This window comes from Pleurodeles waltl, chromosome 12, assembly GCF_031143425.1.
Source record: "Pleurodeles waltl isolate 20211129_DDA chromosome 12, aPleWal1.hap1.20221129, whole genome shotgun sequence".
NCBI classification, from domain to species: Eukaryota; Metazoa; Chordata; class Amphibia; order Caudata; family Salamandridae; genus Pleurodeles; species Pleurodeles waltl.
This window is the reverse complement of record NC_090451.1, coordinates 552,308,439-552,380,527: the sequence shown is the minus strand read 5'-3', so window position 1 is coordinate 552,380,527 and position 72,089 is coordinate 552,308,439.

Genomic DNA, 72,089 nt, shown 5'->3' with positions numbered 1-72,089 from the left:
GGGCCTTCTATACAAAACGCTGCAACATGGTGTAAGGGGGAGTTGTGTAGTAAATACATGACACTACCCTAGTGCTTTGAAAGACTTACAACTCAAGTGCTTAAGCTAGTCCTGCATGGCACCAAGAGGCGCTTAGTAATTGAAATGCAGCTCTATTAGAAGTCTGCAATGATCATGCGTTGATTATTTCATGAGTGATGTGGCAAAGTTGTCTCATGGAATCAAATGCGCCATATTCCTTGCCCCCTTAAGGCGGGTAAACCCCCTTGTCAAACATAATGGTTGGGACAGGGCTTGTGCGTGAAATGTTGACAAAGTTGCACTATGCATGCATTGCGCCACTTTGTTGACACAATCCTGGGAAAAATGGTAGGCTGGCAGTACCTTGGCATTACATACATGACACTATGCCAGTGCACACGGGACGCTACGGGCTCTGAAATATATGCCTTTGTGATGGTTGTGCAGGACTCATCAGACCTCTGACCTGCATTGGTATCATTGTTGGACATGTGAACTCCAGGCCTTAACTGACGCAGATACTCTTCATACCGGTTGCATACAACTTGTTCACAAGCATTGCATGCAGCAAACAGTCAATAGTACGCCAATGGGAGACTTACCAAAAGTTCCGCTGATTTCGATCTCCAGGTGATCTAGCAGATCCTGCTCCCTGGTCACCAGATTTGCCCAGCGATGCTTCAGCTGGTGGTCATTCCGGCCTGTGTGATATACACGTCTCAGGTGGTGGAGCACCTTGTCCCACCGCAGCCGCCTGCCTCTGTCCGGTAGCCGAGGATCACCCAGCCATCCATTTCCAGCATCATTGGAAGGTAGTATGCAACCAGTCAAATGAATCCTCCAAGCTCATCCGCTGACATTCTGGTCATCCTCCCCTTGCCAGAAATGTCAACAGATGTTCAGAGTTCACCACAATAAATTATGATACAAATAAACAAAACTTAACCCCACTAACTTAACCCAACTATCCCAACTAATTAACAACCCCGGAAAGACACCCCACAGTACAATTACAAAACTGGATGAAAACTACATAAAACCACAACTCCTTGGACAAAATGCACACAAATGTACACACAACATGGCACAAGGGACACCACAAACTTCCAGTCACAACCAGCAATCGACCACCAGCTCCAATAATCAGCCACGCACAGTCACAAAGACACAGACTGTAAATAGAAAGTGAAACTTCAATCACTGTACCATGCTTGTAGACAGGATTTCCTATTACATCACTTTCGGGGTGTGTGTGTCCCATTTTTCAATTATGCGTGTTTTTATTTGATGCTTTTGGCATATGTGTAGTTCATTTTAGATGCATAACGCACAACAGTTATGCGTCGGTGATTTCACAGAAGGCTGCATTAAAGTGTGGATGTAGAATTCACGCTAAGGGCCCATGTGTCATTTTCCTAATGTTTGTGGATGTTTTTGATGCATTGCGTCATATTTTTTGCCTCATTTCTTGATTGCGTACTTTTTGCATTGTCCTTGAGTGCACCCTGAATCCCCATACATATGACTTGGGCCGTGCTGCAATGTGGCATACGGGGTATGGCCACATGTGGAAGTCCATGCAGCAATGCGGTAATGGTGTGATTGGTCGGTTCCACCAATAAGTGTGTTACAGAGTATGCAATAATTTGCATGTTGTGCATATATATGCATGTCTAACAACAGTATGTCCACATATGTTTGGCACATGTGTGCCCTATGTGTAGATATGTGTAGGTATCTGAATGTGTGGGTGTACCACATAGTAAACTCTGTGACAATAGTGTTTAAACATACCCATGACTAATGATATGAGATGGCCGGACTCCAACTCATGTTCTGTCATGTGTCAGCCATTACAATATGGACGTGCCAATGTGTGTTGAATCTGTGGTTTGTAGTTGCATGTTCTGTCTTGTTTCTCAGGTACGGGTGCGTCATGTGTTTACCCATGCATCTCAGTTGTTGGTGATGTCAGGTACAGCAGTATTTGTAATATATATGTGATATGCCCGGTGTGTGCAGAAACAAGTGTAAGTGCATTTTGGTAACACAAATGAGATAGGTGTCTGAAGGGGATGTCCAAGCTCGCATAACAATCTTACAGCATGGGTAGATTTTGGAATTTGACTATTGCATATGCAGTCACATCACTGGCACCCATTCAATATGTAAGTGGGTACACATGTGGAGAGCATATATGGATGTCACAGGTGTTTTGCTACATATGCCATCACAGCACTGCTTGGTTGTTTACTGTCCTGAATCCTGAACCGTTACAATGCCAGGGCCATTATGGTTGAAAGTGTACAGTGCTATGTTGTATATATGTGCTAGCCTCCAAATGAACTATCAGATTAGTCTTGTTCATGTTTGTCATTACTGTCACATACTCTGCAGTACCACGGGTACCACTGTTGCAGTGCGGTATAGTTTGCAGGGCTACTCTCCATCATCACTGTGTGGGTATGAATGGCAACAGAAACACATGTTTGTTTGGGAGGCTGCAAGTCCCTAATGATCCACTTTGTTCTTGCCCCTGTGCAGCTACAACAGGCACCTGACTATGTCCTACGTTGATGTAGTCAGGGCAGTGGTCTGTGGCTTAACAATGCTGGGATCTTGGCCATGAATGATTGGAACTCAGCAGCCTATGCTACTCCCCAGTGGTTCTACACAACCACAAATGTGTTCATAAGGACAAGGATGTGCTGCTTTGCTATGCAGCACGTGATGTCCGGCCTTCCCCTCTTAGGTACAGTGCTCGGATGCTTGCACATGTAGGACATCTCACATTCATGAGACTCATCATCTGTTTCCATTTGCAGCATGTGTAGGAGTTGTATGAGTGTAGTTGTCTCAACAATCAACTAATGGCATGGTACAGATGGAGTTGTACGTAAGATGCTCATGTCATGGTGCCAGGTGTAACCAATTGTCATGTTATGGTAGTGCCAAAGATGTCTGGATCATGTATGTACCTGACCACCCTCAATATACATTTGTGACAGATAGATCTGCAATCATTGATGTGTTGCACTGTCTGTTTTGGAGTATCTCTGTTCATTTCTCTACTATTTTCTGGCATTACTGTGAAGTTACGTATTATGTCCTCCATTAATCACAGATATTTGGCAGCTACTGCTTTGTACACATCTTCTACAGCTACATTGTGTGGTGATGTGGAGACAGAATCCAAAATATGACTTGGGTGATGCTGGGATCTTGCCTCCTCTTCCTACTGACAACCTGTTAGTTCCAGTACCATTGGTGGTATTTGTGAGAAGTAATGAGTGCCACGCACACATATCGTGACTTATGGCACAGCACTTGTATAGTCCCCAGGTGACATGTAGTGTACTATTTGGAACTATCAGCTGGTATCTCTGAGCTGTCCATCCACACCCTCCTTGGAACATGGTCATGCAATCCTTCCAGCATCCCACAACCTAGCTGACTCTAACCATGACTGTATGATGTAAAGGTTAGAAATCAACTCAGGTCTGTATTCATCTCTTGGAACAAACCTACCTACATGGCTAGGTGTACTCCGACTCAATGTGATGTTGGATATCTGATCGCATTGGACATTGCAACACATAGTAGCCCACACACTCCAGATTGTGCTTTTGGAGTCCATAGCATGTATGGGACACACTTTAACATTTAGTACAGTGCAATTGTTCTGTATTGTGATTGTGTATTGTGTTTTGGTATGTGGTGTGTGATGTTGTCATACAGAGCATACCATTTAAAGCTTCATACACAGGTCAGGCATTGTTGATGATGGGTGAACTATTGATACCTAGGAAATATAACCCAACACTGTCTCAGCATTTAGATTTAGAGTTTCTGGAGACATGTTTGCAGACAGCATATTTGTCTGACATGTGTACATCTTTGGTACATAGTGTGTATGACACACTCTGCCTATATTCCACCCAGAATATGGTTTGATAACACTTTTTGATTTAACTCATTGCATTTACCAATAGTTGTTGTTTTTGTATTGTGGACCTTCAGCCCTAGCTGCATATATTCTCATCCATACTAATATGCATTGCACGGACGTGTCTGTGCAATGAGTGAGGTCATGTTTACCCTATGTCAAGGTTGTGCCCCATGGCAGTGGCAGGACAGTTTACCATTAATAGACTGAGCAGGCTCAACTTCTTCCATTGTTTTTTTTTTTATTCTTTATTCGGTTCAATAGTTAACCATAAAAGACATCAAATATATACATACAAAAAAGCTCAAATGTACAATAAATAACAATATTAATAGGAATTTCAGATACCAAGGGCAGCATATATATAATCTAACAGAGCATGCATTATTTATTAATTTCCCAAATAATATCGATAGGTAAAAGCAAGATAGCTAGAGATAATGTCCTTGGATAAAAAAATTGGATGTAAAAACCTTCTTCTAGGTGCCATATAAAAAGAACAAAAAAGGACAAAGTGCAAAGTGCTTTGGGGTGTTTTGCCATCACAGGGGCATGGTGGAAGTTTCTTAAACTAAGTACCACAGGTGATTAATGCCACTAGGTAGTGTATGGTGTTCAGGCGCAGCCTGGTAAATAACAATCTATGACGTTCGGAGGAAATGATGTCCAAATATTACATAGGGTGTTGTTGCTGTGGAAACAACCTCTCCTGTTTCCTAGCCATGGCCATATTTGATTTTAGATCATGTATTGAATGTCAGTATATCTTCTTAAACCTATTGATATCCCGTCTTGCTAAAGAGCTCGGGGCAAGATAATATTTCCCTGCCCCAAGACGAGATAAAGTAGAGTGTACACATCTGAGCCAAGGTATGTCTATCGATCATGATAGTGAAAGACAGCCCTGGACAACTAATCTGGACAGATGGGCTTCAGGATTTGTCCAAATTTTTAACCATAGCAATACTGGTTGGAGTTTTATATAATTAGATATGTCCCTCAAGCCCACTTCTTTATGCCAAAACGTTAGGAGGTAGATTGTGGGAATGCTAATAACCTTCTTAAAAACTTGTTCTCAACTACCTGAAGATTTAAACAGTCCGCGTGGCCCCAAACTCCTGCTCCAAATGTTGCAATAGAAGAGCATTTACTTTGAAAAATAGTCAACATCTCTAACTGTTTATGCCCCAGCTTTTTAGAGAATCTAAAAAGAGCATCAATGGCTCTTTGAAATTGCATTACACAAACACTTACTAAAAATTTCCAGTTAGAATCTATGTCAATGGGAATCCCCAAATAGGTAAAAATTTAAAACCTTAAGTATTTCTACACCTTCCAGAACAAATGTTTAGCTTTTGGCTAATTTTGGGCCGCTCTTCTTGACGAATGACTTTGTTCTGTTAGTTTTAAGACCGAGGTGTCCCATAAACGTATTAAAAGCATTTAATAAGATTTGAAGACCGTTTGCTGTCCTTGAAATGAGTACAGCGTCATCCGCATAAAGGAGAACAGAGATAGGGGAATTGTTAATGAGTGGCAAGTCCTTCCCAGTTGCACATAAAAAGTTTTCCAGCCCATTTATGTGGAGGAGAAAGAGAAAAGGGGCCAACAAACATCCCTGTCTTACCCCTTTCAGGGAGGTAAATCTATCCGTTATGTCTCCCTCCCGGGAGAAACGGACTTGTGCTGTGTTGCAAGCATGAAGCCTGCTAAGTAGGACAATTATATCTTTGTCCACCCCCATATTTAGCATGATAGTCCACAATTTCACTCTGTCAACTGTGTCACAGGACAGATCCATAAAAGCTAGATGTACACAGCCTTTTTTACCCTTTGTATATTTCTGTTCTATCAGGGTCAAGTTAAGAGTTTGTTCGACTGTACCCAACCCTGGGCGGAACCTATACTGCACCTTTGACAAACAGTTAGTCTCCATTGCCAATTTTCTAACTTGTTTAGAATCACTTGGCCTAATATCTTCACTGAGCTATCTAAGAGGGAGATTGGGCGATAACATTGTGGATCAGCCCTATCCCCCTTCTTAAAGATGGGTACAATAATTGCCTCTCTCCAAGTTTCTACTAAGGTAGATCTTAAAACATTGGTAAGCAATGGTCCCCAGAATTCTGGGGTTGCTTTATATAGATCGGCTGGGATTACATCAGGGCCTGGAGCTTTATCAGAGGGACAGTCTTGGATTGCCTGTATGACATTGGCTACATCTATTGTATTACAAAAAGCTGTACCTACTGAGGCATTTCTTATCGCCATAAAGCAACTCATTTCATCCTGGGAGACATTATTCTCTGTAATAAAAGTTTTAGAGAAGTGGTCCACCCATATTTAGGCTGGTTTAACAGTGTTAATTGTAACTTAATCATTGTCATTTAATGGGGAAGAATTAACCACTTGCCAAAAGCCCTTTGTGTCTTTTTTTTTTGCTTGCTTCAATTAGCTCATCCCAAGCAATCTCCGTCAGTTCGATCTTCCTGGCAGCAAGTGCATCCTCATATGTCTTTCTTGCCGGCTTGATAGCATGTCGATTTTGGGGGAAGATGTTGGTTATTTTCTTTAGGTCTTTAAGGGATAAGGACATGTATGATTGAACCAATGAGGTCTTCTATCTTTAATGGAGCTAGGTCATTGCAATTTGTCAGCCATATACCTTGTCAGGGCAGAGAAAAACTCAACAATTTTAAATGGGAGCGTGTCTTCGCCCAGAGCAATCATGACCTCTTCCCCTATATACAGCATTAGGTCTCTGAAAAAACTAGACTTAGCAACTTTTCCCCATCTAATAGCCAGGCCTTTCTGCGCAGAGAGCTTTATAACAGGCAGTCGTTCGCTACCCTTAAATCCTTTTCCAAACCCAATCTTGTTTCTAGAATTAAGGGATTGTGATCACAGATACAAGTTAACATCGCCCTAAACTTCCCTACAAAGGGGGTAAGTTCTCTAGAGTAAACAATTCCATTGGTTACTATCCCTGGGCAAATCATGATAACAATAGTTACCAATGAAGTCCCCCCTCGTCACGCATGTTCCATGCAGCCATTGCAACTCTCACACTGAGTTGTGACAGTGTACAGTTCCAACATAACTTAATTTGAATTTTTTGACATCCCCTGCTGTAGCAAAGTACCCTCTTTTTGGCATTTTACCCCAATTTCTGCCTGATGTCATTGTGTTTTTGACTGTGTCACTGGGATCCTACTATTCAGGACCTCAGAGCTTATGGTTTATGGCCTGCTTGTCAGTGTGTTTCAATGTTTTCTAAATTGTCACTGGAGTCTTGCTAATAAGGGCCCCACTGCTCATGCTCTCTGTTTCTAAATTTGTCACTACATACTGGTAACTCAGAATTTCACTCCAAATTGGCATACTGGTCCCCCCTTATAAGTCCCTAGTATATGGTACCTAGGTACCCAGGGCATCTGGGTTCCAAGGGATCCCTCTGGGCTGCAGCATTTCTTTTGCCATCCATAGGGAGCCCATGCAAAGGCTTCTACAGGACTGCCATTGCTGCCTGCATGCACTATTTCACAGCCATTTTCATTGCCCCAGGTCACTTAAAAGTCACCTATATATCATGTGTTCCGACCCTAAGGGCAGAGTGCAAAGTAACTGGGTGTGAGGGCACCCCGCACTAGCAGAGATGCCTCCACTTCATCCAGGCCCATTTTCCCAGACTTCATGAGTGTGGGTGTAGGAGGCTGGCCTGGTTTGTAGTGGGCACCTAGAGTACTTTCACCTTATACCAAGTCCAGTTATCTCTTATTAGTGAAATGTAGGCAGTGTCTAGCAGCTTAGCCTGTCTAGGGGTAGCTGTAGCAGAGCAGCCAAGGCTGAACTAGGAGACGTGCAAAGCTCTTGCAATACCACTATAGTCACACAGTACTTATACACAATAAAATACAATACTCAGTATCACCAAAAATAAAGGTACTTTATTTTAGTGGCACAAGGCCAAAAATATCTTAGAGGCAATACTCCTACTGGAGGTGAGTATTATACACAATATATACAATAGTAACCAAAATCAGATAAGTAAACAATCATAGAATAGTGCAAACAGTGAAAAACACAATAGATTGCAATGAGCCTAGGGGCAACACAAACCATATACTAAAATAGTGGAATGCGAAAGACGGATTCCCGTCCTAGGCAAGTGTCATATGTAGAGGGATGCTGGAAGTGTAAGAAAACACCAAAGGTGGGTAAATTACCCCACCCCAGAGCCCAGGAAAACATGAGTAATTTACAGCAAGATTCCTCAGGACACACTAGAAGTTGTGGTGAAGGATTATGCAAGAACATAGCAAGACTGCAAGAAACCAACAATGGATTCCTAGACCTGAAGACCTGTGGAGAGAGGAGACCAAGTCCAGAAGTCGATGAAGAGTCCAGGAAGAACACGAGCCCCTGTCCATCTGGATTAAGGTGCAAAAGTGGATTCTCCGGTTGGAAGAAAAGTACAGAAATGCACCAGAGAAGATAGCTGTGGGTTCCTGTTTGGTGCAAAAGATGTCCTACGTCGAGTCGTTGGATGCAGGCTGTTTGCGTTGCTGGATTCTGCCAACATGCCTTGGTTCATGCAAGAATGCGTTTTGAATCAAAGAGTAACTGCCTGGCCCAGGAGAGACCTGGGGGTATCAACTCAGACTGATGAGACAGAGGGGGCTCGCAGCACTTCAGAGAGCCCTCAGAGGACCAGGCAGCACCCACAGGAGTCCCAGGACACGAGGACAAAGGAGTTGCAAAGTGCGGTCATGCCAGCACTACACAGAGGGATCCCACGCCGCTGGAGAACAACTCAGGGAGCTGAGCATCACAGGATAGAGTGCTGGGCACCTGAGCTACGCTGTGCACTAAGAACTTTTGGAAGAAGAGCACAGAAGCCCAAAGAGCTGTAGAGGGTGCAATGCACAGGGGTACTGTCTGGCACAGGGAGGAAAGCCCTTAGCTCCATCAGATTTGGACAGCTGGACCACTGGACAGTCAGGATCACTTTGGTCCATGACGTGTGTTCCAGGGATCATGTACATCGACAGGAGAGAGGTCCCAGGGTACCGGTCGTCATTTCAGAGAGGTGCCTGCTGAAGTAGGAAAGTTAATCCGTCACTCCACGGGAGATTCCTTTGGTCCTTCTGGTGCAGGGTGAAGACAGGCAGTCCTCAGAGCGTGCACAACCTGGAAACTGTTGCAGCTGCTGGCTGGAGCTAAAGTTGCAGGTCACAGTAGCCTTCCTGGATATTTTGTTGCAGTTACAGCGGTTCCTGGAGCAGTCTGCGGTTGATCCAACAGTCAGAAGCTGAAGCAGAGGATGCAGAGGAGTCCTGGTGGAGTCTTGCAAAACCGAATCTGAGGAAATATCCAGAGGAGAGACCCTAAAAAGCCCTGAGAGTAGGATTGGCTACCTACCCAGGTATGCACCTATCACGAGGGGTCTCTGACGTCACCTGCTGATGCTCCCAGAGCGTCCCCACCCTTGGAATCCAAGATGGCTAACACCAGGGACACTTTGGGGGAGCTCTCCCCTTTCCTTTGTCCAGTTTTGTGCCAGAGCAGGGACTGGAGGTCCCTGAACCAGTGAGACTGGATTATGCAAGGAGGGCACCGTTTGTGCCCTTCAAAGCATTTCCAGAGGCTCTGGGAGGATACCCCTCCCATGCCTGTTACACCTATTTCCACTGGGAGAGGGTGTAACAACCCTCTTCTAAAGGAAAAGCACTGTGGCCAGTCTGTGAGGTGACAGCAGCTGCGGCTGCAGTGGAAACCTCAGATAGCTGGTTTGGCAATACTGGGGGCCTATGGTGGAGCACCCAGGGTGCATGCAATTGCCCCCCCCCCCAATACCAGATTGGGATTGGGGGTTCAATTTCACAATCTTAGACACCTCACATGGCCATATTCAAAGTTACCATTGTGAAGCTACATATATGTATTAACATATATGTAGTGCATGCTTATAATGGTGTCCCCGCAGTCATGAAGACTGGGAAATTGGTCCTTGACAACGTGGGGGCACCCTTGCTAGTGCAAGAGTGCCCTCACACAGAGTAACTTTGCACCCAGCCTTTAGTAATTGAAGGTTAGACATATAGGTGACTTATAAGTTGCCTGGTGCAGTGAAAATGGCTGGGAAATAGTGTGTGCACTATTTTACTCAGGCTGCAGTGGCAGTCCTGAAGGAGTGTGTGTATGAGCTCTTTATGGGTGGCAAAAGAAATGCTGCAGCCCAGAAGGATCTCCAGGAACCCCAATGGCCCTGGTACCTAGGTACCATATGCTAGGGACTTATAAGGTGGTCCCATGCACTCTGGGGGCTCCACAGTGGACCCCCAGTACTGCCATACCAGCCTTCTGAGGTTTTCCAGGCAGCCCCAGCTTTGGAAATAGGTGTTACAGGCACGGGGGTATCCTCCCAGAGCTTTTGAAAATACTTTGAAGGGCACAAATGGTGCCCTCCTTGCCTTATCTAGTCTACACCGGTTCAGGGACCCCCAGTCTCTGCTCTGGTGCGAAACTGGACCAAGGAAAAGGGAGTGACCACTCCCCTGTTAATCACCAGCCCAGGGGTGTTGCCCAGAGCTCCTCCAGAGTGTCCCTGGGTTTTGCTATCTTGGATTCCAAGGTTGTGGGGCACTCTGGGAGCATCTGAGTGGCCAGTGCCAGCAGGTGAGACAGAGACCACGCCTGATAGGTGCTTACCTGGTTAGGTGACCAATCCCCCTCTCGGGGCTATTTAGGGTCTCTCCTCTGGGTGTTTCGTCAGATTCGGTTTGCAAGACTCCAGCAGGAATCCTCTGCATCATTTATTTCATCTTCTACCTATAGAACAACCACTTACCGCTCCATTAACTCTACAAAACTGCAACAATGAAGCTAAGACGACTTCTACAACATTGTATCTTCAGCTCCTGCCAGCAACTGCAACAGTTTCCAGGTTGTGTATCCTCAGAGGACTGCCTTTCTTCAGCCTGCACCAGAAGAACCAAAGGAATCTTCGATGGAGTGATGGAGTCACTTCCCTGTTTCAGCAGGCACCGCTCTGCAGCTACAACCGGTCGCTTGGGTCCCCTCTCCAGACGACAGACGTGGATCGAGCAACACAGGTGGTGAACTAAAGAGACTACGACAGTCCCAAAGTCCAGCTGTCCAACTTTGGTGGAGGTAAGAGCTTGCCTCCCCACGCAAGACAGTCCCCCGTACACCGCGTGAGTTGCAGTTGCCAAGGCTTGTGTGCAACCTTCCAAGAAGTTCTTAGTGCACAGCATAGCTTAGGCCCACAGTACTCTATTCTGCAATGCACAGCTTCCTGAGTGGTTCTCCGGCGGCGTGGGAATCCTTTGTGTCATGCTGCATGGGCCTCCATTTGCATCTCCTTTGTCCCTGGGCTGTGGGACTCCTGTGCATGATGCCTGGTCTTCTGAGGGCTCTCTGAGTTGCTGAGTGCCCCCTCTGTCTCCCCCTCCTGGGTAGAGGCCACCAGGTCATCCGGGTTAGCAGGGGCTCCTTTTCTCCCTGGACTCTTCATTGCCTCTTGGACTTGGCCCCTTCTTCCACTGGTCTTCAGGTCCAGGAATCCATAGTTGGTGTCTTGCAGTGTCTTCTGGTTCTTGCATTATCTGCTATCACAACTTATTGTGTGTTTTAGGAAACTTGCTGTGTTTTACTCCTGCTTTCCTGTGCTCCGGGGTGGGGTCTATTGCTTACCTTTGGTGTTTTCTAACACTGCAGACACCGCTCTACACACTACACTTGCCTAGGTGGGAATCCAACTTTTGCATTCCTCCATTTTAGTATATGGTTTGTGTTCCCTCTAGGGCCATTGCAACCTATTGTGATTTTCACTATTTGCACTGTTTTCCTACTGTGTACTTACCTGTTTTTGGTTACCAGTGTATATATTGTGTAATTTACTTACATCCTAAGGGAGTATAGTCTCCAAAGTATTTTTGACATTTTTTCACTAAATTTAAATACCTTTATTTTTGTGACACTGAGTATTGTCTTTCATGTGTGAGTACTGTGTGACTACAGTGGTATTATGAGAGCTTTGCATGTCTCCTAGTTCAGCCTTGGCTGCTCTGCCTACAGCTACCTCTAGATAGCCTGGCTTCTAGACACTGACTACATTTCACTAATAATGGATAACTGGAGCTGGTATAAGGTGTAAGTACCTTTGGTACCACTACAAACCAGGCCAGCCTCCTACACCTAACTCATATGTTGGCCCCTTGCATACACCCTAGTAGGACATGATGTAGTTGGGTGTGATGGGCTATTGATTAGCAAGTTGGCAACGTGAATATACAAAATATGTAGTGGTCCATGGTTTGTGTCCTTCAGCTGTCACATACCAGTGATAAGGCTGTAAGTGATGTGTGTGATGGTGACAGTATGACCAAAGACATCACATATGATGTTAGTACAATACAGACATATTCCTATGGTATGTGTAGTGGAGATTGAATAGACTAAAGCAGAATTGGTGGACTATTTATTTGCACATTTTACATGGTGATTTCTTTCGTTCTTATGTATAAAAGTTGTCAACAATATGTTGTCTCCGGCGTACCCCAGCAGCTGTGTTGTGCTGCTCCCCCTCCGTATCGTCAGCACCATCCTCCTCCTCCTCCTCAGGCAGGTCAGCAACCTGGTCGTACAATGGCAGGTTCATTCGCACACATATGTTGTGCAGGATGGCGCATGTGAGAATTATTTTACACACAATGGGTAGGGCATAAAGGAGGCTGCCTCCTGTCAGGTCCAGGCACCTGAATCCAGATTTGAGGATGTCAAATGTCCTTTCTACAACACTGCGTAGCTGACGGTGTCCCTCATTGTAGGCATGCTCTGCTGCTGTATTAGGGTTTGCACCCACAGCTGTATGCCGTAAACCTGCAAAGATAAAAGATATTTTGTTGTTAAAGCTTACAACAGGTAGAGTATGTAGCATGGCAGTTGTTAGTTGGAGTTGGTTGTGACTCAGCCGTGTTTGTGGTATGGTGTGAGTTCCTGGCTTTGTGCTAATTTTTACTGGCACTGTGTTGTTGAAAATGACAATCTTAGGTATTGGCTCAAGGATCTGGGACATATAGGGGGTCATTCTGACCCTGGCGGTAGGTGTTAAAGCGGCGGCCAACCCGCCAACAGGCCGGCGGTCCAAAAAATGTAATTCTGACCCTGGCGGGAACCGCCAACACAGGCCGCCGCTTTAACACTCCGACCGCCACGGCGGCACAAACAAACAGCACAGCGGTCACCGCCAACAGCCAGGCGGCAGACGATGTACCGCCCACCCTATCACGACCCACCAATCCGCCACCTTTTCCGGGGCGGGAGCCCCGCCGATAAAAACACGGCGGAAACAGACATTTTCAATGGAAAAGGCTCACCTCGAGACACTCCACGCGGAATACGGACAGCATGGAACCCAAACTCCACATCCTCCCAGTCATTGCCTTCCTGCTCTTCTTCCAGGATCACGAACGTCGCCGCAGACGACAACGGTGAGTACTGCACCTACAACACAGGGGAGGGGGGAGGAGGAAAGGTTACGGGCACACACATATGCGACACACCCACCCCCACCCTCACCCCCACCCAATTACCTACACACCAATGCAGATTAAAAAGTCAGAGTGACACCCCCAAACCCCTCAAAAATAAATGCAAAGACAAAAGGCCATGATTGTAAAAATAGAACTATATTATATCAGTAATTAAGTATAGTGAACTCAGCAATATAAAAATAAATATGTACACATCTGCAACTAAATATATACAGTGAGCCAAAGTCCGGCACAGTTATCCAAGTGCAAATGTCCGTGGGCCAATGTGCATTAACACATGGGCAAAGCCCACACACAAGACAGACTCCGTTGGAGAGAACACTGCTGGGGCATCACAAAAATTAAATACAGGCACCTCAGGGGGAAGGGAAGGGGGGGCACCTCATCCACATGAGTCCACGACGCCAGATCCACAAAGCTCCTCCATGCCCACTGTGCCATCCTGGGGAGTGCAAAGCCACAGTCTCTCAAGTCTCTACAGTGGGTGGGCTGCCCACTGTTACATCCTGGGGAGTGCAAAGCCACAGTCTCTCAAGTCTCTACAGTGGGTGGGCTGCCCACTGTTACATCCTGGGGAGTGCAAAGCCACAGTCTCTCAAGTCTCTACAGTGGGTGGTTTGCCCACTGTTACATCCTGGGGAGTGCAAAGCCACAGTCTCTCAAGTCTCTACAGTGGGTGGGCTGCCCACTGTTACATCCTGGGGAGTGCAAAGCCACAGTCTCTCAAGTCTCTACAGTGGGTGGGCTGCCCACTGTTACATCCTGGGGAGTGCAAAGCCACAGTCTCTCAAGTCTCTACAGTGGGTGGTTTGCCCACTGTTACATCCTGGGGAGTGCAAAGCCACAGTCTTTCAAGTCTCTACAGTGGGTGGGCTGCCCACTGTTACATCCTGGTGAGTGCAAAGCCACAGTCCATCAGGTGGATTACAGAGTCCACTGGTGATGGAGGAGGCATGGTGGGCAGAGTGCCTCGTGAAGCCCTGCCTGACACAGATCCGGCCCTGCCAATGGGCCAGCGGTGCTTGACAGGAAGGGCCAGCGGAGCGGTGCTTGAGATGAGGGTCCAGCGGAGCGGTGCTTGACAGGAGGGCCCAGCGGAACGGTGCTTGACAGGAAGGGCCAGCGGAGCGGTGCTTGAGATGAGGGCCCAGCGGAGCGGTGCTTGACAGGAGGGTCCAGCGGAGCGGTGCTGACAGGAGGGCCCAGCGGAGCGGTGCTTGACAGGAAGGGCCAGCGGAGCGGTGCTTGAGATGAGGGTCCAGCGGAGCGGTGCTTGACAGGAAGGGCCAGCGGAGCGGTGCTTGACAGGAGGGCCCAGCGGAGCGGTGCTTGAGATGAGGGCCCAGCGGAGCGGTGCTTGACAGGAGGGTCCAGCGGAGCAGTGCTTGACAGGAGGGCCCAGCGGAGCGGTGCTTGACAGGAAGGGCCAGCGGAGCGGTGCTTGAGATGAGGGTCCAGCGGAGCGGTGCTTGACAGGAGGGCCCAGCGGAGCGGTGCTTGACAGGAAGGGCCAGCGGAGCGGTGCTTGAGATGAGGGCCCAGCGGAGCGATGCTTGACAGGAGGGTCCAGCGGAGCGGTGCTGACAGGAGGGCCCAGCGGAGCTGTGCTTGACAGGAAGGGCCAGCGGAGAGGTGCTTGAGATGGGGGTCCAGCGGAGCGGTGCTTGACAGGAAGGGCCAGCGGAGCGGTGCTTGCGATGAGGGTCCAGCGGAGCGGTGCTTGACAGGAGGGCCCAGCGGAGCGGTGCTTGACAGGAGGGCCCAGCGGAGCGGTGCTTGAGATGAGGGCCCAGCGGAGCGGTGCTTGAGATGAGGGCCCAGCTGAGCGGTGCTTGACAGGAGGGCCCAGCGGAGCGGTGCTTGACAGGAAGGGCCAGTGGAGCGGTGCTTGAGATGAGGGTCCAGCGGAGCGGTGCTTGACAGGAAGGGCCAGCGGAGCGGTGCTTGACAGGAGGGCCCAGCGGAGCGGTGCTTGAGATGAGGGCCCAGCGGAGCGGTGCTTGACAGGAGGGTCCAGCGGAGCGGTGCTGACAGGAGGGCCCAGCGGAGCGGTGCTTGACAGGAAGGGCCAGCGGAGCGGTGCTTGAGATGAGGGCCCAGCGGAGCGGTGCTTGAGATGAGGGCCCAGCGGAGCGGTGCTTGACATGAGGGTCCAGCGGAGCGGTGCTTGACAGGAAGGGCCAGCGGAGCGGTGCTTGACAGGAGGGCCCAGCGGAGCGGTGCTTGAGATGAGGGCCCAGCGGAGCGGTGCTTGACAGAAGGGCCCAGCGGAGCGGTGCTTGACAGGAGGGCCCAGCGGAGCGGTGCTCCTCACGGTGGGGCCCTGTTCAGCGGTGCTTGTCTTGGCGGGGCCCTGTTCAGCGGTGCTTCTCACAGCGGCCCCTCTTCAGCGGTGCTTGTCTTGGCGGGGCCCTGTTCAGCGGTGCTCCTCACGGCGGGGCCCTGTTCAGCGGTGCTTCTCACGGCAGCCCCTCTTCAGCGGTGCTTGTCTTGGCGGGGCCCTGTTCAGCGGTGCTTGTCTTGGCAGGGCCCTGTTCAGCGGTGCTTCTCACAGCGGCCCCTCTTCAGTGGTGCTTGTCTTTGCGGGGCCCTGTTCAGCGGTGCTCCTCACGGCGGGCCCTGTTCAGCGGTGCTTGTCTTGGCGGGGCCCTGTTCAGCGGTGCTTGTCTTGGCGGGGCCCTGTTCAGTGGTGCTTCTCACAGCGGCCCCTCTTCAGCGGTGCTTGTCTTGGAGGGGCCCTGTTCAGCGGTGCTTGTCTTGGCGGGGCCCTGTTCAGCGGTGCTTCTCACAGCGGCCCCTCTTCAGCGGTGCTTGTCTTGGCGGGGCCCTGTTCAGCGGTGCTCCTCACGGGGGGGCCCTGTTCAGCGGTGCTTCTCACGGCGGCCCCTCTTCAGCGGTGCTTGTCTTGGCGGGGCCCTGTTCAGCGGTGCTTGTCTTGGCGGGGCCCTGTTCAGCGGTGCTTCTCACAGCGGCCCCTCTTCAGCTGTGCTTGTCTTGGCGGGGCCCTGTTCAGCGGTGCTCCTCACGGCGGGGCCCTGTTCAGCGGTGCTCCTCACGGCGGGGCCCTGTTCAGAGGTGCTCCTCACGGCGGGGCCCTGTTCAGCGGTGCTTCTCACGGCGGCCCCTCTTCAGCGGTGCTTGTCTTGGCGGGGCCCTGTTCAGCGGTGCTTGTCTTGGCGGGGCCCTGTTCAGCGGTGCTTCTCACAGCGGCCCCTCTTCAGCGGTGGTTGTCTTGGCGGGGCCCTGTTCAGCCGTGCTCCTCACGGCGGGGCCCTGTTCAGCGGTGCTTCTCACGGCGGCCCCTCTTCAGCGGTGCTTGTCTTGGCGGGCCCTGTTCAGAGGTGCTCCTCACAGCGGGGCCCTGTTCAGCGGTGCTTCTCACGGCGGCCCCTCTTCAGCGGTGCCTGTCTTGTGTTTGGAGTGAACCACACCTGGCCAATACCTTCCGCTCAGTCTGCCTCGGTTCATTCCGTTGCGGGGCCCTCCTGTGATGGAGTCCTGGGGCCCTGGGTCTCCTCCGATACCCACGGAATGGGGCTGGTGGGGCCCTCATGGCCAGGTCTGCTGCTCCCTGCCTTTTGCTCCTTGCTGCCCTTGCCCTCCTTGGCTGATTCACCGTGGCCCTTGGCTCCCTTCCCCGATGTGGCAGGTGACGGTGCAAGGCTACTCTCCTTGGGGGCAGGCGTATCAGGCCTGTCGCGCCTGCCCTTTAGCTTTTTGGTCCTCTTCCCAGGGGGGGGGCTGGATGTGTTGATGCTGCTGGTGTCATTGGGTGCAGGTGCTTGGGCTGGAGGCTGTCGTGAGGTGGATGGCTGTTGGGTGGGTGCCTGCCTGCATTTGTGTGGTTTGGAAGCGGGGGTGACAGACACACTGGGAGAGGACACAGGGGACGTGTACATGGCAGGGGGGGTGGTGACTGGAGGTGTGCGGACTGGTCTGGAGGGTGTGCTGGTGATGGGTGTACTGGCTGATGGTGGTGTGCATGCAGGTGTGAGTGTAGACGTCACAGGGAGGGAGGAGGGAGACGGGGAGGTAGGGGACACAGAGGAGGTAGTGGCTGTTGGCATGTCTGCATCTGTATGTTGATTGGGTGAATGCTTGTGTGTTTTGTGGTGCTTATGTTTGGTGGAGCTTCCCTTGGGTGTTGAGGTGTGTGCAGACTGGTCTGTAGGTGTGGATGGGATAGGCAGAGGAACAGGGGAGTGGGACTGGGTGGAGGCAGTTAGAAGAGGGAGGCTGGAGACAGGGACAATGGCTGCCGTCAGTGCTGAGGCCAGAGCGTTGAACGATCGCTGCTGGGCAGCCTGACCCGAATGAAGGCCCTCCAGGTATGCATTGCTTTGATGCACCTCCCTCTCCACACCCTGGATGGCATTCAAAAGGGTAGACTGCCCAACAATGATGGTCCTCAGGAGGTCAATGACCTCCTCACTGAGGGCAGCAGGGGTGACTGGGGCAGGGCCTGAGGTGCCTGGGGCGAAGGAGATGGCCGGCTTCCTGGCCGTGCGGGCACGGGCCGAACGCCGAGGGGCTGCTGGGAGGGCGGAGCTGGTGCGCTGGGTGGCGGCTGTACCTGTAGTTTCGGTGGGCACGGATGTTGCCGCCACCACAAAGGAGCTCCCATCCGAGGATGTGTCGGTGTCACTGACGTCTGCACGGGTCCCCGTTGTGGAGCCCCCCTCGCCCTCCGTCTCACTGGTCACCTCGGAGTCCGTTGCATGGCCCTCCGGGCCATGTGAGATGCAGCTCCCTCTTGCGCCAATGCCACTTCTCCTCCGCCTGATGATGCTAATGCACAAATTCACAGAAAAACAAAGAAAATGGGGGGGGGTTGGAGAAATAAAGACAAGTTGAGTGCATGCATTGGGGACACCGTTGGCGGAGAGGACAGACACAGAAGCCCCCTGCACTACGCTGCGCACTTGGGGTACACTACTCATTCACTGGGACATGCCCTACAAGCCTATGGGCGACAACTGCCCACACAGAATCCACAGGTCCATGAATAGCGTTACTAGGCACCCTACAGAGGTGGGGGGCGGGGGCACAGGGCCATGCCTCACGGAGGGGCCTAGCCTACAGAAATCGCCCTGGCCTAGGGATACCCACAGCCCTCCTCCCCCACCCAGGCCCCTCCACTGCGCGCAAAGATAGCAGAATGTGCTGGTACTCACCCCCTTGTGTCTGCTGTGATGCCCTCAAGCGCCCATCCAAATCGGGGTAGGCCACCGCCAGGATCCGGGACATCAGGGGGGTCAAGGTACGACTGGCACCCCTCCTAAGTTGGGAGGCCATCCCCAGCAGAGCCTCGGCGGTCTTCCTGCTCCCGCGGCGGATGTCCTCCCACCTCTTGCGGCAGTGGGTGCCCCGTCTGTTGTGGACCCCCAGGGCCCGGACGTCCTTGGCGATGGCACGCCAAATCTCGATCTTCTGATGGGCGCTGACCTATGTGACATGTACAGGGGGGCAAAAGAAACATCATCACTTTTCTGCATGGTGGGTGTGAGTGGCCCCCCCTCCCCAACCTTGCCATGTGGCACATGCTCGCATCTGCCGTGCCATGCATTCCTCATTCGCTCCCCTCCCCTCCATCGTACATCCACTCCACTCATCCCAGGCATTGGCCACTAAGCATTGTCCCCCGTGTACTCACCTGTTGGTCTGGAGGACCGTAGAGTAGCGCATACTGGGGGAGGACCCCATCCACGAGCTTCTCCTGCTCTTCGGAACTGAAGGCGGGGGCCCTTTCCCCAGTCGCAGCAGCCATTCTCACTTCCAGACCGAGGTCACAGCAGCACTTGCAGTATAGGTCCACTTCTGTGGATGATCAGGTCTCGAGTGATTAAGCAGATAGAAAATGGCGGTTACGGGCGCGGCGTGGCGTACCGCGGCGGTGCGTACCGCGACCGCCGGCGCACATCGCCATTGGCTCCTGAAACCCATAGGGTTCAATGTTATCCAATGCGGCTTTGCGCCGCGGTCTTCGACCGCCTACTGCCACGGTGTGCTACGCCAGCGCAATGACCTCACTTCACATTGTCACACTTCACAGGTCAGGCAGCCGCCATTTCAAGGACCCACATGGCTTAATTCCTACTGCGTCACACATGCCTAGGCCTTGCATCGACACTCATACAAGCCATTCATTCCAGAGAGAAACGTGTACTGTGCAAGCTGTGGTAACTTACCTGTGGGTTGATTGATGCTGTGCTCGCTGTTGTCCTTCCTAGGCACCGTCCGCTGGGACTTGCGAGGAGACGGAGGAATGTTCCTGTGTACAGACCGCTGGTGGACCTGTCGACAATGGAAGAACGACATGTCATACTGACCTACAGACTCAACCGTGCCACTATCCAGGAACTGTGTGCCCAGCTGGAGCCAGACCTGATGTCACCCATCCACCAACCCACAGGGATCCCCCCTCTAGTGCAGGTGCTGTCAGTACTCCATTTTTTGGCTAGTGGATCATTTCAAACTACAGTGGCCATATCATCTGGGATGTCTCAACCTATGTTTTCCAAGGTATTGTCCAGAGTGTTGTCTGCACTGATGAAATACATGCGGAGCTACATTATTTTCCCTGAGATGGGTGACTTGCCTACAGTGAAGGGTGATTTCTATGCCCTTGGACACATTCCCAATATCATTGGTGCCATTGATGGTACCCATGTGGCTTTGGTCCCACAAAAGATGATGAACAGGTGTACAGGAACCGAAAGAATTATCATTCGATGAATGTCCAGGTGGTCTGTTTGGCTGACCAGTACATCTCCCATTTAAATGGCAAGTTCCCAGGGTCAGTGCATGACGCGTACGTCATGTGAAATAGCAGCATCCCTTATGTGATGGAACAGCTACAGAGACAGGGTGTGTGGCTAATTGGTGACTCTGGTTATCCCAACCTGCCTTGGCTATTGACCCCAGTGAGGAATCCCAGGACCAGGGCAGAGGAACAGTACAATGAGGCCCATGGGCGTACTGGGAGGGTGATCGAGCGGACCTTCGGCCTCCTGAAGTCCAGGTTTAGGTGCCTGCATATGACAGGGGGATCCCTAATGTACTCACCAAGGAAGGTGTGTCATATCATCGTGGCCTGCTGCATGCTTCACAACCTGGCTTTGCGACGCCAGGTGCCTTTCCTGCAGGAGGATGGTCCAGATGGTGGTGTTGTGGCCGCTGTGGAGCCTGCGGAGAGTGAAGAGGAGGAAGACAAAGAGGACGACACAGACAACAGGGACAGAGTGATTCAGCAGTATTTCCAGTGACACACAGGTAAGAATTTACTCCAGCATTTAAATCTATCTGTAACAGTACAGGCTCTCTACTGTCTGACCTTTCCCCCCAATGTATGGTAACTTAGTTGTGGATTTCCCTTCCTATTTCAGTGATCTGGTTCCCACAGAGTGCCCTCTGGTTTCTTTCCCCATGGACTACCGCTGTGTGACACTGGTATGTTGTCATCACAATGTAACTGGACATTTTTGGTTGGTTATGTCTAATACATTTGGTTTAAAGGAAATAAATTACAGACTCCAGATGGTTTTGGTGCAATAATTGTGTTTATTGAAGTGAAGAAATGGGTAAATAGTTCAAGAAGGGTGATGGGTGATGGTGGAGGCATGTCCTTGGCAGAGTCCAGACTCTCGTTTGCACAGGTGCATTGTCCATATGCCTGTGGAAGGTGGAGCAGGGGCAGTTCTAGGTTGGACAGGGTGAACAAGTGGGATGACATCCGGGGGGATCCTTTCCTGGCGGGGGTCTTGACATCCTACTCTGTCTTCTTCCTGGATCTCAGGCCTTTCTTGCGGGGTGGTTCTTGTTCTGCAGGGGGTGGGGTCCGGGTGGCCCGTTGCTGTTGTGTGGGGGCCTCCTGACCACTAGCGCCGGCGAAGGTGGTGGGCTGTTCTTCGTCCATGCTAGTGGCAGGGGCCCTTTGGGGGGCCACATGGTCCCGCAATGTGGTAACAATCAGGTTGAGTGCCACCACGATTGTACCCATTGCGGAACTGATGGTGCGCAGTTCTTCCCGGAACCCCATGTACCGTTCCTCCTGCATGGCCTGGATCTCCTGGAACCTGGCCAGGACCGTCGCCATCGTCTCTTGGGAGTGGTGATACGCTCCCATGATGGTGGTGAGGGCCTCTTGGACAGAGGGTTCCCTAGGCCTGTCCTCCCTCTGTCGCCCAGCAGCCCTCCCAGTTCCCCTTTGTTCCTGGGCCTCTGTCCCCTGGACGGTGTGCCCACTACCACTGCCCCCAGGTCCCTGTTGTTGTTGGGGTGGTGGGTTACCCTGGGTGCCCTGTAGTGGTGGACACACCGCTGCTTGACCTGTCCTGGAGACAGAGGCATGGGCCCGCTGGGTGGGTGCTGTGCTGGTGTTTCCAGAGGGGGGTAGGTCTGCTGTGGCCTGTGGCTGCCTGAGGGGAACCGACTGTCCAGAGGTCCCCGATGGTCTGGGCTGGTCATCAGGTTCCAGGTCGACAGAGCTGCTGTCATCACTGGGGGCCTGTTCTGGGGGTGGGATGGACATTTCTGGACCCTCCTGACCGGTGTGTTGGCGTTCGGGTCCTGCAGGGGTAAAAGAGTATGGTTATTGGTTGTGTGTGTGCCATGGCATGCGATTTGTGTGTGCCCTTGTCCCCCAGTGCTGGCATTCCCTTGTGGGAGGAGTTGTGAGGGTGGTTTGGGGGGGGAGGTATGTGCAGTGGTCATGCTTAGGTGATGGGTGTCCATGGTTTGTGTTGGCATTCAGGGGTTGGTGTTGGGTTGGGTGGGTTGTGCTGGTGAGACATTATCAGGGAGGATGTGTGATGGGGGGTTGGGGGTGAGGGTGGGGGTGTGGGTTGGCATGCTGGTAGTTGGGGGGGATGAAGTAGTTGAGATTAGACTTACCAGAGTCCATTCCTCCGCCTACTCCAGCGAGGCCCTCAGGATGCAGGATGTTCAAGACCTCTTGCTCCCATGCTGTGAATTCGGGTGGGGTGGGTGGGGGTCCGCCGCCAGTCTTCTGCACAGCGATATTGTGCCTTGACACCATCGACCGCACCTTCCCCCGTAGGTCGTTCCAGCGCTAGCGGATGTCCTCCCGATTTCTGGGATGCTGTCCCACAGCGTTGACCCTGTCTACGATCCGTTGCCAGAGCTCCGCCTTCCTGGCTATTGTGGTGTGCTGCACCTGTGTGCCGAAGAGCTGGGGCTCTACCCTTATTATTTCCTCCACCATGACCCTCAGTTCTTGGTCCGAAAACCGGGGGTGCCTTTGGGGTGCCATGGGGTGGTGTGGATGAGGTGTGGGGTGGTGTTTGTGGTGATGGGTGTGGTGGTGTGTGGTGCTTTGTGCGTAGATGTGGTGTGGGTGATGATGTTGGGTTCCTGTGTGTGTTGTGTTTTGCGTTCCCTGTGCTCTCTCTCTGTGTATTGTGCCTTGTCTCTTAATTTCGATTTGTGGGGGTTTGTGGGTGATGTGGGTGTGTGTTTTATAGTTGATTGATTGTGTGGGAGTGGTGCATGTATGTGTATCAGGTGTGTGTATTTCGATTTGTCCAATGTGGCTGTGTTTTGGTGCTGGGTGTGTATTTTGACCGCGGCGGTGTGTACTGCCAATGGAATACCCCGTTTGAATGACCACCGCGTGGATTCGTGGGTCGGAATGGCATGGGCGTATTTCTGTTGGCGTGACGGTGGAGGTTTGGTCATCTCCAGTTTATCGTTGGCCGCTGATGTGGCGGACTGCAGTGGAGGTCGGGTTTTTGGCGGTTTGCCAGTTGTGGGTCAGAATGACCGTGGCGGTTTACCGTGGCCGCGGCGGTGTTATGGCGGTCTTCTGACCGGCGGTAAGTGCCTTTTACCGCCGGGGTCAGAATGACCCCCATAATTTGGATTGCTAACTGATGCTCAGTATGTATGTACCATGTGTTGTGCAGTGTATCTTTGTAGCAGTTCACTATCACTAGAGGGGACATGACACATCCTTGCAACACAATGGGGTCAGATGTAGTGACAACATGGTATCCCTACAAAACCTGGACATTCCAGCCATTTTGACATGTGTCAATACAGATTAAGTGCAACACTTATGCCCATTTTAAAGAGTATATGACAATGCACAACACAGGTCCAAAATTGGCAGCTTCGTGCTGCATAATTTTCACTATGCAGGAATGCACCATGTGTAATAGGTTACAAGGCAACCCTTTGTTGTCCCCTGCACCGGCACCAAATATAGAGCCATGCACCAACACTGCCAACCTTGCACCATGGTGCTTGGCTAGCTGCCCTGTGGAGGTGGATAAATCTGTGCAGGAAGGGACACCTTCCTATAGATATACTATTTTCATGGGCAATTTTCTCTTTCTGTGTGTGCAGCAGTATGCAGCACACGTGGATGGCACATTCATATGAGGTCAAATCACAGTCTATTTCCTTATTGCAACCTACAAATGCCACCCCTGGGGTGGCGTTTGATGTTGGCACTGCCTCAGGTTTTAGGTGACACCTACGTCTGAGTCAGAGACATCATGCTATGTATCTTGTGGTGACACACCTACGGCAGCACACATTGCACGCCCCTTCCACGCAAAGTGCTGCGTGGGAGAGGGCCCTATTTACAATGTGGCATCAAGTCACAAAAGAGTGGTCATCCGCCAACTTGTACATACAGTGCAGGGCATGACGATGGCACTATGGGTTCTTACATATGTCCCTTAGTGATCTTGAGTGGCACCTGATGTTTATGCCAGCTATCAGGTGTCCAAGGGTGTGTATCCCATTGTTTCAGGATGATCAACATTACTACCACTGTTTCTCCTATCTTCCAATACATGAATCAGCATTTATACTGTCAACACGTGCACAGTGCAAGTTATGGGATTGGGCGCAGCTACTTTGCAAATGTGTCCCTTAGCACAGTGCATGCAAGGTCAGTAATATCCTAAAGACTCCTAGAGGGTCAGACTATACCATCCATGATCTGCACTGTCTAACAGTGACTCTGTCCCATGGCAGGCCATTTATTGTTTATGGTACAGACATGATGGTGTTGTGGGTCAGTAAGTAGTTCATGTGAGGTGGCACTACAGTAGGTGTGGTGCCACTTCTCACAAACCTGGCACATGGTATATAATGGCCATTAATTTGATATTCCTATGCGTGCGACTTAATGCATCAGGCAGATGTATATGCACTTTAGAAGTAAGTCAGGTATGTGTTGATTAGATGTATTTGGTATTAGCACCAGTTGTCTGGCATTTGATGTATGTTCTGGCAGAGACTTGCACAGCATAATTTAAGGGGTCTGTGCCTCAGTGTGACTTTCGTTACATGACCATGGTGTATGCCATTAACATTGCTGTGCTATTCTGTGTTTGTTGTAATGTGTGTGTGAAGTGTATTTAGGAGCCAACCTGTTGGCACTTGTAGTGGTTTGTGGGCATCTTCTGTTAGCAAAGGGTACATAGCTCCACCTGTCCTTCACGTGGTGTGCCTGTCAAGTTGTAGGTTTGTTACATAATTGTGGGTGTATGTGTTTGTGCTGTGCACTGATTGTGCTGTACCGCAGCATGGTGCATATGTATTGTTAACCGCACATCTAAGTTACCCTGGCCATGTGTTTTTGGAGTGGTATATGTCTTGTGTGTCCTACGGGGTTGGTGTGTTGTGTGTATATTGCTAGGTTTGTTGACTTACCCACAAGTAGGCCATTACCATATTGGCCATCCTGGAAGTGTTTGTTGATCCTGCTGTGCCTGAATGTGTAGGCGTCATGGACACTACTGGGACAGTTGGCTAAAATGTTCGTAAATAGTCCACGGTGGTCTTCTATGGGCTGCACATTTATGGAATGCTTATGTTTCCGGTTCCTGTATAAATGTTCTGTTGCTGCAGGTGGGACAAGTCGTACATGGGTGCAGTCCATTGCACCCAGCACATGCAGAAAGCCGTCAAATTGGTAAAAGCCTTGTCTTATCTCCTGCTGCATTTGCAGGGTGTTGGAGATGCAGATGTGGCAGGGTGTCAAAGAGATGATTTTGTCTAATACCTTCGGCAGGAAGACCAAGAAAGACAGCTGTAACAAACCAGCAACCAGTGCACCCGTTGTCTGGAATGAGCCACTTGCCAGCATTTGCAGGACAGCTTGCAGCTTTGTGAAAAGTGTTATGTTATATGGTGTCTGCAGCCTGGCTGTGATCTGGGGCTCAATGTGGTGCAGCAGGTGTAACGTAATTGTTTGGGTCTGCCTCCCACCATGCGTAATTTTTGCATGGGTGGATAAATATGGCAGTAGGGGCTTAGAGACATATTTTGACAGGAACGCCTACCTTGCATCTCATTAATGTAAGGTGGATTCATGCATCCAAAAAATGACGTTAAATCCTATATTTTGATGCTAGACAGGTCTAGCGTCAACATATAAATATGGAGTTGTTTGCGCTGGATTAGCATCAAATAAAATGACACTAATTCAGCACAAACTGAGTATAATTTGGGCCTACATTTTTCAATGACTCATTCATGAGTCGTAGATGAGAGATCTTCAACCAACTGGAACCGTGAGTATTCATCCACAATCACCATTAGATGATGTCCATTGCCAAGTAGACTTCAGAAATCAATGGCAATTCTCTCCCATGCATGTTTAAGGAGTTCTGAAATGTTCAAAGTATGTTGAGTAACATTGGTAGAAAGTATGACAGGACTTGAGTTTCTTTTCAACTCCTGGAAACCAAACTCCGTCTTGGAGAGCTCTCTTTGTGATGATAATACCACAATGTCCTTTGTGAGTCATTTCAATTACTTTCTGTTGAAGACTCTCTGGAATCAGGATACTTGACCCTCACAGTATAACTCTTTCCTGAGTTATGGACCACTCATCTTTGATATTTTTGTATTTTTGATATTCACCACCATTGGTGAGAGGTTGAGTGTGTTTGTTCCACAACTGATGTATAATTATGTCTTACATTTTCAGCATGTTGCTGTCATTCACACAGCAGTTGTAATCTTGGCTAATGATATAGCAGCTGGTGTACTTGACTGTACAATGAAATTGATTTAGGTCTCGGCCTTCTTAGATGGAGTACTGTGACCTTGTATAGGCACTTTCAAAAAGTAGTGAACGGGATTCCTTTTCTAAACAAGATGTCCTTTGCATGTCGCCTCTTGTCTGCATAAGCTTCCATTTTCGTCTTGTTAACCAAGACCCTTGTACGAATCATGTTCTCACTTTGGTCTTTCTTGTTTGTCCATTGAGGCAACTTGGTTGTCTTTGCTCCCCCCAACATCATAGTCGAAGGACGTTCCCCTGTGTATGATTGGGGTCTTGAACGATAAGCTTGTATAGTAGAATTTAGTACTGTTTTCAAATTGAGCTTTTCAGGAGTTGCATGCTGCACTGCTTTCTTTAACGTTCTCATGTAACGATCAACAAGTCCATTGGCCTGCGGCCACAAGGGTGTACTCTTTGATGTTTTATGTTTATAAGATCATAAAACTCTTTAAATTCTTTATTGAATTTTTGAAAGGTGTGCCATTGTCAGACTTCACAATGGGGGAGATGACCCATGTTGCAAAGATGCCATTATGTTTTTCAAAGACTCGTTCATGAGTTGTAGATGAGAGCTCTTCAACTAACAGGAAGCGTGAGTATTCATCCATAGTCACCACTAGATGGTGTTGATTGTCAAGTGGACCAAAGGAATCAATGGCTATTCTCTCCTATGCATGTTTGGGGAGTTCTGACATGTTCAAAGTGTGTTGAGTAACATTGGTAGAAAGTAAGTTGCATATATGACAGGCCTTGAGTTTCTTTTCAACAAGGTGACGTGCTGTGGTGCCCTGTGCCAAAAGTTCATGAATTTAGCCCTACGATTTTCTCCCAGCATTCATTATCTCAATGAATCAGACAATCATCCATCAATAAAAAGACGCATGGCTTCTTCATTGTCAAGTTAATTGAACCTACAGTTTTTGATGAGAGCATCAAGTCTTTCCACTAATTCAACAATAGTTTCAACAACTCTTTGATGTTTTTGACTGAAAATGTATCGTTTGCATTCAGCATTGGGAACTGGATTGAACTTGAGATTGAAAGCATTTTTAGTCGGACAGGGTGTGACTTCTTCATCATTTTCTTTATGACTTCTTAAGCATTTTCTTTTTGACTTCTTTCACACCATCACCAGCAAGATTTTTGAGATATTTGATAATATTCCAGTTAGACCTGGTCCTTTTTGCAGGGTTATCCCCAAACTTGTTGACTTCTTCCTCCTATTTTTTCTGACCTGTCTTTGTTGGTTTTAGGACTCTGGGCACTTTACCACTGCTAACCAGTGCTAAAGTGCGTATTTTCTCTGTCTAAAATGTATTGGTGATTGGTTTCTCAATGATTGGTGTCAGAAATGGGGTCTCTGGTTGGCAGTCAGTTTGCACTCTGTCCAAGCAGGGTCTCTCACTCTAAACAGGGTAAGGGAGGTACACACCTAAGATAACCCCGTGTACACCCCCGTGGTTGCTTGGCACAAGCAGTCAGGATTATCTCAAAAACAATGTGTAAAGTATTTGTACCAACACACACAGTACTACAGTGAAAATACTACAACAGGGACACAACATCAGTTTAGAAAAATAGCCAATATTTATCTAAATCAAACCAAATGACAAAAATCCAACATACACAAGCAAAGTTATGAATTTTTAAATTAAAAAGAGTCTTACTCCCAAGTGAGGCTGTGCGTCATGTCTTCTCTGGTCGGGCAGGCGATGCGTTGTTTCTCTCTACAGGAGAAGAGTGATGCATCGATTTCTGGACGGGTGACCTCGGGTCCACGCAGGTTCACTGTGATTTTGATGCCCAGCGACGATGCGTGAGAAATCAGGGGCGCACTGTGGTGAACACCTGTGCTGCGTGAATGATGCATTGATTTTGGCAGCTACAAGCGGGTGTTGCTTCAATTTTTCATCTGCGATGCAGGTGGTGCGTCGATTTTTTAGCCGCAAGGCAGGTGCTGCATCAATTTTTCTCCCCCTTGGCTCCTGTGCATGGATTTTAGTCTTGGTTCCACCAGCTTCACTTTTCAAAGGCCCAGAGACTGGATAGGGCACCACTTGGCAGGGTAGGAGTCTCAGCAAGAGAGACCAAGTGCTGGCAGAGGAAGTCTTTGATGGCCCTGAGACTTCAGAACAGAGGACAAGCTCAGTCCAAGCCCTTGGAGACATTTCACAAGCAGGAAAACACAACAAAGTCCAGTCTTTGTCCTCAGTAAGGCAGAAGCAGCAACTGCAGGCAAACCAAACAAAGCACACTCACAGTCAAAGGGGCAGTACTCCTCCATTTCTTCAACTCTTCTCCTTGGCAGAGGTTCCTCTTGATCCAAAAGTAATCTAAAAGTCTGGGTTTTTGGGTCCACTACTTATACCCATTTCTGCCAGGAAAGTCTCTGGTGTTGACAAACAAGATCCTGCCTTGCCCAGGCCTTGTCCCAGACACACAACAGGGTTTAGAGACTGCATAGTGTGAGGACAGGAACAGCCCTTTCAGGTGTAAGTGTCAGCTTCTCCCTCCCCACTCTAGCCCAGGTGACTCACCAGGATATGCAGGACACTCCCCAGCTCCCTTCATGTCACAGTCTAGAGGGAATTCACAAACAGCCCAATTGGCAGTCTGACCCAGACGTGGATTCCACAGGCAGGCAGAGACACAGAATGGTTAAGCAATACAATGCCCACTTTCTAAAAGTAGCATTTTCAAACCAACAATCCAAAAACCAACTTTATCAAAAGATGTAATTTTAAACTGAGTTCAGAGACCCCACACTTCATATCTCTATGAGCTCCCAATGGGAAACTGCACTTAAAAGATATTTAAAGGCAGTCTCCATGTTAATTTATGAGAGAGATAGGCCTTCCATCAGTGAAAACTGAATTTGGCACTATTTCACTCTCAGGACATGTAAAACACACCAGTACATGTCCTACCTTTTAAATACACTGCACCCTGTCCATGGGGCTAACTAGGGCCTACCTTAGGGGTGACTTACATGTAGTAAAAGGGAAGGTGAGTGGGTACACTTGCCAGGTCGAATTGGCAGTGCAAAACTGAACACACAAACACTGCAGTGGCAGGTCTGAGTCATGTTTACATGGCTACTCATGTGGGTGGCACAATCAGTGCTGCAGGCCCACTAGTAGAATTTGATTTACAGGCCCTGGGCATCTCTAGTGCTCTTTACTAGGGACTTAATAGTCCCTTTGTCAATGACTAAGTTACTAATGTCATCTTTCCAGATGAAGTGAAAAGAGGGGAAATGCCCCATCCTGCAAAAATCAACGTTAGGACCCAAATGAAATAATCTTTCATGCAACACATCGCAGCAAGATAACTTGCTAATCAGTATTGCATGAAAGAGAGAGAGAGCAAAAATGGGCAATAGCCACTAAGATGTGGCACACGTCTGCTCTCTCATAGGTCTGGCAAACTTCAGACAGCCTAGCATCAATGCAAAGACTCTTGCATTATAGTGTAAGGGCGAATGTGATAGGGCAGGACTGTTTTTGTGCAGGAAGTGATACCTTCCTGCACAAGAACAATCTCTGGAGGCGTATTCCTCTTTATGTGTACTGCAGAATGCAGCACACATAGAAAGAAGAAGGAGTGAGAACAAATTAGTATATTTTTTGTTGCTTCACATCTCTGGTAGGTGCATCATTTTGGGTCAAACCCAGATTTACAGCCTTTAATAAATCTGGGATTATGTCATAATGCATGGAAATGCCCCTTGCTCCACCCAAGTAACACCTTTATGACGCAGTGTATCGTACGCAAGGTATTGCTTGCACAATCTTTTTTTGTAAACCTACACAAGATGATGCAAATCAGTCCTTGAGTGGCTTTATAAATCTCGACTAGCATTTTGCATCATGGCTAGGCCAAAAAAGTGATGCAACCATGAGCAAAATGTTAGCAACTCTGGGCCTAGGTTCTAAAGATCCCACAAGCAATTGATCCATTAACCAAGGACCCTATCTTGGAAAAATAATAAATAAGCCTGTCACCATCCAAATACATGATGAAATTACGACTAGTCATCTCTTGCAAGACTAAAGGATCCCGCTGCAGCAAGAGAAATGCATCTACAAAGTCAGGGATGAAATTCAAATCACTGTATTGCATTTCAGCAGTTGTTTAGGACTTCCTACCACTGTCAAAGTTTTCTGGGCACCATTTTGGAGTGTGTGGTCTTAACTGGTGATATATTGGTTTCATGTAAAAATGTCAAACACAAAGATACCAGCGTGCAACAATATAGGCTGCAATATATTGACTTGCACACGTCTGCTCTCTCATAGCTCTGGCAAACTTCAGACAGCCTAGCATCACTGTATTGTATTTCGGCAGTTGTTTAGAACTTCCTACCACTGTCAAAGTTTTCTGGGCACCCTTTTGGAGTGTGTGGTCTTAACTGGTGATATATTGGTTGCATGTCAAAATGTTAAACACAAAGATACCGACGTGCAACAATATAGGCTGCAATATATTGACTTGCACACGTCTGCACACATTATAGTCAATATCAAGTTGTCAACTTCTTGCAGTTTATATTGTTGCAGATCAATATTTAAAATTCGTTTTGTGGTACCACACCTTTGGATGTAATATGTCTTATATAGGAGATGTTGGGCATCATGCAAGCCTGCTAAACATGTCAAGAAGATTGTTTGCACACCGCTTACATGTGTATGGCATAAATGACCATAAGCATCAAAGTCAAAGCAATCAATTCTGGATTCCATTCCATCAAATTTGAATGTTTTTTGTCAGAACCTCTTTCACAGGGCCACAGGGCACTCAGGTTGTACTGGGCTCATCCATGGAGGTTGAGGCCTATTACTCCTGGTGTCCCGGGGCCCGGCCTACTATGGATTCTGAGCAACTGGACCAGGTACTCCTTCTGTACTTGACTCTCAGTGGTAAACGTGTTTGATCAGTCCAAGACTCCTTTTCTGGAAAGATAAATAGACTGTCTACCTCCTGCCCCGAACATTAGCACACTGCCTTTCAAAACGGACCCTAAAAAAAATCAGCCAGCAAGTGGAAACAGCTTGTGCAAACAGGCAATCAGATATTTTTTCGTTTTTCACATAAATCACAACAACTATACACAGTGCCAAAGATTAAACATTTTAAAAAGTTTTCAGAATGCTAAAAAGTCCCCCTCAGCCGCAGTATATCCCAGACCTGCAGTGTAAGGCACATCCGCACCGCGGCCTTTGAATAAATAGACCGTCTGCCTTCTTAGCCCCCGCCTCCTGCCCCAAACACTATTAGAGTGAGGTCTGAACTTTAGATGTCAAATAGAAGGGGTTAGTAACTGTATTTCTAATGAAGAAATTTAAAAGTTAATTCTGATTTAAGATTAGCCTTATTCACTCACTGTCTTCTTAGGTTTAATTTTACTTCATTTTTAAACAGTTATCAAGTTGCAAACCCACAGATGGTAAATGCAACTATTATGCGCTACTGACTGTTTCCAAGCTCTATAATTCTCTTTGGCCATCACCATGCAACACATATCTGTCCACATGTGTAACATCCTGCCACACACATATCTTCAGAATTAAAAGTGTAGCTCTTCATATATATATTTGTAATAGGCATGTCCAACGCAGAGTGCAGCAAATGAATAAAGCAACTGTGAGTTTGATAGTGGCTCTAAGACATGGTAGCAAGTGTGGTTTTTGGCCTCTCCGGCCATGAAAGGCTCCCTAAAATGTTGCGGCCCTTTATTAGCTGCCTGTTAGAGAGATAATTCTGTTCAAATCTTTGTGTATTGGTAATAAAGTGGTCAACTGATCAAGAACTGTTTTCTTAGCCTCCAGTTTTTGTTGCAAAATGAAGCTCCTACCACAGTAAAGTGCTATCTACAAGGTAGGCCAGTGGTTCCTAACCTGTGGTCTAGAGACCTCTGGGGGTCAGCTGAGCCTCCTCAGGGGGTCAGTGACTGCTTAGGAAATTAAATAATATTAACAGATTAATAATGTGTATATAAATAAAGTGGCTAAATGTACAATTGAAATTTTAAAATGTACTGTAAATGTCAAATAATTGGAAATTAGAGGCTAAAAATTAAATTAGTATCCTCAGATTGATTCATGGAAGCAGTGCAAATGGATCAAACAGAATGTAGTATAGGCGATATGTGGTTTCAATTGAATCTAGAAATGCTCCAGCCTTTCTATTACTTTTTTATTATTATTTGTTTGCAAATTAAATAAAATGTGTTATCGTTTGTGTATGTGTTTGATGGAATGCTTCTTTCTGTATTTTCTGTGCATTGTTTTGTGGTTCCAATCACCAGCAATGTGCAGGTCTGGGTCCCCGGCTTCCAGTAATGATTCAGTGGAGGGTTCCCCAGATTCCAATAATGATTCACTAGGGGTCCTCGGGTTCCAGTAATGATAAAGTGGCGGTCCACAGAAGTCAAAAGGTTAAGAACAACTGAGCTAGGCTGCTTCTCACATTCTGGGAGCACTGACAGCCTAACAAATGAATCGCGGATGGCTCTGTCATCGGCTAAAAATATTATCACTGATTATGCAGTAAATTGTATATGATCAGATTCCACTGAACCACACAAATATTAATTATACTCTCACATTGCAGTAGTTCAACCCCTTTTACTGACTAAAAATGTAATAGGCGATACTGCTCAATAGCTTAGACCTTTTTATTCATTTATTGAGATTTCAAAACATTATGTTTCATGATCAAAAACTACAGTTCATCACAACAGTTAAAACAAAAGATTAAAGCAGATAAAAACAGCAATAAATATCTTAAAAAGCCATATACAAGACTTCATCAACCAGTTGCAATCATAGAAGCACTCTCCAGAGCATGTCTTTATACAGTGATTAGTGCTTTGCTTCTAATTAACCACGCTGTGTGCAAACATTTAGCGATAGCCACGACCACAATCGAGGAGGTGTCACTTTTACATATTCTATATGATCCTCTCTAGTCAATAGAGAGATCTACACATGGGAACAATCCATCTAGACCTTGGTTTGGCATAAAGGGGGGCAGGAGGACACCACATGTTTATCACTAACACGTATATTATACTAGAAACAGCAGTCAGATTCCTGGTTCATCTTCCTCCAGCTCGCGGTCAAGGCTGCTACAGGAAGGGACCTATACCTAAATTGTAAATACAAGGGACGAGCATGTGGTGGGCGAATAAAATTCAAACACTCCTCAGCCTTGCACACAGACGTATGGAGCAGGAACGCATTTGTCAAATTCCCTATTGAGGATGTTTGATCTCTACAACTGCTGTCTTTGTCTTAGACCAGATTTTTCACAGTGGCAGCATCCCCTTTACGAATGGTCTGTGGCTCGCTGCAGAACCTTCCTAGGCCCAAGTCAGACCAACCCTTTTTGAGTGCCATCCAACTCGCCCCATCCCATTGGCCAAGATGACGTCCTGCAAGCCCTCCTTCAGATGGCACAATTCACCAGTGCTCCAAACTCGAATCCAGTAAAATAGGAGTATTAATGCTAGCACTGATTCTATCTCATGGATTCCTAAGTCCAAACAGAAATGAACCAGTGGCATTCCCTTCCCAAGGCCCAGGAGACCCCGAAGAAAGTTATTTTTTGCTGTGTTTAAGGGTCTGGTGTTACAATGGCCAATTAGTGCCTTCCCATACAGAGCCTCCCCCTATGCTTGCATCTTACACATTTCCACTGCTGAACAAACGGGACCATGACGTTTTTTGGGCAATTGTTTAATGGCACCCACCCGGTGTTTGACAATTAGGGTGCTCTTTAGAACCTGCGGGATCTAGGATCCTGACTCATCAGATGCCTAAATAGTCCAACTCCCGTACTATTTCCAGAACCTCATGACCTACCTTGATCATCCCTCTCCCCCTGCTTTTCTTGGTGTAAATTGGTTAAAACTATCAACCACATTTTGCTGGCCCCTCCTTTCCAGGAGAGCAGGATTGCCCCCTCAGCTGCAATGGCATTAGAGACCAGATTAATGTAAGAGACCCATACCCTGAGTTCAGACTTAGAAACATCAGCTAGGATTTTATCAAGACCCAGGGCTTTCCTGGGCTTGAACAATACCACTTCACATTTAGTTTCTTCAATTGAGAAGGTTGCTGGATGATGAAAAGCCTGGCTCCTTGTACTGGGGCACCCCCACCCTCAGCTTCAGCTACAGAAGTGGGGGAGTACAATCTCCCAAAGTGGGCAACCCAGTCACCAGGTAAAATGGAAGTTTCGGCAGGGCTCCCTAAGTTCCCTACACTCCTACTAACCAAGGACCAGAACTATATCTTGTCATTGGTTACTGCAGCACCTAGTAAATCTGCCCACATACCCTCCTCCCATCCTGCTTTTGTTACTCTTATACTTGTTGATTATTCACCGTACACACCCTTATGACTTGGATGTCCCCTCTTTGTATTGCTTGTAAGTGGTTTGCCTTAGGCTTTTTACATTGCTCACTAAGCCATCCCCTTCATGGCTTAGGGCAACCCAACCCCCACCTTTAGTTAAGATATTCCTCAGTTTGTCAAATGCTGTATGATGCTCAACCAGAACCAGATCATTATTACCCAAGTTTGCACACCTTTTCTCCATATAGGTAGCCAGGATTGAGTACAAGGCCAGAACTCTCTAAGGCGAGGAGCTCACTATTTCCCATCTCACATTCCTTCTGTTATTTGTGGCTACAAGTTGCCCATAACCCTTTTCCGCAACTGCAGGACAAGGGAGGGTCATTGGGATTTTCAACTTTAGTGACAAGGGGTTGTGGTCACTCTCATCTCTCTCCCCAATAATCATATCATCTGTCTCAGTTGTTCCCAACATGTGGTCCGGGGGCCCCTGGGGGTTCGCAAAGCCTCCTCTGGGTCCGTGATTGCTTAGAAAATTAGCTACTATTAACAGATTGATAAAGTGTATTTAAATAAAGTGGCTATATATATAATTGTAAATTTTAAAACGGACTGTAGATGTCAAGGAATTTGAAATTGGGGCTAAAAATTAAATTAGTATACACAGATTGATTAATGGGAGCAGGTGCATCCAACAGAATATAGGTGGTCATAATGACCTTGGTTACCGCCACACAGGCGATGGCGGTAATACTGTCACCAGGCCGGCGGTAATGACCGCCAAATAATGACCATGGCGGTGATCCCTTCCATAGACAGCCAATGTACCACACCAACTGCCAGCGCGGTATGAACACTGAACACGGCGGTGGCCACCTACAGGCAGGCGGAAGACAAGGATCTTCCCACCATATTATAACATAGCACACCGCCAGGAGTTCCGGGCGGTAGCAGCGACACCAAAACCCTGGCAGAAACACATCAGATAAAAGGAGACACTCACCTCCAGGGACACACAGGAGTCGGCGGCCACCATGGAACCTGAATCGCAAGTCTTCCCACTGCTGTACCACGCAATGGCCGTCCTGGAGTACCAACGCTGACGAAGACGATGATGGTGAGTACCGAGGCATAGCACACAAGGGGGGGGGGAGAGTGACACACAGAAGCACAACACACACCATACACACCCAGAACCAGCTGCAGAGTAAATAGATGGAAACAGAACCCATGAGCAGAGAAAGATAGGACACATACCTCTGTTCCTACTACTGTATTCTTGTTGGATGAATATTCAAAATACAAAAACATACACAACTGCATATTTACAGGCATGCAGGCCAGATGGCCAGTCCAAAGTCACAGATGTCCAAAGGGCAAAGTCCAAGCCCAGTTTGACTCCTGACAGCATCGTGACTCCACCGTTCAGAGGCATCATCATCATGTTGGTAATGGGCAGGTGGGAAACACCCGGAACAACGACTCCGAAACCACGAAGTCGTGAAAAACAAAAGCGAAACAATGCTTTCGTTTTCCACTACTTCCTGGTTTTGGTACCTAAACAACGCATGTCTGAACCACGTACATGCGTGGTTAAGGTATAGAAGAAGGGAGTCGGAGTTGACGCGGTGAAGGAGAAGGTAAGTTGGGCTGGGACTGGGGCTGTTTTTTGGGGGGGTGGGGTGGGGGGCTCGGTGGTAATTAGGGTTTGGGGGCAGGGGGGTCAGGGTTTATGTTTAAGGGGTGGGGGTGTTTAGGTTTTAGGGGCGGGGTGGGGACGCTGGGTATTTTTAGTTTTTGGGGTGGGGTGGGGGCTGGGGGTGATTAGCGTTTGGGGGAGGGGAGGTCAGGATTTATGTTTAAGTGGTGGGTTGGGGTGTTTAGGTTTTAGGGTCGGGGTTAGGGACTCGGAGTATTTTTAGTTTTGGGGGTGGGGGGCTGGGGGTGATTAGGATTTGGGGGAGGGGGGTCAGGGTTTAGGTTTAAGGGGTGGGTTGGGGTGGTTTAGGTTTTAGGGGAGGGGGTTGGGGTTCTGGTAATTTTGGGGGTGGGGGTTGGGGCAGTTGTGGGGATGGGGGGTCGCAGTAATTTTTGGGGGTGGGGGGCTAGGCGGGAAGCATGCTTGAACCGTGCATGCTGATCGTTAATGCCTTTACAAGGAATGTGTTTACAATGGTAAAATCATTGCAAACGCATTCGTGGTAAAGGCATTAATGGTTAGAACAAGGTTGTTGTTCCGACCTCGTTGTTGAGCCACGTGTGCTTGCAGCACCCGTGGTTCCGACATATAACCGGGCAGGCACCTCAGGGGAAAGAAGGAGTTGGGGGCATATCATTGGGAGGGGGCACTCTGCCCACTGGCCCTGGAGGGGGCTCCTTGCCCACTGGTTCTGGAGGGGGCTCCCTGCCCACTGGTTTGGAGGGGGGCTCCCTGCCCACTGGCCCTGTGGAGGGCTCCTTGCCCACAGGTTCTGTAGGGGGCTTCTTGCCCACTGGTTCTGAAGGGGGCTCCTTGCTCACTGGTTCTGGGGGGGGTCCCTGCCCACTAGTCACTGATGGGGCCTCTTGCCCAATGGTTACTGAGGGGGCTCCTTGGCCTCTGGTTTGGGATGGGGCTCCTTGGGCTCAGTTTTGGCTGGGGCCTCCTTGGGCTCAGTCTTGGCTGGGGACTCCTTGTCTTTGGTTTTGGCTGTGGCCTCCTTGGGCTCAGTTGTGGCTGGTGCCTCCTTGGCCTTGGATCTTGGTGGGGCCTTCTTGGCCTTGGATCTTGGCGGGGCCTCCTTGGGTTTGGATCTGGGTGGGGCCTTCTTGGGCTCAGTCTTGGCTGGGGCCTCCTTGTCCTTGGTTTTGGCTGGGGCCTCATTTGGCTCAGTCTTGGATGGGGCCTTCTTGGCCTTGGATCTTGGTAGGGCCTCCTTAGCCTTGGATCTTGGTGGGTCCTCCTTGGGCTTGGATCTGGGTGAGGCCTCCTTGGGCTCAGTCTTGGCTGGGGCCTCCTTGTCCTTGGATCTTAGTGGGACCTCCTTGTTCTTGGATCTTGGTGGAGCCTCCTTGGCCTTGGATCTAGGTGGGGGCTTCTTCACCCTAGGTTTTGGAGGTGGCTCCATGGTCTTGGTTGTCTGTTTGAGAGGGGGCATCACTTTATCCCTCCGTTTTGGGGGGGATGAGTGTCCCTGGTGCGGGGGCCGGCATTGCACTCATGTGCCCCTAAGTGGCAGCTGGAGACTTTGGGGGTGGAGCGGTGTCAGACTGGGTTCTCGAGGTACTGGGCTGGGCCCTTCCTCTTATGGCCAGGGGAGAGGGAGGTAAGAGGCCAATGTGGGCAAGGAAAAGCTTTTTAGGGCCAGTGAGGCGGGATGTGGGAAGAGGGATGGGAGTAGAGGTAGAGAAAGTGGTTGTAGGAGGAGGAGGTGTGCTGGACTTGGGTGCAAGTGCATGTGTGAGGTGGATGCTTGTTGGGGGTCTGAGTGTGAACGTTTGTGTGTCTGTGGGGGAGTCAGACAGGTTGGGGGAGGACAAACATGACGTGTGGATGGATTTTGTGGTGGTATCTGCAAGTGAGGTGGGTGTGCTGCATGAGGTGGTGATGTTGGTGACCGAGCATGTGGTGTGTGGGGTGCATGTCTGCAGGTCTGCTGTTGTGGCGACTGTGGGCAAGGCAGTGCGGGTGCAGGTTCAGGGACTGTTGATGCAGTGCATGCAGGTGTGAGTGAGGATGTGACTGTGAGGGAGGAGGAGAAGGGGGAGACAGTGGAGTCCCTGGATGATGTTGTGTGTGCATCTGTGTGGTGGTTGTGTGAGTGCTCGTGGACTTAAGTGTGCTGCCTGTGTTTGTCTGTGTGAGTCTTCTGTGTTGTTTTGGGTGCATGCTTGTCAGAATGTGTGTGTGGGATGGGTTGGGGTGAGGAGACTGGGACTGGAAAGTGGTAGTTGGAGGGGGGGTCGGATGAAACAGGGACACTGGCTGAGGTCAGTGAAGAGGCCAGAGCCTGAAACGATCTCTGTAGGGCTGCCAATCCACTGTGAATGCCCTCCAGTAAGGCATTGCATTGATGTATCTGGGATGGCAGCCACTGGATGGCATTCACAATTTCTGACTGCCCTACAGAGATGGATTTCAGGAGGTCAATAGCCTCCTCACTGAGGGCAGCAGGGCTGACTGGGGCAGGGCCTGAGGTGTCTGGGGCAAAGGAGATGCCCACCGTCCTGGGTGAGCTGGTACGGGCAACTCTGTGGGGGGCTACTGGGAGGGCAGTAGAACCTGAAGCTGGGGTGGTCCCAGAGGAGTACAGGACCACCAGGGAGCTCCATCGGAGGAGGAATCAGAGTCAGTGGTATCACCTCCTGTCCCCGCCGTAGTGCTCCCCTCGCCCTTTGTCCCGCTGGTCCCCACGGTGTCGGTGGACTTTGCCTCTTCGATCCTGTGGGCCTTGCACCTTCGCCAGATGATGCTCATGCATACATGGAAAGGATGACAAAAGGAGATGAGAGGGGGAGAAAGAAAGGGAGCGCAGAGTCAATAACAGCACCAACAGCACAAATGGCATACACATCACTGTCACACATTGAGACTGAGAATGGGCAGAATGGACCACACTGACATACAATTGGCTACGTACCACAGCAGGTAGGAGCCAAACATGTCAGCTACACACCAACTGGGACCATCTAAGTCTAGTCTGCCATGGGAAGCCATCTACCTAGCTATCAAAAACATGCATTTCACCCTATTGACCTAAGCTGGACCACGCAGCAACATCTAAACTGGCATATTGGGGCATCCACTGACTAGTACCCCGCACCCAAATCCCATGCCAGGCAACAGAGACTGTTGTTGAACACACTGTATTTACCCCCTTGTGGCTGCTGTGATGCCCTGAAGCGCACATCAAGCTCTGGGTAGGCCACCGCCAGTGTGCGGGCCATCAGGGGGGACAAGTTACAACAGGCATCCCTCCCTCGTTGGGAGGCTGACCCCAGCTGCGCATCTGCGGTCTTCCAGGCCCAGCACCTCAGGCCCTCCCACAGTTTCCTGCACTGGGTGCTCTGCCTGCTATAGACCCCCAGGGTCCGCACATCCTTGGCGATGGCATGCCACAACCCCTTTTTCTGATGGGCGCTGACCTGCAGAGGTAACACAAATAGTGGGACAACACTAATCAAAAAAATCCAGCCTGTCACACATATGGCCTACAAAATGTATTATCATCTCATCAGGCACACACATGACCCATACCCCTGCATTAGCAATGCCACCAGCTATACCCCCCATATGACACACTGCCAGCACACACACACACATCTCCATGCAGCCATGTTGCATGCAACGTACCCATGGTGTACTCACCTGTCGGTCTGGAGGCCCATACAACTGCCCATACTGGGCCCCATCCACAAGCCTCTCCAACTCATCTGACGTGAAGGCTGGGGCCCTTTCCCCTGTTGAATGAGCCATGGCAGGTTCCAGACACAGGTCACAGTAGCACATGCAGTGGAGATGTCGTCCTGTGGAAAGTCAGAAATCAAGTGAAGTGGTAGAAAGAAAATGGCGGTCACGTCCGCGGTGGTGAACACCGTCACTGCCGGCATTGATCATCATTGGTTCCCATACTCCATAGAAGGCTATATTAGCCAATGAGGAATTGCACGGCGGTGCAGACTGCCTTCCGCCATGACGCGAAAGTCAGCAGAGCTAGGTCACTTCCACCTGTCCCTGAATACAGGACAGGCAGGTGCCATTTTCTAATGCTGGTACACATGTACAGAATGATAAGTGCGTCATTGTAGTCGAATGTTCTCACCTATACAATTCCAGTGTCCAACATACAAGCATGCTCTGTGTACACTGCTGTAGTGTGTTCATGGTTCCTGTAGTCACTTCCTTCTTATTTGTGGGTCCCTTAGGTACCAGCCACTGCAGAGGAATAGGAGGAGGGGGAAAGCACCCGTGTACAGACCCCTTGTGGACTTGGCTACACTGGAGAACAGGCACATCATTCTCACCTATCGTCTGGACAGGGCCACAATCACAGAGCTGTGTGCACAATTGGAACCTGATCTGCTACCTGCTATCCATAGCACCACAGTAATACCCCCTCTTATGCAGGTACTCTCAGTGCTCCATTTCCTGGCAACTGGCTCTTTCCAGGTTACAGTGGGCTTGGCTGCAGGAATGTCACAGCCAATGTTCTCTATGGTGCTTGCAAGGGTTGTTTGCCTTGTTCAAACACATGTGTAGCTACATCGCATTCCCCCAGGTAGATGATTTACCCACTGTGAAGGATGGATTCTATGCAATAGGACATATACCACATCTAATTTTGCCCATTGACGGGACCCATATTGCCTTAGCCCCCCCCAGGGCAAATGAACAAGTGTACAGGAATAGGGAGAGTTTCCACTCAATCAATGTCCAGATGGTGTGCCTTGCTGACCAATACATCTCTCACATCACTGCCAGGTACCCTGGGTCGGTGCATGATGCCTTTGTCCTGAGGCATATCAGCATCCCACAGCTGATGGCACACCTACAGAGGCACAGATTATGGCTAATAGGTGAGCCTGAGTACCCATCCAATGTATGTCAGTGTTTGCCTTCAGGAGTCATGGCCCATGCCATTGTGCAGGGCTAATGTGTGTCCCTTACTTCTTGCAGGTGATTACAGCTACCCAAACCTGTCCTGGCGTGTGACTCCTGTTAGGAATCCAACAACAGGGGCTGAAAATAGGTACAATGATACTCAAGGGCGTACCAGGAGGATTGTCGAAAGGACCTTCGGTCTCCTGAATGCTCGGTTCAGGTGCCTCCAGCTGACAGGTGGATCCCTGTGCTACTCCCCTGAGCAGGTCTGCAGAATTGTTGTGTGCTGCATGTTGCACAATTTGGCCCTCAGATGGCATGTGCTCTATCTGCAGGAGGAGGGGGGTGACAATGCGGCTGTGGCAGCAGTGGACACTGAGGACAGTGAGGAGGAGGAAGAGGATGTGGACAACAGGTTACATATGATCCTGAAGTACTTCCAATGACACTCAGGTAAGACTCTGGAACTAAACATTTCTACATTTTAGTGTTGTGCTGTGTGACTGTAGCATAATGCAATTCATTACCTTTGCATCCCACCTGACTGTTACCTATGCCTTCCATTATTGCAGATGTTGCTGTGGTTACAACAGTGTACTGCTGTGATGTGTACAGACTGCTGAGACACATTTGTAAGATGCATCAAAATGTTACTGGACATTTGCACAGGATCATGCAGTTCAATTCAGTTCTATACATTGTACATTACCTGTAGAGAAATCACTATTGCTCAGGTTATGCCCAAGGGTGTTTATTGGAAATTGCAATGGGAAGTGCAATAGAGTGGGGTGATGGTTGGGAATAGTCCAGTGTAGTGGGCCAGTCTGTTTGTAGCACAGGTCCAGTGTCCAAGGGGCAATAGGAAGGGGAGCAATGGCAGTTCAAAGTGGACAAAGTGACACAGTGGAACACAAGGGGGACATTAAGGAGGGGCTCATTTCCTGGCAGTGGTCTTGGTCTTGGCAACTGTCTCTGGTGTCTATCTGGGTCGCAGGGACAATTTGCAGGATGGTTCATCTTCTGCAGGGGGAGCGGTGCTGGTGGCCTGTGGGCCCTGTGGCAGGGCTTCCTGTCCACTAGCTGCCGCAGATGTGGAGGGCGGGTCAGTACACTGGCTAGTGGAAGGGGCCCGCTTATGTGCTGTGTAGTCCCTCATGATGTTGGCCATGTCACCCAGCACACTTGCAATGGATACCATGGTGGTGTTCAGGGCCTACAATTATTGCTTGATCTCCTGGTGGTGTTACCCCTGCAGCCGCTGGTTCTCCTGCATGATGTTTATCACCTGACCCATCTTGTCTTGGGATTGTTGATTTGCCCCCAGGACATTAGTGAGGGCCTCCTGGGCAGTCGGTTCCCTTGGCCTGTCCACCCCCTGGTGCAAGGCTGTCCTCCGACCATCCCTGGCCCCTTGTGCCTGTGTCCCTGAACGGTGTGCCCACTGCCACTGACCCTCTTTGTCTTGCCTGTGAGGTGTGGACTGGGGTCCCTGTACAGGTGGGCACACTGCTGATTGAGGTGTCCTGGGGACAGAGGTCTTGGGACTTTGGGTGGCTGCTCTGGTGTTGGATACTGAGGGGAGAGGCTCTGTGGTTGACTGGGTGTGGGCTGGGGTAGCCGACTGACCAGTGGTCCCTGAGGGGCCAGGGAGTTCATCCAGATCCAGTACTCCAGAGTTGCTGTCATCACGGAGGGCATATTCTGGTGGGGGACTGGGTAGCTGTGGCTCCTCGTCGCCGCTGAGATTGTCTGGCGCACCTGTAGGGATATAAGTGGTGCATTATGCTACATGTCTGTGACATATTCTGCATCCCTAGCTGTAGGAGGCTGGCCTGATTTGCAGTGGGTACTTTGGGTACTTACACCTTACACCAGGTCCAGTTATCCCTTGTTAGTGAAATGTAGTAGTGTTCTAGCAGCTTAAGCTGATAGAGCTAGCTATAGCAAAGCAGCTTAGGCTGAACTAGGAGACATGCAAAGCTCCTGCAATACCACTTATAGTTACACAGTACTTATACAGAAGTAAAGACAATCCTCAGTGTTTCCAAAAATAAAGGTAGTTTATTTGGGTGACACAAGGCCAAAAATATCTTAAAGGCAATACTCTTTCTGGAGGTAAGTATTATACACAATATATACACTAGACACAAAAAAAAAGTAAGTAATTAGACATAGGATAGTGCAAACAATAGGAAATGCTATAGAATGCAATGGGAGAAAATAGGTCTAGGGGCAACACAAACCATATACTAAGAAAGTGGAATGCGAATCACAAATGTCCCCCTAGACAAGTGTAGTGTGTGCAGAATCGCTGGGAGAGTAAGAATACAATAAAGGTAAGTAAATTACCCTTCCCCAGAGCCCAGAAAAGCAGGAGTAAAGTACTGCAAGTTTCCTTAGGACACACTACAAGTCGTGATTAGAGTTACTGCAAGAACCAAGCAAGACTGCAAAAAATAAAACGTGGATTCCTGAACCTGAAGACCTGCAAAGGAAGGAAACCAAGTCCAGAAGTCGAAAGAAGTTCCAGGAAGGACAGGAGCCCCTGCTAACCCAGAAGAGGGTGCAAAAGAAGAGTCCCCAGTTGGATGAAGACTGCAGAAATGCACCCTAGGAAGATATCAGCGGGTTCCTGCATGATGCACTGGATGTCCCACGGAGAGAAGTTGGATGCAGGTGAGTTTTGGCACTGGATTCTTCCAACAAGCCGTGGTTCCGGCAAAGTCACGTTTTGAATCAAGTTGGCGCTATCTGGACACAGGAGGGACCTGGGGGCCTTAACTCTGTGTGAGGAGGAAGAGGGGGCTCTCAGAGCACCAGATAGCACCCACTGGAGTATCAGGACACGGGGTCAAACAAGGTGCAAAATGCGGTTGGTGCAGCACTACAAACGAAGGTCCCACACCGCTGGAGAACAACTCAGCGAGTTGAGCGTCACAAGATAGAGTGCTGGGGACCTGGGCCAGGTTGTGCACAAAGGAATTTAGCAAATAGTGCATAAAGGCCTCAGGAGGTGAAGAAGACATAATGCACAGGGGTACTGTCGTTCTCGGGGAAGGCAAGGTCATACCTCCTCCAAATTGGGACAGCAGGACCTCAGGACAGTCTGTGTCAATGGATTCCACCCTCTGTGTTCCAAGGAGCACGCTCGTCGCCAGGAGAGGAGTCCAAGAGAACTGGTCGTCAACTTAGAAGGTGCCTGCTTCAGCAGGGTAGTGACTCCGTCACTCCACGGGAGCTTCTTTCGGTCCTTCTGGTGCAGGGGAAAGACAGGGAGTCCTTAGAGCGTGCACACCCTAGAAACTGTTGCAGTTGCTGGCTGGAGCTGAAGTTGCAGAGGAAAAGTAGCCCTTCTGGATACTTTGTTGCTGTTACAGTGGTTCCTGGAGAAGTCTGCGGTTGATCCAAGGTCAGAGTATGAAGTAGCAGTTGCAGAAGATTCCTGCTGGAAACTTGCAAGTAGAATCTGAAGAGAACCCACAGGAGAGACTATAAATAGCCCTGAGAGGGGGATTGGCTACCTTATCAGGTATGGACCTATCAGGAGGGGTCTCTGACAACACCTGCTGGCACTGGCCACTCAGAGGCCTCTATACAGACACACACATTAGGCCATAAACTATGAGCACTGGAGTCCTGACCACCAGGATCCCAGTGAGACAGGCAAAAACATACTGACATACAGGTAAGAATGGGGGTAACATGCCAAGAAAGGTGGTACTTTCCTTCACTAGCTTCCCCTATATTATTGCTGTTGCCCTGCCACCTTTGTTTGTGTATGGTGATGGATTGTGGGATTGTTAGTTCTCCATGCTGTGCATGCATTGGTGGTGGGTGTACATGCAGGGCTAGAAGGGATGTGTATTCAGTGGGTATGGAATGCAGGGCATGGCATTAAGGTTTGTTGATTTTGGTGGTACATTGTGTGGGATGGAGTGGGGTGATGGGAGTTAGGGTAGGGGTCGAGATGGCATGCAGGTATGGTAGGGTGATAGGTAGTAAATGTCGACTCACCAGTGTCTAGTCGTCTGGCAACTCCAGTGAGTCCCTCAGGATGCAGGATTGCCAAAACTTGCTCCTCCATGCTGTCAGCTGTAGGGGTGGAAGTTGGGGTCTACCGCCAGTCCACTGGATGGCGAGCTGGTGCCTTGCTGCTATGGAACGCACCTTCCTCCATAGGTCGTTCCACCTCTTCCTTATGTCGTCCCTTGTTCGTGGATGCTGTCCCATGGCGTTCACCCTGTCCATGATCCTCCGCCATAGCTCCATCTTCCTGGCAATGGATATCTGCCATACCTGTGCTCCAAACAGCTGTGGCTCTACCCCAATGTCCACCATGTCCCGCAACTCCTCATCTGTGAAACGGGGTGTCTTTGTGGGGACATGGGTGTTGTGTGGTGTGTGTAGGTTGTGCAGGGGTAATGTGTGATGTGGTGGGGTGTGTGGTGTGTGATGCATGTTGGCTGAATTGGTAGTTGTGATATGTGTGTGCAGTTCTCTCTTGGATTGTCCTCGCAAAGTGGAGCTGTCTTGTCTTGTTTGCAGATGTTTGTGGGTGATGTGGGTGTGTGTTTTATAGTGCTGTTGGTGGGTGTGTGGAGTGTGTGTATTTGTGTGACATGTGGGCTTTTTGTTCTGGCCAATGTTGTGTTGCTTTGTATTTGGGTGGCCATATCTGCCGCAGTGGTGTTCACTGCAAATGGTTTATCGTTGTAGAATGTCTGCTGTGGTGATTCGTGGCTCATTATTTGGAGGATGTTGTTTTGGTGGTGTAACAGTATGGGTGGTAGTTCTATCAGTTTATCACATTCAGTGGGTCTGGTGCATTTGTGCTTGTGGCTGTTTTCTGTCAGTTTTGTGTGTATGTGTCATAATGTGGTGGACCGATGTTCGCCTCCACGGAGGTATGTTGGCAGCAGTCACTGTGACGGTATTCAGTTTTTACTGCCAATGTCATAATGAGGGCCATAGGGTGGATGATGTGTGGCTTCAATTGAATTTAGAAAAGTTCCAACCTTCCTATTATTATTTTTTTATATTGTTTGCAAATTAAATACAATGTGTAATCATCTGTGTGTGTTTTTGATGGCATGCTTGTTTCTGTATTTTTGAGGTTTGTTTTGCAGTTCAAATCATCAGCAGTGTTTAGGCCTGGGTCCCTAGCTTCCAGTAATGACTCAGATGGGGGGGTCCCTGGATTCCAATAATGATTCAGTGGGGTCCCCAGGTTCCAGTTATGATAAAGTTGGGGTCCACAGAAGCCAAAAGGTCGGAAACCACTGATCCAGCTTACTCCACAGTCTTACATCCAGAAGGATGTAGTCAATTCTACTCTGGTAGGCCTCCATTCCAAAAGTCAGGGCAAGAAGCTTATGAAGGAGAATGTCCATCACATGCCCGAATGCCACGTTTAATGGTAACGTCCACAACCTGGGGCACTGCTCTTGGAAAGTGTCTCTTTTTGGAGAGGCCTAAGTCCGGAATACCCCACACCAGGTTCTCATATCTAGTCAGATCGCTAGCCAAACTTCGACCTTTTCATGTGCCTTTGTTTGTCATACCCTCTTTGACTGAAACTGAGGCTTATGTTGAAGTGAACCAGAGACAAGAGAAAAAACCCAAAAGTGAACGCTATTCCGATTTCTTCTTTTTTTGGTGCTGAACATGTCTCAGCAAGTGGCATTTGTATATTGGTGTAGAGCACATTCCGCACACCTTTTCCTCCAAAGTTTGGCACCAAAAGAAGTGTCTTTCCACTCTGACAATAAAATGCCCAAAGGACTTATGAGGAATATAGACAGAGGTGTTTTATGGTTCCTCCAACCTAAAGGAACAGATATAGGCAGATAGTGATGTTACAAGTGACCGGACTGCTGAGAATTGATGGTACTGGACCTATCCAAATTGAATACCTAGCATGGATAATGAAGGAAACTCTTTTGTAAGTAGAGTATCAAAACAGTAAGGGGCAGATTTACAAGCCCTACCGCTGTCTTGCTCCGCCCTAGCGTCATTTTATTTTTCGCTAAGGCGGCGTTAAGGAGGCCATATCTCCGCACCATATTTACAAAGTGGCATATTGCATGCATTGCGCCACTTTGTATCCCTTTGCACCACATTATGCCTGTGCCAGGCATAATGTATGCAAGGGGGGTGTTCCCCTGCAGGGAGGCCTGAAAAAATGGCGCAGTGAAATTTACTAGATTTCACTGCGCCATTTTTTCCATCATTTTTTACGCCTACCCAAGGCAAGGCTTCAAAGTGACGTTCCCTTATTGGCCTATGGGCCTCCTTGTGCTTTGCTGCACTACCGCCAACATTTTTGTCGCTAGTGCAGCAGAATGCTACAACAGTGCCAAAAATTGTGACCGTTGTGGTAACGACTTCCAAGGTGCACCGTATTGTAAATACAGTGCAACCATGGTGTTGTTAGGGGGTAGAGGGGGCGCAAGAAAAGTGGTGCTGATGTTCCACTTGCTTGTAAATATGCCCCTAAGTGCCTATGAGAAGAGAAGAAGTGCTCTGCATGGCTCTGGCTAGAGCTGCAACACTGCTAGATTTCCCCATAGCTAGTTTTGGTTGGTTTTCAATTTGATGTCTCCACCCACATGGCAATTATGCCTGTGCACTGCAGCTTCACTGTGACAAAGAATGTGACGCAAAGCAAGGCTCATCACAACATGTGAACCCTCCTAGTCTGAGCATGACTACCGTCAACTTACCGGGCTTTGGAGGGATGACCATGGTGGTAGTAGAAGAATTTAGCAACCGGGCTGGGCGTTTTACTTGTCATCTGCCAGGGAGAGTTGCTTTTAGGTCTCTCCTTTTATTTAAGATTGGTCTGCCAGTCCCCTGCAACTAGGTCCTTCTCTCCATCTAAGTGGGACGTGAATAATGCACATGTAGCTTATGTTTGACTAGTAGGATGTATGTGTGCTGCTTGTGGCTGTAGCCACCTAGGAATCCATTTTAATTTCTTTCACTGGAGAGCTACTTAACATAAAGGGGCATATTTACCAGAGGTAGGGCAGTCTGGCAGTTGTGCCGAAATTGGCATTGCCGCGTCACTTCTGAAATGCAGGGATGTGCCATATTTAAAAGAATATGCCGCATCCCTGTGTTTCTCCCTGCGCCAGCGCTAAATTAGCTGCCCAGCGCCAAGTAGCCACCCTTGTGCCATGGTGCTAGGATGGCTGCGTTGCAGGGGAGATTGTTTTTGTGCAGGAAGGGACACTTTCCTGCATATAAACAATTTTTAATGGTGATTTGCTCCTTCTATGTGTGCTGCATAGCGCAACACACATAGAAAGGGCAAACAATGAGGAGAAATGCAAGCATGTCTCCTTGTTGCGCCATGCTAACGCCAAATGGGGGGGCGTTAGATTTTGGCGCTGCCTCGGGTTTATGAATTCTCAGGTTTATGAATTCTCATAAATATGGGGCAGCGTCAAAATGCAATGGGTTTTGCTGTGAAACGGCCACAGCAACACCCATTGCACGGCCTTTATATGCAGTGCTGAGAGTTAAGGGGCTGTATTTACAAGGTGGCGTTAAGTGATGCTCCGGTGACTTTAGGGGCTTGTAAATATGGCCCAAAGTTTGGAGAGAGCTCCAACAGTAATGTGGATTAAAGAGCTTGGCCGAAACAATCCTTGGCTCCCTTTTAGCAGATCAGACTCTTGGGTGTGGTGGATAGGAGATAACGTGTCCATTTCAAGTATAATGAAACCCATTTCCTTTCCTTCTCCTTTGTTCTCTAAAGTGTTACCCTAACAGGTTGAGCTAGAGTTAAGTGGGGAAGCATCTCCCTGTTTTGTGCCCATGTTTATGGTCACCCCTTGCAAGTAGCTCCAAACTCCTCCCCACCTTCCTATTGACACTTTGAGACAAAAACTATATGGCTGGACCAGTCTGGGAGAAATATGCAAAAGGCATATTTTCACTTAAGGAGTGGGGTGAGACAAGGCTGCATATTGGCCCCTTTTCTGTTTACCTTGTACGTCAATGATCTGGGGGCCAGGTTGCTAGTTAAGCAGGTGGGTTGTCCACGAGTAGGTACTTGTCAGATCTCCGAATTGTTATATACAGGTGACACAGTCTTACTGGTAAGAACTGACCTGGGCCTCCAGGAAGTGTTGGATGGTTTTGTACATACATGAGTGGTCTTGACCTTTCAACCAACTGTGGTAAATCACAGATGATGGTCTTGAGGCCCAGGGGGACTAAGACAAGATCTTGTTTTGTTCAAGGCCATAAGTTGACTAGAGTTCAGACTTATACATATTTAGATGTGGTTTTTGATGACTGTTCCTCTTGAGCCCTGCTGAAGAGATCCAAGAGACAGTCCCTGTCTCGTTCTATAGGAGCTGAGTTTATCTTTTCTTGTAGAATTTAAAGCAAGCCACTTGCGACATTGTATAAGATCAACCAATCTAAATCAGTCTTGGTTGCCACATTTGGCAGTTATGTATGGGGATATATTAACACAAGTGAGCTCCAAGTGGAGGAGAATTGGTTTTGCAGAGGCCTTCTAGCTGTTCGGGCATCTACCCATGCCTTCCTAGTTTATGTGGAGGTGGGACTGCCTTACTTGTTGGATCTTATTGCTCTGCGCCCCTGATCAGGTGACTCACCATCTGGGTGAGGCCTGAGAATTATTTTAATAGAGACAGCTCATGGATTGTTTGCAGTTACAGGGGTGGAGGTCAATCAAGTGGTTTGCATACATTAAGGATACCTTTGTTAAGCTTGACAGAGCTGCTCTGTTTGACTCGCCATGTATCATCTTGAAGGCTGATATTATCTGGATGCAGAATAACTTTTTGACTTGGAGGAAAGCTGTGAGAGAGGGGATTGAACTTGACAAGCCCACAGTGTGAGGATATGTACTGATTATAACAGGGCCAGCTGTCAAACCTTATTTGCTGAACGTGTCCACTGGCCATCACTGGTTTCTTCTCACCAGATTTTGGTTTAATCAACTTCATTTGCTACTGACACATCCAATAATCTAGAATATAGCACATGCAGTCAAGGCCCTGCTCATGTGATAACTTCTCAAATCAGGATCTTATGCACTTTATATGTTTCTGTGGTCGCTATGATGTTCCTCTAAAGATCATTATAGTACCTTTGTTAAACTCTTTGACTTATGTGCAGGTCAGGCCTGCTGTTATATATCTGCAGTTACTCCTACATACTCACACAATTTACGTTATTGCCTAATTTCTGGCCTCTTTAATGAGCCGGCGAAAGACGCTTAAGTTGGGTCTCAACCGGTCTGCATTGTCATGCTGTATGCACTTTATAACTGTTGCGTTTTTCCTATGAATACTTTGTAATATGCCGGATCAGTTGGATTTAACTGTAATGCATTTAATTATGAACGGACCCATTTTAGGAGAGGATTTCATGGGTGTCCGTTTAGTTGGGGTAAAATACCTGATTTTGGTCGGCCTCCTTTGGTATATATTAGGCACTTTGTCAATGTTATGTGAGTTTTTTTTGTGACTGTTCTGTGTCCTATTGGGGCAGTTGGATCCGCACGTAATGGACCTTATCTAGTCCTGTTGTTTTAATGACCGTGTTTTTAGTGGTGTTAGTCACTATGTTTAGTTTGTATTCGGTCTTTTTATTGACTCTTTTTTCAAGCATTGTCATATGTTACTTATCTATTGTTGAATGCACTGTGTAATTATGTACTTTTATGGTCTAATTTAGACCAAAAAAAGTCATTTTGATTGATTACAAAAGGCAGGAAGTGCATGGATTTGGCACCAGCGATTAACCTCTGCCTTACACCAACTGTCTGTGATCTTGGTGTAAATAGGGGGCAGAAACAACCAGCCACTATGCCGATATTTCCCTGCATCCAGGAATCTTACAACAGTCCAAAAAGCTTCCAACTCCCCTTTGCCAGATTACGGAACAGGAATCTGCTAGTTCTTCAACATGCCAGAAGAGGTGCATTGAGGCTGCCTTGAGAGACAGCGGAATGACTACAGAAGAGAGTTTTTGGATGTACCTTGCACACAAGGGAGGATGCCTAGAAAAGGAGGTCTGTGAGTAGCTAGGGCAGAGACAGATGAATTGTTCAACTGCAGCCTAGGGTAGGCCCTGCACTGCTAGGCCGTGTAGTGAAGCCCGGATATCTGTGATGTGTCCATAAGCAGTAGCAGTTGCGATGGTTAGATGCTTGCGAAAAGCATAAAGATGATGTTGCACTTGTGACAGGTTTGCACTCAGAAAGTTGAGACTGTATTCAATGGTTTTATGAAAGCCTGCCACTAGACCAAGATCATTCATCACAGTTTGCAGTTACTCAGACCAGTATTTAGATCACTGCTGATACCCCGGATGGGTTTTTTCACTTTACTTGGGTAATGTTTACTTATGTGGGTCCAGGGGCGGCTCCTCTGTTAGGGCGGAGGAGCGTCTTCCCCACACCAGCAACAGCAGCTGCAAAACCTTCACAAGAAAACGATTATAAACTGTGTTTATTATCGTTTTCTTGTAAAGGGGCGCGGCATTGGGGGTGACGAGCACTGAAGGGAGTGCACAGAACACTCCCCGTAGTGCGCATGTATGTTTGGCTGGCCGTCTCAGGCCGGCCAAACACACTTGAGCAGTAGGCTCTCTCCAGCCAGCAACGAAGTTGCTGGGCTGGAGAGAGCCTGCACAGGCTCCCAGTCTGCCTGGGAGCACCCTGACTGGGTGCTCCCAGCCAATCCTAACACTGCTTTGAGCAGCGTCAGGATTGGCAGGCAGGCAGACCAGGAACCTGTGCCTGCAGCCTGGAGCGACGAGGGACTGAGGAGTGGCGCAGCGGCAACGGAGGTGGTACATTTTTATTAATTTATTTATTTATATTTTATTAAATGTTCTCTCCCTCTCGTGCGCCGCACCTGCCCCTCTAGAGAACAGAGAGCCACGACTGGTATTGATGCCCTTTGAAATTTATGTAGTCGTGTCCTGGAACTAATGTGCTTTTTTCATGTAGGTTACATCTCTGGCCAGTCAATTAGTTATTTACTCATATTTAAGTGGTCATTATGTCCCTGGTGGTCTTCTGACCGCTATGGATAATGTGTCGGTATGACTTCCAACAGGCTGGCGGTACATACCGCCACATCTCCACTCATATCGCCATGGCGGTATGAGCCACCGAGCCGGAGATGTCTATCTCCAGCCCAGCGGCCGACCTAGTACCGCCCATGGTATTATGAGACAGCCTACCGCCATGGGTTTCGTGGCGTTAGCAACGCCATGGAAACCTTGAAGGTAGGCCCTACTGGTGACAGGGAATTCCTTCTCTGTCACCGGTAAGTGGCTCCCCCACACCCGCAGCACTCGCCTGATGCCCCCCTCCATCCAAACTCACCCACCCGATACACAAACGAACCCCCTCCGATCCACTTACTCACCCTCCCACCCCCATACACCCACACACCACACAACTGACCCCACCCCCACAGCCACACACGCACACATCACTCCCCCCTCTCCCCACCCCCACTACAGTCACAACACCCCACCCCCCCTCGCATACATGCACACAGACACCCACATGCACCAGGCATACACCCATTCACTTACACTGACATACACAAATTCATTCACACACTGACATACACACATTCATTTATGCATACTTCCAGACATACTCACACACATTCTTACACACAATCATACTGATATGCAGACACGCACTCACTTCACCATTCTTACACGCATTCACTCACACATATACAACCACGCAAACAACACAACACACACAGACCCATTCACACACACACTCACACATTCATGCATACACTCACACACACACACACCAACCCCTCCCCTGTCGGAAGCCCGACTTGCCTTGGGCTAGGAGTTCTTCCGGCTGGGAACGGGAAGGGGCGCTGCTATCGCTAGCAGTGCCCGCCAGCAGAACAAAGCCAAGCCGTACTACTGGTCATAATACGGCTGGCGGTGTTCTACTGGCGTGGCGGTGCTGGTGTTTGCAGCGCCAGGTTACCACCTTCTGCCACTATGAACATTGCTGGATTTCCGCCCTTATTGTGGCGGAAGTCAGGCAGCGCTCATAATATGGCAGATGGATGGTAGTTGCTGTGGCGGTATGTTAGCGGCCATCACCGCAGCGGTAGGCGGTATGTACTGCGAATGTTATAATTAGGACCTAATTGAGTTGTGAGTCTCTACGCCATACCACTTCTCAGACTTCACTACCCTGAGGGTCAAGTCCTACATGAGTAGACGTCATGCTCACTTTTGGGTCTAACAAAAAGGTAAAGTCAAGGGCAGTGATAAAAGGCACTCATTCTTACAATCTTAGGAGCATATTTAAGAGCCCCTAGTGCCATTCCAATGGCACATTAGCATCATTTTTTACGCTAACGTGGTGTTAGAAGTCCAAAAATGCACCACCGAATTTTCAAAGTGGCGCAATGCATGCATTGTGCCACTTTGTAACCCTTTGGGGAAGATTCAAGGAAAGTGGCGCTGCACCCAGTGCAGTGCCACTTTCCGTGTGCCCCTTAGCGTCCCCCTACCTCCACCATGTGTGCCCCGTATCTAAGATACAGCGCACCATGGCGCAGGATAGGGGGCAATAGTGTCAACATTTTTGACGCTATTGATTACTGTTCATGGTTAGTGCCAAAATGTTGGCACTGACCCTGAAAAGTACATACGGGCCCATTGTAAATAATGGTGTGTCCCCTTTTAATGCTTGCTCTGAGCAGGCATTAAAAGTGCCTAAAACAATGACGCAGTGACCTAATGGGGGCCACGCCCTCTTTACATACATTATGCCTGGAGTGGGCTCCCCCACATATAAAAAAATGAGGGCTCTGGGGAGGTAGTTGTCCACAAAAAAAATGTAATGCCTTGGGACCTGGCCCACCCGGGGGCCTGTAAAAAAAACAAGCGCGGGAGCCCGCACTTTAAAAAAAAGAAAAAAATGCTGCAAATTGGCAAATCTCACAGACTCCCTTAAAAAATAAAAAATAAAAATAGCTCTGAGGCGGGGGGCTTGGGGGCTCTGGGACCCCCCACCAGTGCCAAGGGGTCAGGGTGTCTCTATCCTGGCCCCTTTTATTTTATTTGTACTTTTTTCTGGAACTCTGCTGAGTCCTAAGATGGCTGCCAACACTTCCTGGCTTGAAGTGTTGGCAGCCAATCAGAGCTGTGCATTTCCTTGCACAAGCTCGTCTTTGTTTGCAAATAATTCCCTGCAAGAGATATACAAATATGAATTTCCCTACATTTCTCAAAAACTACTGAACAGATTTACTCCAAATAAAAGTGTAATCTGCTTACTGACAGCTAGCTTTCTGCCTATTTTGGTGTCATTCTGTCCAGTGGTTTGGCGTGTAGTCGTGTCTAAAGAATCCTATAGAAATTAACATGGGAAGCACAATGTTTTTAGGCCCCCTTTTTCTCAGCCCCCACTTGACGGATCACCTCGAAATGTTCCATGCGCAACAAAATTTCGTGAAGATACGTCAAACGGTGGCAAAGATATAGGCAAAACAAAAAATGCTTTTCATATGGAAACATGGTCCTAACTATAACTACCGAGGGCGTGAGTTCTAGTTACCTTAGGGCATGAGTTTTAGTTACTTGAAAGAACTCTAACTAAAACTGCTGACTTTCTATGGTTTTATAAGAGTAAATTCAGAACCTAACAATATGTATGTATATATGAATGCTTATATATATATAAATCTATATATATATATATATATTCACCTGCTATAGTTAGAGTTATCTCAAGTAACTAACACTTGTGCCCTAAGGTAACTATAACTCGTGCCCCCACCATGAACAGTTTTTCGCTAAAAATGTCACTGCAATATTACATTGATATTATCAATGATGTTATCAAAGGTGTCATGAGTGCCATAATTTATGGGGTAATTACCAGTGCATGGTGAGGGCGCAAGTAATAATTACCTTTTGGCACAAGTTATAGTTACTTGTGATAAATCTGACTAAAACAGGTGAATTTCTATGGTTTTGAATGTTTAAAATGTGAGCCTAACTATAACGTCTCTGTAACTCTTTTTTTTCTAAGTGAATTTCTACGGGTTTTTGTAATTCTATTTCCTAACTATAATGTCCGTGTAACATTTGGTTTTTCAATTCATTTCTATGTTTTTTTTTTTACGTATAGCAATTTCCATTGCTATACGTTAATCCAACCACTGCCACGCAGGCCCAAATGCTGTTCATGGCAGCGATTGGCCACAGGGCCTTGCTTGGGGCCAGGCCCGGAGGCCAAACCCCTATAAGCACCTAAACTTGCAAGGCCTTTGGCCATGAGCGGTGGGGGTTGGCCGCAAGTCCAGGGCTGCGGCCAGACCCTGCGGCCAACACCCCCTAACCACCCAACCCCACGCTGCGCACCGCCCTTTTGCCGTGCACTGCGGGAGTTGGTCTGTCTCGAGTGCCTGTCTGGGTGTGAGAGTTGGTGCATCAGTGTCTTAGTGGATGCATCAGTGTCTGTGTGTGTCTGTGAGTGGGTGCATGAGAGTGTCAGTGGGTCTGTGATTAGGTGTTTGAGTGACTGAGTGGGTGTACAAGTATTTGGGTCTGTGAGTGTCTGAGTGGGTTTGTGAGTGGGTGTGAGAGTGTGAGAGGGTTTGTGAATGAGTGTCTGAGTGTCTGGCTGGGTCCGTGAATCGGTATATAAGTCTCTGAGTGGGTATTTGAGTGGTTGTATAAGTGTCACTAGGTCGATGACTAGGTGCATGAGTATGTCACTGAGATTGTCAGTGGGTGCATGAGTGACTGAGTATGACTCTGATTGGGTATACCTGTATCTGTCTAGGTCTCGGGTCTGTGTATATCTGAGTGGCTTTGTTAGTGTGTGTGAGAGACTGAGAGTGGGTCTTTGAATGAGTGTCTATGGCCTATATTTATACTTTTTGACGCAGGTTTGCGCCAAAAAGTATACCGCCGGCTAGCGCCAATCCTGGACGCTATCCGGGCGTCATATTTATGCTAAGACGCTAGCCGGCAGTAAGGCCCAGTTAGCATCAAAATTATTGATGGTAACTGGGTGGGGAAGGCGTAGGGGAAATTGGAGGTTGTGCGTGAAAGAATGGCACTAGTCAGGTTAGAGTAAAAAAAATTACTCTAACCTGATTAGCGTCATTTTTCCAACACACAACCCCCATGGACATGACTCCTGCCTAAGTAAAGACGAGAGTTATGCCCCCCAGCCCAATGGCCATGTAGGGGTTCCCAAGTTAGCCAACCCATGGCACTTTGCAAAAAAAATAAAAATACTTACCTGGCCTTACCTGAGATGGCCCCCCCATCCTTGGGTTTCCTCCAGGTGTGAGTGGGTGGGGGTGTCCCTGGGGGCAGGGAAGGGCACCTGTGGGCTGTTTCCATGGTCTCTGACCATGAAAAAAGGCCCACAGGTCCCCTAACGCCTGCCCATAACCAGGCATTAAATAATTATTATTATTTAAGGCCCTCCTCCTCCCGTGCGTGATTTTTGCACAGGAGGATAAATAAGGCGCTTGGTCCTTAGAGTAATTTTTTGTCTGGGAATGCCTATCCTGCATCTCATTGATGCAAGGTAGTTTTCCGCAGGCAAAAAATGACTTTAACTCCAGTATTTTGGCGCTAGACATGTCTAGCCTGGTCTGTGTATTGGTCTGTAAGTCTCTGACTGGGTTTATCAGTGTATGAGAGAGAGAGTGAGTGGGTCTGTGAAAGAGTGTCAGTGTCTCACTGGGTCTGTGAATGGATGTATGAGTGTCTGAGGGGGAATTTAGTGGATGTACGAGTGTCACTAGGTTGGTGAGTGAATGTATGAGATTGTCACTGAGTTTGTCATTGGTTGCATGAGTGACAGAGTGGGTCTGTGAGCGGGTGTAAATAGTCTCTCTGGGTCTCTGAGTGGGTCTGTGAGTGTCTGAGTGGGTTTCTGAGTGTGTGTGTGAGAGAGTGTGACTGGGTCTGTGATTGAGTGTCTGACTGGGTCTGTCAATGGCTGTATGAGTGTCTGAGTGAGTATTTGATTGGGTGTATAAGTGTCACTAGGACTGTGAGTGGGTGCATGCTTGTGTCACTGAGGTTGTCATTGGTTGCATGAGTGACAGAGTGGCTCTGTGAGTGGGTGTACAAGTGTCTGTGTGGGTCTTTGAGTGGGTCTGTGAGTGTTTGTGTGGGTCTCAAAGTGTGTATTTTATTGAATGAGAAAATGTGTGAATATATATTTTGTTATTTTTATTGGCAGATTTGGCGACTCTGTCGTAATGTTACACGGTGGCTGTACTGAGCACCATGAGGGAGTTGCGACTCAATGATTGGCACAAAAAAAGGGGTTTTAACCTTTTTAAACTCATAATAGATCCATCACACACCCATTCATAACCCCCATGGGGTCAGAGTACCTCTACCCTGACCCCTTGTATTAATTTGTCACTGAAAAACCATCCCCCCGGACCATTGCCAGTCGATAAAATGGCGGCTGCAGCATCCGAACAGGCTGTGGACAGCCAATATCACTGCTCCATCTGACTCATGGATTTGCAACCCTCTGCTTAGGAGTCGTAAAGCATCAGCGTCCCTATAGATACAAATTTGTTTTTTAGTTACTTACCAGAAAACCACTGAACGGAACTGAATCACAAAAGGTCACTTTCTGGACCAGGACCTATCTTTCTTCCAAATTTGGTGCCATTCAGTCCTGTAGTTTTCAGCGATTTTGCTTTTCATAATTACTATGGAAAATGAATGGAGAAAAAGCGTTTTGGGACCCCTCCCCCACTTTTTCTCATCCCCCACTTAACGGATCACTCTGAAACTTTCCAGGCACCATCTGACATGACTGTAAAATTTTTTAGGGAATATTTTGTAAAGATTCATCAAGCGACACCAAAGAAATAGGCAAGTAAAAAAACACTCTATTAATAGAAACTAGGTCCTAACTATATCTATATCCCTCCACCCATCCACAGGGGCTTGGGCCCTCTTCTAACACCTGCACTGGGCCTTTAAGTTTGTGGAGGGAACCCCAAGACTGCCACCTCCATTTTGTGAGCCCAGCTTTTTTTCCCTGCGCCCTAATACAGCCCAGTGATCAAGAAATCTTAAGAGACTGGTATGAGCCCCAGGCTTTGTGGGAAATCTTGTTATTTGTTAAAACGTGTTTGTACTGCTACCCATGCCTGTTTAATGTAGGCTCCCTGTGTTTCAGCCAGCTTGGCCTTTTTAAACTGCTTTTATTTACTCATGATTCTTTGAAATGTTCCCCCTAGTTTGTGGCAAAAGACTGCATAAAGCCAACTGCCACCCCCCCCTTTTTTTTATCAAAAAATGTTACACACACCTCAGGGGCTAACCAGAGTGTGTTTAGGAGACTGCTTAATCTGTTTCTGTGACTTAAATTGTGTTTAGAAAGTGTCTGCACCACTTGTCTTTGCCTTGAAAAAGCCAAATATCTGAGTGCATGACAAGCAGTATTTCAGTAGTAGTAGTAAAGATACTTTATTCGGCCAAGCATGACCATCAAAGTGCACATAAAATATGTTACATTTAAAACAATTCCATGATATACACATAAAACCCATAGGTGGGGAAGGATAAAATATAAATAAAAGTTCTTCTAATAAGGTGCATTAAATGATTCAATCCTTAGAAAATATTGTGGCCTCCATACCCTAGGGGGAGGTGTTACTTCCCTCAATTGGCAGAAGTCCCACTAATAATGTCATCAAGTATACTGTTTCAGACCGATCCAGTCCAGTAGCTTAGAATAAAATTTCCCAGTTAGATGTTTATCCTCCTGAATTAAGAAACTTTTAACGCCTGCACTAGAATGACAACAAGAATCTGCTTACTGAAAATACTATTACGTCGGTTGTGTCATGTTTTAAAATTCTTAGGGCCTGCTGATGGTATATTGTCCCAAGCTGCAAGCAGATTGAGTAAATCCATCTTCTTCTTTGTTCATTATACCCTGAACATACGAACAAAACATGGGCTTCAGTCTCGTTCGCCAGGCCACAGGTTGGGCATATGTTTGAAGCAAGGCCAGCCTTCCACCTACTGGTAATGTGACACCGCGAAGACCGGCGGCACCTCACTTACAGGCCACAGTCAGATCGTCAGTCTGCGTTTCAGACAGCCGTTTCTGACGCTGTCCGCTTTTTGGCTAAACTTTCCCTTTGGGCACTGTTTACGCTGCCCTCGCTCTTGCCCTCTTTAGTTGCTTACCTGTTCTTGCTTTTTTCCTCTTTTCTTCTTTTTTCTTCCTTTTTTCTTTTCCTTGCCTTAGCCATGTTTCTTCTTCCCAAGAGTCTGTGTTCCTTTCCCTACATGCTTTGCTCACTACCTTTCTATACTATGACTATTTTTCCATTCACCTGAATGTGGTCTTTCCCAAACCAAGATGGTGTCTTCACTATTTCCTGTATGTCACTTCCTGTTTTTCAGTATATAAGCACAAGTTAGTTTTCTGTTCCTTGCGTTGCAAACACTTCATCATGGTTGTGCTCCTCGCTCCCGTATCCTGTGATTTTGGATTTCTCCTGTTCTTTTTCCACCTGCAGTTTGTTCCAGTTCTTTTTTGTGCTTTTGTTCTTCTTTTTCCATGCGTCCTTGATTCTGAGGTTTTTCCCATGTTGGGTTTTTTCCTCTGGGACTCCTTCTGGAAGTTACGGCCTGCTTGGTGTTCTATTATCAGCAGAACCGTGGCTACTGAGAAGGGACGCCCCTACCTTGTTCAATCCAGAACAAGCAAGAAACCAAGTGGTGCCTAGAGACTGGCTGATTATAGTGGTAAGAAGCACTCAAGTCGAGACAGGTAAGAGAACATAGGGGGAGTGAACCTGCCCTTAAACTTATGAACAAACTTTTGGCCAAGACCAGGGTAATCCTATCAAGGTGTGGTGGTTCAAAACATGGGAGGAACTTTATCACCGGGAAACTGCTTTTCAAGGTGCCTTGAGTGCCTACAAAACTGCTTGCTCATTTATAAACTCCCAATATCGTTTTTTAAGTATATAGGTATCAGCTTTACGTAGACAATCGGGCTCATCCCAAAATCTGTTCAGATTCAGTCTGCTGAACCAGTCTCACACTAACTTCATCCAGAATATGCGGCTGATGTTAGCTGGAGTAATCAGGTCCCTTAATGAGTCCCTATAGTGGCTCAGTTCGTTAGTAGACCATAAGCGGACTTAATAAGCAAGAGGCCTCAGAGCTGCCAGGTTTGCCACTCTACATACACTTAAATCCATGTAGAGCGGAGTTAATGGGGTACCTAACTGTATTTTTAAAGGTTTCTTTATAAATGTATTTTCTGAAATAGTCAGACAGTCCAAATTGCTGTGCCCCAACAGTTCACCACCGAATAGGGCAGCTCCTTACGCCTTTGCTCGATAAACTACTAGCGCTAGAGAAACAGATTGTGAGCTGGTTGCATTATTAACCCTAATAATAGCGTTAGAGCTGTGCTCAATTACTTGAGAGGACTTAGATAATTGGAGGAGCCATTTTAAATTACTGGTTAATTTGACCCCCAGGTACTCAAATGATTCAATTATTTCCAGTATTTTGCCACCTGCTCTAATTGGTATTGACTTGGTTCCCCAAAAGTCCAAAAAACAAATATTTTGTGTTCTCCACATTCAACTCCAATCCTCTTGAGTTACAAAAGTTAATGAATTTATCAATTAGAACTTGGAGCCCCCTTTGGCGAGCTGAAAATCAGTAGGGAATCCTCAGCAAAGAGTAGTATGGGAACTTTTACGTTGTTCAGTAAAGGAGCATCATTCTTGCAGTTGCAGAGTTCCTTTGCCACTTCATTCATATAGAGCATGAATAAGGTAGGGGCGAGTACGCACCCTTGGCGCACACCATGTCTGATAGCAATCTTGTTTGTTAGTTCCCCCCTTTTTACCCCAACGCACTTGGGCATAATTCATCAAGTGTAACCGTATGATCAATGTAAGCAGGTTAGATGGAATCCCCATGTTCGACAGAACTTGCCATAGCCTGTTGTGTGGGATGGAGTCAAAAGCGGCTTAAGATCAACAAAGGTTACATAAAGCTTCTGACCAGCTAGAAGCACATATTTCCAATATAAACAGACCAGCCGAAAGACTTTGTCCATAGTATTAGTGTTAGGGCGATATCCTGCCTGTTGGCAGGTCAAGATTTTCTCATCTTCTACCCACATGAGCAGCTTCTCTAGAATTTGTCTTGCAAAGATTTTCTGGATGTTATCAATGAGACTTATTGGTATATAATTGTAAGGGCAGCTGGCATCCCCTTTTTTATAGAGCGGTATGTTCTCAGTGCTCCTCGAAGACTCCGGCATGTTCCCTCCCAATGATATTGCATTAGTCAATAGATTTATATAAGGGCTCCATATTAATGTGTTGGATTTGTATAGGTCTGCTGGCATTTTGTCTGGGGCACACTTTAGGGCTTTTATTGCTCTGTGCGTGTCAGCTAAACTAAACTCTAATGGGCCCGACTCCTCCGTTCCACCCTGCCCACAGATAGTTCTCCCTCTGTGCACTTTAACCTTGTTGTGCTCCTGTTCTAGAATGTCAACTCGGTCATAAAGAATTGAAAAATGGGATACCCAAATATCAGGATCTATGTGATAATAGAGAGGGTTTTAATCATTCGATCCTGCTATTGTTGTCAGCTTCCAGAAAGCCCATGAATCTCTCATTTCTACTGCTTTTAGCATATCACTCTATATTAAATCATCCCTCTCTTTTTTTGCTGATTGAAGTGTTCTATCATATTCCTGCCTGGCTTTAAAGATGCCCTCTCTATCTCCCACCCTTAAAGCCATTTTCAAGTGTGATTTAGCATTCTTACAGTCAGCATTAAACCAAGTGGTCGCTCTTTCCCTTAGCACCTCCCATGGTCATCCCTAAAAAATAGTTCTTTTAATTTAGTGAAAAGCTTATTGTGTACTTCTAAAATCGGGATGTCTAAGGGGAGATAACCCTCGTACTTGGAGAGATGAGATACAAAAAAATCACATATCTCCGAGTGCAAGTTGCTATTGGCCACCATGACGGGCCAGGACCGATGGAGGCCATTGCTGGCCACAACAGGGTCAAAGGTCGTCATCTCATAAGCAAAGTTAACTTTCCTTACTGGGCCCCCCTGTTAACAATAAAAAGAGAGAATTGTGATCGCTATCTAGGCGGTTTTCAACTATCATATCTCCCAGGAGGCCCCACAGTCTAACATCTAATAGGATGTAATCAATGACACTAGATTGTGTGCCCCTCTTAAATATTTTGGCCATCCCAGAATCGGATACTGTATAGCTGTTACAGCTTCTTAGACCCCAACTGGCCATCATTGAAACTATGTTGAGGGCAGAGGCTGAATGATTCTTGCAGGGGTTCCTAATCATAAATGGAATATTCCAAAATGTATCTTCTGAAACAGTGACCTCTTTCAAGAAGAGGGACTGCTCGAAGGTTATATTGAAGTCACCCGCTACTATAATCTTTATCCCGATATCCAGATATTCCAATGTATCTCTCCAACAGAGATAAAGTATGGGGCCTCCTCATTGCCTAGTCCAAGTCGTACATACATAGATGTTAATAAAAGCAGCGCGCAGGCCCGAGGGGAAAGTTGTAATAATACCCATGATTTCTGGTGAATCTATTCGCAAGGCTAGGTAGATCATTCTTTACTAGGATCAACAGCTCCCCACTAGCCCTCCCACACTTATGGGGTTGCTTAGCCTCTTCGCTATAAGAAGTATAACCAATGATAAACAGTTTTTCTGTAGCCCAGGTCTCTTGGAACGTGCAGATATCAAATTTCTCTATGTGGGAGACCCACTCAACGTCTCCCAGTTTACGCCTGATCCCTGCTAGGTTTCACAACATCAATGAAAGCTGATTACTAGGGGTAATATAATTTCCCTCTACCAGGCTGATCTGTGACTTCGTCCACCCCTCCAGCCTAGGGTGGCTATTAAGGGGGGTCTGTAGCACTACATCTTGTGAGACGTGTGGATAGATCATACTAATCCTCCTTCATTGCTAATCCTCTGCATCTGCTAGATCTCTTTTGTGTGCTATCTCATTGCTGATTACCATGGGACTAGCAGTAGGAGGTTCATCAGGGGCCAGCCTCACCTCAACGGATCCCTTCTTATATGAGTATTCCAGTTTGTGGGTAGGCAAGCAAGAATTCATCCCTGGATCTTCCCCCATGTACAGTCAGTCCACTTTGTCAAGGGAGCTAGACTCAGAGACTCAAGGCGTCTCAGCCCTGGCGTCGAAGCTTGATGCGGAGACGATAAGGGCAATTGCCTGTTTGGGCCTATTCAGGACTGGTCAGGCCTAGGGCCAGAAATGCTGCCAAATGTACCCTTTACCAGAAAGGACCTTACTCCCTACACATCCTTCAACATGTAAACACAATATCAGCAAAAACATCCAACTCTTCCACCACAAACTGGCCTCATACAGATTGCAAATTCTCATCAACCAACATAAAACCCCACATACCACACCTATACACATATCCACCACAACTACAACAGTAAGACACCTTCATTCTCACACCAAACACTACTCTGTCCACTCCCACTAACACATCCTGCCATTGCACACACAACACAAAACCACGTTTTACATTACTCCCTGTTCATACAAACCAACAGCACTATCCTCTATTTGCTCCTGCCAGACCCCCTTTTATCATGACAAATCTTAAACCCAGCCTTCCAACACACCATCCACAAACACCCTCCCCTCTCTTCACCAATTACACACAGCCATACAATCCTTACACTTCACTCCACCACACATATTACCTCTTCCAGTGATCAAAACTAACCCTCATCTATCCCCTCTTACACATTTCAACCACTCTTCTCCAAAACACATAAACACCCCCTGTAATATTCTAATACCACTCACCAGCACTAACTCACATACAAATCCTCCACAGACAACCATTACATCAATATCTTCTCTCACTATTCCACAAAAACAAAACAGACAACACACATTAGCACATCAAAATAATGCAAACTTTCATAATACTTTCCGTCACACCCATCCCACCCTCATGACTACACAAATAATACAAATCCTGCCCAATCTTTACTCCTAAATTCTCACTCTTCACAAACCTCTACCACAAGCACCCCAAGACAGCAACATTCACTCACCTGCCTCTCATCCATTGCGCAATTTAGAGCACTACATTATGAGCCACAAGCTCCTCCACCATCCCAACTTTAACTCCTTCCACACTAAACATACGCAAACAAAATAAACAACATGCAACTCTTAGCAACTTTGCATCCCCTTATCTACTACACAATAAGGCTACTCTACAAATAAACTATACTCATCATGTCATGCTCAGCCACCAAGTCTACCACCAATCTACACAGACCCAACAAAATGCCTCCTAAATCTGCTAGAAGAGGAACATTATGCTGAAAAACAGGACTATTGTGACCATCACACAGTTATCACAACTACAAGCTCACCCTTCTCCAAAACAAAACACCACCACAAACACACATTTTCCAAACTGCCTACTCATAAATGTTCAATCACTCTCAGAAAACAAGCACCACATCTACGACCTGCCCACAGACACACAACCTGACTTACTATTCATAACGGAATCAAGGTTCGGTGATTACATGGCTCAAGTGTTGCATGAAGCCATTCCCCCAGGCTATTAAACCATCACACAAAACCATATAGGCAAGAGAGGAGGTGGACTAGCTATTATATTCAAACAGGCAATCAATCTCTGTAAAACAGACATTTCCATACAAGGTTGTGAGGCCCTCCTCGCCAGATGTAACCCTACACCAACTTCATCCTGTAACTTTCTCCTCCTTTACAGACCTCCACCTAACAATTCAACATTCCCAGACACTTTTCTAGATGCTGTCTCAAACCTTATAACTTTATACTCAAACCTATGCATTTTTGAGGACCTAAACATTTGGTTTGACAAACCCAATATGCCCTATCCAAAAGCTATCACCACTGGCCTAGTCACATTGAACCTACATCAGATTATACACAATCCCAAACACATCGCTGGACACATCCTAGATGTAATTTTTACAAAACCATAACTAGTTACAGTTCAGAGCATCATACCAATCACATGGTCACACCACCATTTGATAACTTTCCAACATGAAACACCACAAATCAACACAGCCGATAGCACCTTACATATATGCATCTATCGAACATTGGAGCAAACTCAATTTTGAAGACTTAGAAACACAACTAACAGCCAACCCAGATCTAGATACAATTATTCTGTTCCAAAACTTTATGAGTGGCTACAGGAAGCTTTCGATATCCTAATACCACTCAAAAAAACTAAACAGGACAAAAGAAAACCAGCACCTTGGAGAAGCACAGAACTTAAAAAGATAAATCAACAAATCAGAAGGTTGCAACGGACATGGCTTAAAACAAACAACATTCAAGGCAAACTTCAGCTACACAACAGAATATACAAATCATCAGTCAAAAAAGCTAAGAAAAAGTACTACTCAGACAGAATTCTAAATGCTAAATCTGCAACTAAAGAACTTGATAAAATTCTCACTGAATTTCGAAAACCTAAATGCATGGAAGGAATTCATCCCACTAATCAAGATTTCACACACAAACTGGTAACTCACAACCAAAGCAGACACATTGGACTCCTATTTAAAGCAGAAGAAAACCATCAGCACCAACCCGTTCCTTAAAATCCCCTCCAAGAGTAAAGCAACCCAGCCTCTGCACTCCTTCAAACAATCATCACAAGGTGAATTTATGGATTTGGTTAAAACAAGCAGGCCTTCTTGTTGCCCTCTGACCCTTGTCCACCACACATCTTCAAGAACATTCTTTTATCAACGTCTGCTGCCACGCCTGTAAGAAGAATCATCAATAATTCTTTAACTACAGGAATTTTTCCTGAAGACCTGAAAAAGGCATACATACGTCTGTTATTAAAGAAAACAAACCTAGACCCACAGGACCCCAACAACTACAGACCAATCACAAATGGACCTTTCCTGGGCAAACTGATAGAAAGAGTAGCATTCGCCCAGATGTCACAATTCATTGATGACAATTCCATACTTTCAGACTACCAAACTGGATTCCGCCCAGGAAGAGGCACTGAATCGGCACTCATAGCAATCTGGGATGATCTTAAAAACACAGTTGACGACAATGAAGTTGCTGCACTACTTCTCTTTGACCTCTCAGCTGCCTTTGATACTGTTGACCATGACACCCTAATTCAAAGACTCCACGAAGCCGGCATAGAAGGGACTGCTCTCTACTGGATTACATTCTACCTTCAAAACAGAACTAATATTATCTATTCTCCCCCCTTCTCATCCAAACCCTACCTCACAAAAGCAGGGGTCCCCCAAGGATCAATCATCTCACCTATACTTTTCAACATCTACATGATGTCATTGCAGAATTGATCAATGATTTTCAACCCACATGCTACAACTATGCAGATGACACACAAATACTACTTAAATTGGAATGCCCCAAAGACATTGAAAACTCACAACTATTCAGTTGCCTCAAAGCCGTTGATCAGTGGATGACTTGGAGCCATCTCAAACTGAATGCTTTCATTCCACTGGAAAAATTATGACCCACTGTGCACCTGACGATCTGGGACCACCTCCTCAAGTATCCAAGAAAGTAAAAAACCTTGGCATTACCATAGACTCCAAGTTAACGATGAATGCCCAAGTGGACAAATTCAAACAAACGCAAACACTAAGTGGGAGGGTATGCCCAGACGTGGGTCCCTTGCTCACTGTGCCACTGGATTCAAGCTAGCCTGGCTGATGAAGGGTGATACCCTGAAACCGGTCCCAGGATGCTTGTGTCCGGCCCAGGGATGCAGTTCGGGCTGGACTGTTTCCATGAGGAACAGGGTCAAGACTGATTTGCATATGGCTGGGTCCAATCTTGAGTGGCATGGTGAGCAAAAGAACAATGGGTCAGACCCAGATCTGTGACTGGGGTGAGTGTTTGCATTGTTCAGCACTCCGTCCATCATCCTTTTGTGTTGCTAAAGTGGACAAACTGGCACGATCAAACTTTATCACCTTGAAGACTCTGTGACGCATCTTTCCCACCTCGGATTTCCACACAAGGTGCAGGCTACTATCTCTCTTGTACTATCCAAAATGGATTATGCCAATGGCCTCTAAAATGGATCACCTCGATCTATTATGAAAAAACAACAACGTATTCAGAACTCAGCTGCCGACTACTATTATATGTAAAGCCACAAGCCCACATCTCCCCTTCCTTGACAGCACTACACTGGTTGCCCATTGCCAGAAGATCCACCTTCAAGCTGCTTTGTATCACCCACAAAGCTATACATGGAACAAGACCACTTTTCACCAGAAACAAAACAAACAAATACATTCAACAAGGAAACCTCCGGTCAAGATTGGCACCACACCTTAAAAAACACACCATTCAAGAAAAAGACAATAGGTGGTACATCCTCCTCTGTTCAAGCAGCCAAGCTATAGAATTCATTACCCCCAAATATAAGATCTACGGATAACTATCTTGCCTTCAGAAGACTACTCAAGAGTTGGCTCTTTCCTTCATAACCCCCATATTCAAACAGCAATGGACTGCATATGCCTGTGCTGATAAATATCTATAATCTGCTTATGTGTATATTCTAGATATGTATAGTTCTTTACAAAATATGTATAGTTACTATTTCATAATAATAAATTATATACATACATATATATGTGTGTGTATGTGTGTGTATGTGTGTGTGTGTGTGTGTGTGCATGTGTGTCTATATGTATGTGTGTGTATATACATATATATGTGTATATTATTCTATGCTTAACATGTTCATAGGTCATTGCATAGCTCCTAGATGAGTCGTTACATTGGATACTTATGAATCCTTGCTTTCTTTTTCATATCACAATGAGCAAATGTTATCTTAACTATTTAACAGCAAGCATTTTGCTATTGAAAAATTGAGGAAAGATAAATGCATGTTAGAAAAGTACACTTATTAATTAACATCAAATATTACAAATCTTGAAAGTCTTTGTTTATACAATACTACTTTTCTTCTCATTTATTATACCCATTATTATATTCCTTGCACATATATTGTCTTACTGTGTATTTACATATTTGTTTATTTAATACTCAAGTCCTACTGTACCAGAGAGAAAATAAATACAAATAAATAAAATAAAGTCATTAAGTAAAATTAAAAATATAAATAATTAAATTCAACTTAAAAAAAATAATAAAAACATGTGTGCATATATATATATATATATATATATATAAAATAATAAATAAATGAAAAAATAATACAAATTTTCTTTCTCGTAAGATTTACTCTGTCTCCCCATCACCCTATATCTCTATCAATCTATCCTCCATCCCCACTCTGACTCATCCCAAACCCATTTTACTACTTTCTCTCCAAAATAACGCTGCCTAAGCTCTTCCCTCCTCTACTTCATCTAGCTCACCCCAAACCTCAATCTACTATCATACTCTCTCAAACAACCCTACTAAACTCTCCCTCATTTATCTCACCTTTGACTCATCCAAAACCCCTCCTGCTACTATGATCTGTCTAACCCCTTTCCACGGACTCTTCCCTCCTCCATCTCTCCTTTACATTTCCCAAGCCTCATCCTATTACTATAAGCTCCCAATTAATACTTCTGTATTCTTCCTTCCTCTATCCCTCCATTATTTTATTCAAACTAACACACTTACATATCCTGTGCTCAAATTAACTCATAATAATACTAATACTGTACTCATATTTCCCTATATTAATCCACTACTAATTCCTCTTGGGTTCCAGAGTAGCATGCTACTCACCAACAAGTGCTTTGATGCCTCGCCAGGGGTAGTAAGTGCTATATAAATACAATTACAATTACAATATATATACATATATAGTTGGCAGCATTCCACATGTGCTTAAGAGACATCCCTTTAAATGCTGGCAAGGATGATGCACTGCCTTTGGTTGATCTGCTTTGAATCACATTATGAAGCGGGGAATTTGGTAATTCATATGCTAAAATAACAGTTTGCTTCACCCGTCTACTTAATGTAGATATTGGAGGCTTTAAACCTGTTCTCAATGTGCCTAAAATACCAAAGAAAGTCTGAGCCTTCCTGTAGGAGGCTGTTCTACCTACATGGATGGATAAACCTCTATGTTTGTCTAAACAATGCAGCTTTTCTTCTTAAAAAGATGGTTCAGGAAAAAAACACAGGCAAAACAAATTCACGTTATAGATGAAAAGTCTCAGCTATTTTTGGTAGGAGTGTTGTATCTCAAAGATTACTTTATCAGGTAGAAAACTAAGAAATTGCTCATGCGATAACAGGGCTCCAATATCCATTAATCTAAACTTGAGGTTACTGCTACCTAACAGAAGACTTTGAATGGCAGACAGTTTAAAGAAACTGTTTTTAGTGGATCAAAAGGTAAGAACTGGAAACAGATAAATTCCACTGGTAAATCCTAATGTGGCGAATGAACCACTGGACATTTATTTGCTGAACCCTAAAAGCCTTGTTGTCAGGTTTTATAATGGCCTTCATGGCTGTTCACTGATTAGGTAGGATTACCCCTACCAATCCCAATTCCAATCCATTCTTTCAGCATTTCACCACTTTTGAAAAGTCTTCTAATTTATTTTCAAACTGTTTTAATGGGGATTACCAAAACCACTTTGCTAGAACACCCCTGCTCAGTTAATTTCACAGTCCCAAGTTCCGGACCATCAACCATTATCCCCTGAGAGCTTCCCCTTATCATATGGGTTCACTCAGGTGAGAAGAATGTGTTGCAAACATCCAAGGTCTGAAAACTGACAATTTCAAGAGTCAACCAGGAGCAGTCCACAACAGTCTCACCTTGTCTTTCCTGACCGTCATTGGTACTATGTTTATCTTCTTGAAGGAATGTGGGCACAGGCACATTATTCTTGAGAAGGGAAATATTCTGCTCAGATGATCCACATACTCATTTGCCTTTCCCAGGAGATGAATTGCATGCAAAGAGGAAGGTTGGTCTCTTCACATGCTCCCAATGCTAGACTGGGATTTCTACACCACTGACATTCTTATCTCAACCCTTTCAGTGATTTTGCTTATGCAACCAGATGGTCCATTCAAATATTCACTGCCTTATTTCCCATGAGCAGTGAGAATTCAAACAATGCTAAGTAGATTGCTGCAAGTTCCGTCCAACTTGAACATTTTTGGGTCTCCTTAAGGGACCACTTTCTCTCTATTTACAGCACCCCACAGACTGCCACCCAACCAATTCCGCTAGCATCTGTTGTCACTATAACTGGATTTTCATGCAGTCCACAGAAACCCCTTGTTCCAAACTCTCCAACATCACTCACCAGTTCAAATCAACCATTGTCTGCTGTAACACCAGAATCAATTTTTCATAATTTTTGAAAGAAAGTCTCCAAAACTTCATCTGATGCTGTATTTGAGGATGAAGTGGTAGGTGATTTCAAAAGACCACTGACAGAGTAACCACTATATCCCCCAAACTCTGAGTCGTTCTTTGGCTACTGCTGTGTTGTGTTAAAATAGATGTACTAGTCCGTTTCTCAGCTTTTCCTTTCTTGTTTGAGAACCAGAGACTTCCCCTAGGTCTGTTCTGGAACCAGCCCAGATTTAATAGGAACACATACTTCTGGAGAAGATTGCAGAAATGCTACTTATCCTGTTGAACCTTAAAAAAAGAAGAACAATTTATGAGCATACCATCCAGATATGGGAAAATCTGAATACTTTTATCATGCATCATAATTCCCACTTCTGGTGCTAGGACTTTAAAAAAACACTCTGAGGGACACAGACAATCCAAAAGGCAATACCTTGAATGGGAATTGTTTATTTCCCACACAAAACCACAGAAATGTATTTTGAGTCCTGATGTATTGGCATATGTAGATAAAACATTCAATACGCATATTGACGTCATACTCCTTGACTTATTGAGGCAGAATCGATTGCAGTGCCACCATTTTTCATTCAGGCTGTGCTAATCGCTAAACATAGATCACTCAAGTGATGGCGCCTGCTTTCAGAGAAGTTGTGCTTTCCTTGGAAACTAAAGGAGGCTGACTCAAGCATGGCTTTCCATGACAAAGCAAATATTTATTTCTACAAGAAATGCATTGCCCAAATAAACAATGGTGCTCTTTCTTGCAGGTGCCTTCTTTAGCTTCTCAGGACTTCAGTGGGATCATGTTCAATGCACTGTTCCTTTGTTGGGGTTTGCTTCAAAGTAGTCAAGTCATGCTGACCTCTAACCCTAGCAGTGATTACCTGAATGAGATAAGCCCTAATGTGGATGACACGGACCCCCTCGGCTACCCAGTTGGAAGAGTCAACATCCCAACTCTGACGCTCACAGGTCAGTGCCACTGAATTCACATGGTTTATGCAGTCACAACTCAAATGCCTATTTACCCCAT